Source organism: Lampetra planeri, chromosome 18, assembly GCF_965212315.1.
Source record: "Lampetra planeri chromosome 18, kcLamPlan1.2.h2, whole genome shotgun sequence".
Lineage (NCBI taxonomy): Eukaryota > Metazoa > Chordata > Hyperoartia > Petromyzontiformes > Petromyzontidae > Lampetra > Lampetra planeri.
Genome location: NC_136124.1, coordinates 10923701 through 10995588, shown reverse-complemented (window position 1 = coordinate 10995588; position 71888 = coordinate 10923701). Strand labels below are relative to the sequence as shown.

At 45.1% G+C, this 71888-nt stretch overlaps 3 protein-coding genes across 9 annotated transcripts in view; all 3 read left to right on the top strand.

Annotated features, from left to right (window-relative positions):
* Positions 1-7598, top strand: part of LOC144723644 (protein lin-52 homolog) — a 13710-nt gene extending 6112 nt beyond the window's left edge. For both annotated transcript variants that reach the window (XM_078602531.1, XM_078602532.1), the window contains exons 5-6: positions 760-843; positions 4633-7598. In XM_078602531.1, coding sequence (XP_078458657.1) covers positions 760-843; positions 4633-4688 — 140 coding nt within the window. In that variant the 3' untranslated portion in view covers positions 4689-7598. The remainder of the gene's footprint in view (positions 1-759; positions 844-4632) is intronic.
* A 7137-nt stretch (positions 7599-14735) lies between these two features.
* BICRA (BRD4 interacting chromatin remodeling complex associated protein) lies at positions 14736-57808 on the top strand. 6 transcript variants are annotated; one of them, XM_078602525.1, is made up of 16 exons: positions 14736-14904; positions 25303-25348; positions 28377-28422; positions 30386-30442; positions 31450-31668; positions 34315-34591; positions 35724-35896; positions 37125-38561; positions 41005-41709; positions 43523-43796; positions 44235-44362; positions 45821-45879; positions 46879-47027; positions 47821-47915; positions 48960-49062; positions 49437-57808. In XM_078602525.1, the coding sequence occupies exons 1-16, from the start codon at positions 14742-14744 to the stop codon at positions 50897-50899; spliced, it is 5394 nt and encodes a 1797-aa protein (XP_078458651.1). In that variant the 5' UTR covers positions 14736-14741; the 3' UTR covers positions 50900-57808. The 6 variants fall into 6 exon arrangements, with proteins under 6 accessions (XP_078458651.1, XP_078458652.1, XP_078458654.1 ...); XM_078602528.1 differs by lacking the exon at positions 14736-14904 and adding an exon at positions 14940-15239; XM_078602527.1 differs by lacking the exon at positions 14736-14904 and adding an exon at positions 17411-17505.
* Positions 57809-66557: 8749 nt separating this feature from the next.
* The window catches only part of LOC144723746 (kinesin-like protein KIF16B), a 90416-nt gene continuing 85085 nt past the window's right edge, over positions 66558-71888 (top strand). The window contains exons 1-2 of the mRNA XM_078602678.1: positions 66558-66734; positions 71877-71888. The exon at positions 71877-71888 is cut by the window's right edge and continues 58 nt beyond it. Of these exons, the coding sequence (XP_078458804.1) occupies positions 66688-66734; positions 71877-71888 (59 nt within the window). The 5' untranslated portion in view covers positions 66558-66687. The remainder of the gene's footprint in view (positions 66735-71876) is intronic.

Genomic DNA, 71888 nt, shown 5'->3' with positions numbered 1-71888 from the left:
GCCAGCCCCCACCCGTCCCTGCACGATACAAACCCTCTCCCCCGTGAACTCCTGCAGCCACGACTCGACAAAACTCCCCCCCCTTCCCCCCCTCCTGTGCCTATATAAAGCCACAACAGCAGATAATTTTCTCACCTGAAGGCGAACGCTTGTGTTGTGTTGCGACCGAAACGTCGTGTTTTCTTTTGTTTTTTTCTACCTACGTGACTTTACCAATTCCTCTGAATCATAACCACGTAAAATCTATTTTAGTAACTGGCTAAATTATTTCAAACGCCTCGACCACCATCACCTGTACTCTAACACTATAGCTTAGCCTTGGTGGAGCAGCTGAATGCCCGCATCTCAAGGAAGGAACAAGCGGAAGGATTTTAGACGGTTGCTTTGCGCTGTCTCACGTACGCTCCCACGAGTCAACGTTCTCTGCGCACTTCTTTGTTGTAATTACTTTTTTAGTTGTAATTACTTTATTAGTTGTTTGTGCTTTTTTGTTTTTGCGCCATTTCTTAATTTGTTTATTCATTTTTTATTTTGTTTGCTAGTAGGGTTTTTAATTTCCTTGGTAGTGGCTGCAAATGCGATTGTGGTCCTTGCATATAATTAACGTACGGCGTTATGAGACGCTATTCGCATGAATGACGCTATATAAACCAAAAGTATTTTTATAATTACCTCTTCGGCAACCTGTCGCCTTGAGCCCCGTGCTACCGGGCAGCTGCTGGCAGCTGCTCACCTGTGTGGCCCTGTTTATGTCTGCAGAGTTTGGGAGTCTCACCATGGCCAACCTCATGGAGAAGGTGCGAGGTCTGCAGAACCTGGCCTACCAGCTGGGCCTCGACGAGTGTAAGCGCTGCATTTAACCTCTCGGAGCCAAACAGAAGGACACCGACTCTGTGCCGAGGCCTTAAATAGAGAGAGGGGGGGAGGGGCCGGGGCAGAGAGAGGACTGCGGAGGATAAATGAGTGGAGCAGGGTGGAATTCCGGACCACAGTGGCTGGAGGAGAGAATGGTTTAGAGCAGGGGTCGGGAACCTTTTTGACTGGGAGAGCCATAAAAGCCAAATATTTCTAAATATATTGCATTGAGAGCCATATAGTATTTTTAACGTATAATAAATTAAATATGTCTTACTTTTAATGCGACTTTTGGTGTTGCATGGTTTTGCTGATGGCCTTGTAGTCTGGTTCATACGTGATGAGGTTGAGCTTCATGCAGGCGTTGAGGCCCCGTGACCCGTGAAATTTATCTTCAAAACTAACTTCTGTTTACTTTAAAATGACACAGTATTATTAAGCAATATCACAAGTATTTAAAAATCAGTTCCAAACTGATTTTTTTATTTTTTTTTCAACTCAAAATTGTCTGGGAGCCATATGCCGTCACCAGAAGAGCCATATATGGCTCGCGAGCCATAGGTTCCCGACCGCTGGTTTAGAGCAAGAAAATCGAAAGTTTGAGAAAGCAAATTTAGTCAAATTAAGAAGTGTTTGTCTTGGTGTGTTGTCTTTGTGTGTGTCTATCTCTGCATGTGTGTCTGCCTGTGTTGTTTCCGTGTCTGTGTTTTATCATTCATTCTTACCTGATGATGGTTGCTTGTGTTGCAACCGATACGTCTTATTCTGTTATTATTTGATTTAATTTTCTACTTGACTTTACCCAAAGAACCACAGAGGCTCTCGGAGCCAACGTCGGCGATGTATATCTGAACCATTCCTGAGCCTCTTCTAGATCAGCTGAGCCTTCAATTAGTTACTTGGTGCTGTGTGTAAACATCATGACTGGTGAAACAGGCAGTGTGGTGCTGGGCACGCTACCTTGGGCGCCATGCCAGCCTGAACAGATGCTCACTAACAGCCTTTTACCCAACCAATCCATGAGGCACGTAAGGGGCTTAACAATTTACTCCTTCCACGATTAAAACCTTGCTGTTTGAGGTCACGATTTCATTTATGAATGCGTTTGGCACAAGTATCATAAACAGGCTGCAAAGTTTTCATGAACTAATTAAAAAAAAAACTATCGTAACAGTTCTTACACTCGTGATTCTACCCATGTCATCATGAGTGTGAATAACGCATTTAATCAAGGCACTCTTACCCCTTGATTGGCAAGCATGTGTTGAGATTGGAATGACAATGTAGAGGAACGTGATACAGTAGCCACTGCATGTCCAGCTACCTTTATCTCTGTTATTTCTCATGTTCTTAACCACACTACTAGAGCCCCAGTTACCTATTTTAGGCCAAGTCAAGCTAGGGGAGGCTCAGGCCTTGTTCATAGAGTGGCACACGCTTGTAATCAAATGCTTTCGAGGCAAAAATCCCAAACTTGCTAGGCTGCAAGGTGGCTTAAAGGCGTGAGTGCACGAAGTAGGGGCACCGTGGTGGCGAGATGTTAACCACCTCACCTGGTATACAGGAGGTCAGGGGTTCGATCCCGACCCTGACGCCTGCTGTATATTTTTGGAGTTTGCATGTTCTCCCCGTGGTCGCGTGGATTTTTCTCCAGGTCCTCCGGTTTTCCCTCCACATTTAGAAACGTGTGTAGAGTATTTGGCTGCAATAAATTTCCACGTGGTAAGCCACTTCCTTTAGCCATCATTTATCGCCAGGTCGCTTCTGAAAAAATAGCTATCTAGCTCAATGGGCCTTACCTGGTAAAATAAAAAATAGGTTATAGTTTAGTTTTAGTGTTGCCTACACAGACCTCTCTTGTGTTAAAACCTTGTGTACTGGGTGGGTTTTCTCTGGGTACTTCACTTTTCTCACACAAGCAGGACATTTGCCAAACATCCTAATGCATGACTCCCTTGAAAAAGCCTTGAAAGACTGTGAGCCTTTCATGGTTAAATGGCATGATAATTACTTGCCGTGTGATGTTGTGCATCATAGCCAGGAGGCGGCAGTGTCGTGGTTAGTGTACGGAACTACTGATACTACTGATACAGTGACCAAGGCCTTCCCAACAACATAAAGGAGTAAACATCCTTTAGTATAGAGATTGAAGGAGGTGGTATGTGCTTAACATTCTCAGCAGGTGTGGTGGTGGTGGTGATGTATTACAGTGTCTCCAGTAGGGGCGGGTTAGAAAGTCACAACAGGTTGGGGTGGTGGATCATTTACAAATGGAACGTCCTCGCGCATGAGACTTGCAGCCTACAAGCCAACAAAAACTAAACACCTTTGTCAGTGTGACTGCCCTAAACATTCTGGGCAATGAATAAGGGTCATTCCCCAAAATGTTACTGATTATGTTTTCCTTTTAGGGCAGGGGTATTGAAGAATGTGTTGAGTTATTGCTATTTGTGCATGTGCACCACTGCCAACGAATAATGTTATATTTTTTTGTAAAAGCCAAAAGGTTGGTGCTTAAATGAGGGAGCACAGCAGGGGCAGCACAGTGCAAAGATCTTACCCACCTCGCCTGGTATACAGGAGGTTGTGAGTAAGGAGGTTGTGGGTTTGATCCCGATGCTGACGCCTGTATATCTGGAGTTCTCCCCGTGGTAGTGTGAATATTTCTCCGGGTCCTCTGGTTTTCCCCTCCACATTTAGAAACATACTTTTAGAGTATTTGGCTGCTATGAATTTCCATACAATAAGCCACTTCATTGGGCTATCATTTGTGGCCAGATTGCTTCTGAAAAAGAACGATTTAGCTCAGTGGGCATTACCTGGTAAAATAAAAATAGTAGTTTTAGTTTTTTAGGTAGATGTCTGGTCTGGATGTGGAGTGTTAGTGTTCTTCCATTGTAACTGTGGCTTTTCTCCAGGCATTCCAATATCTTCTCAAGCAAAAAATGCAAACAGGAAAATGATTACATTATCCCAAGCAGGGATGGCTCCTCAAAATGAGTCCTGTAACTCAAAGAGATTTGCTGATATATGTATGGCATAGTTATACAATGTCCAGCGCCAGCTTGCTGACTGTTGGAAGAAACAAATACATAAAGATAATGACATATCAACATTTTACGGTGTTATATTTTATTGCTGCTTATTATTGCCAAAACTCGCCAAAGTTATCATCAATACAGGATAACAGGATTCGTTTCAGTAGCTTGATCTCACACATGGATAAAAAAAATACAGAAAATATCTCACCTCTGTATATCTCTTAAATGTAGAGGGGGGAAAAAGTAGTTCTTACACAAACCTACTTTGGGGGCCACAGTTGGTTGTTTATGTCACGGGGCCAATGGAAATATTGTGATTTTCCTGTGTTCAGATAAGTGAGCACAACTCTTTCGTCTCCTTTTTGGTCAGTGGGGTTAACTGTCGAGGTTGAATGGGGCTGATAGATGCAGGTAAGGAGTTGAGGGAGCTGTGGATGGAGACCAACTGAGCCCTGATGAACAAAGCAAAGCAATCACTAATGTCCATTGACCCTACGTGGCACTGCGTTGGGAGATTACTGAGATCGATCTGTTGTTGTTAAAGCCCATCTCAAAGCGCAGCAAAAAAAAAACCGCTGAGCCGGCTGTGTGTCTGACAATTGACAGATCTGGTGAGCTTGTGCCTGCAATAATGCTTAAGTGTCTGTGATGATCATTAACAGCACCCGCTCCAGCAGCCTGCGAAGGCTAAACGTGGGTATTTCTTTTGTGTCTTTTTGTGTGTTTGTGCGAGCAGCGCGAGAGATGACACGGGGGAAGTTTCTCAATATCCTGGAACGGCCCAAGAAGTGACTTAATCATTCTGTCAACAGGTGGCAATGAAGGCCATTAGAAATCCACGCGACTCTTTTTTTAATACAATATACCATCACGATAACAAAAGCATGCTTGGAAAGTTAGGAAAAGCTATGGCGTGCCTGGCTACTCAGTGCCACGTCTGTGCTCCACAATAAAAGTAGATTTTGTTTTAAAAACGTAGCCACCTCCGAGGATGTCTAATGATCCTGGAAACTCATCAAAACAATCCATGCAAGCCGATTGGTCTATAGAGCCTTTAACACCTGCATTTACCATAGTCCCAGATTCAACACAGCAAGCTGGCCAAGCCATTACATTCAATGAGTTTCAGTCATCATGCATGCTACACGTTCACCTATTCCACGGGCATTAACAAGCTGGGGGAAAAAAACCCTTATCGAGCCTCGTATGCGTAATGCTTATATCAATCTATCGGCATTTCCAAGCTGGGAGTGCTGGTCGCATTGTGAGTGTCATACACTTGTGATTACACCACCCGACACTGACGTTACAAGTTGGGAAAGCCGGTCTGCTTATTGAGTGTCATACACTCGCATGAAAACAGATTATGTAAAAACAGTCTTTATGAAAATGACTGGTGCCACACGTCAATTTCATTTCCGGCTCGTTGCCCTTGGGTGAACACGCGTTACACCGTCGTCATTAAAGTAGCAAGTGCCCTCCATTTGTTGACCACGCGAATGGTTCAACCCAAACATCTTTCTGTGGAGGTTGCGATTAAGTTGCAGTTTTCAGGTAAAGATATTGTTGGCTTCATTTGCTGTAGCCGTGTTAAACCTAACGATCATTGTGCTGGCCACTGAGCTAGTTGGCACAGAACTTATTATGAAATTGAGGTTTAAGTTTCGGTCAAGTGTGTGATGGCCCAACTCTGGGACTGGCTTATTGGGAAATGCCCGGTTGGCCAGGTACCGTCGTCTGAACCTGGGCCTGAATGTGTGTTTGTCAGTTGATAAGAAGGATTATCATTGGCAGGAGAAGACATTGGGTTCATTATACAAGCATTCAGGCTGTGCTCATTCCTCTTGACTGCTCTCCAACTAAGATTGAAAGAGTTTATGCATTATCTGTCCACTGTCCAGCCATCCATAACAGAGGGTCACTATGACTCTAGTAAAGATCCAATTTGAACACGTACATTTTAAACGTGTGTTGTTCTTAGAGACTTATTAAAGACTGGACTTACCGTATTGGTCAAAATTTGTTGCTTAAAACTTGGAGACACAAACTTATTCAGATGCAAATGTATTTTAATCTGACTTGTTGGAACTATGTCAACATATTTTACCCTGACAGCTAACCATTGGCTTTCGTACTGTTAATTAAATATTTCTGAGATGAAACGCATGTTAGAAAGTGTAGTACATAATCCATGCGTATGCATGATTTTTTTCCTAACTTGTTATACGATGGGCTCTAGTTTGTGAGGAGTGTTGTTCCCAATGCAGCAGACCAAGCACAATTTGTGCGGGCAGTAATATATTACGGTTGAACTGTCCCGATTGCCCCTAATGATGGAAATTCATTAGATCTCATAGTAATCTACACCCACACCACCTGCCGTGCGTGGCATTCTACAGTGTGGAACGTTTGTTACGAAATATTTTTTCTTAGAAACGATGAGGTGGTCAGATAGTTCAGTGGGCTAATGCGATTTTGAGAACACTTAACCAGTACTGCCTCGATCGTTGATTCAAATCCAGGCAGTCACTTGTGTGATGATAACCGTGTTCTCAAGTGTATCGAGTGTATGGGCATGGTGCTAGTCGCCATTGAATGCACAAAATAACCTAATGATTAGTTTTTTTCTTCGGATTACAGCAGCTTCGAGAGTTAAATAACATCAAATGCCATTGCCTTGATACGAGCACTCTTTTTAGGGACGTATAGCGTGTGCATAGAAGTCGACCGAAGGGTTTTCAGAAGTAGTTCAGCGACACACAAGGCGTTCTCCGACGTGACTCGCCGTAAGAGTTCCAAGTGGACAGCTCTCGGCGTGCAGCACAATTGAAATGCAATTGGGGAAGGAGGCGCGGTGGAGAAGCACAGTGTCGGAATAATGAAGTTGTATAAATGGGTATGCCAACAGCTCAACGGCAGTCAACAACCTGCCGACCCTTCAGAAACAAAAGTCCGGCTTCTCGTGTGGCAATCGTCCGTTGCTGCACGGCTCCACTGCCTCTGAGCCTCAGCAACACAATATCGATGAGGCGTGAGTGGCACTCGCTCGAGTGTGACCGAGTGCCCGCTTTCTTGGGCCCAGAAGCTGTTCTTTAGAATCCAGGTTGCGTGTTCATACACCCAGCAATGCGCAGTCAGGCAAACAGCATGGTCATTGTGAGTGTGCCTTCAGAAGCTGACAGGTCAACAAGCCTCACCTCTAGGGTATATGTACGCTTTCTACTGTACAATGAGAGAAGCAGGTTATTGTGAAATTGCTGATGGGGCATTGAAAACCTTGGCCCTGTAGGCTTGAACATTCATGTTTTCCAGGAGCAACTTTATCAACAAAGCTACCCGGGATTGGTTTTGACTTCAGTTAGTCTTATCGGCCACACACGGCTTCATCGACCAATGCTCCCCGCGTTCCCGTGTTACAAAGCAACAAGGTGTTTTATAGGTTAGATGGCAATCCAACCGATAAACAAGCCAGTGTAAGAATAATTGCAGCTGGTCAGGAGCAGCGTGTCCTTGGCAAATAAAGAGAAAAACCTGATTGGGATTCGGTATGGTTAAGAGGTGACACCGCTGTGCTCGCGTGAATGAACGATTCGAGGATGTGGTCAAGCAGTTTGTCCGTGAGAGCCGTTTTATCAATTGAAGCTGTAAATATTCATACCCGTCTGCTTGTTTGAAAATGAAATAAAAATGCATTTGAACCAACATTACAGGTCTTGTTTGAAATAGTGTCAGAGTATAGATGCAACGTTGCCGTGCAGTGTGGTCTAATAACCCCAACGACCCACACGGTGTGGGGAGGCCCTCAGTCAGTAGTGGCTTGACAAAGGCTTGGACATGTGCATTACATATTAGTATTGTATCATCGTGGAAAAAAAGTACAGGAAAATCGTAGATCCTGCATCGGATACATACAATTGTATTTTACTGCGTTAAATTATGCATTTAAGTATCGCATTCCCTTAAGGTGCATCATACAGCGAAGCACAATTGAGACGGTATAGCGGATATTATATTGAGGTTTTTTTTTGCGTTTTAGCTTTTTTTCTGCATGCACACTGCAAAAAAAAAATTCTTGAAAGTAAAATTGGCTTTAAAACCAATTCCTGACTGCCATAATGAATAAGTTATGAGACGTGATTGCATTAAGATGTGTGCCATCATGTCAGTCATGTCTTATAACTATTCATGGGGTGGCTATGCACATGGCCTGTACATTGAGCACTGCGGAGGCGAATTGGTCGATCACACACGTGTTGTGAAGCTCCCATCTCGTGGGCGTCAAGGTCCCTTTACCCTGGCTTGCCAGGATAATGCGGTACAGTAAAATGTGGACCCCACCTGTTCCATCTGTAAGAGATAGTGTTACAACTTCACACCGTTTGGGTTTTCTCTAGATTTCCTCCCACATTGGTGTATATCAGTGGCGGCTCCTGCAAAATCTCTTAGGGGGGGCAAATGTCTGGATGATTGATAAGGATAAGGTCCACCCATGCAATGGATAAATTAACAGCTTAAGCATGTAAAGGCAACTTCACTTCTTAATATTAATGAAAAATAAAGTGACTCTTACAATACATCTTGTTTGTTTCTATACTCACTATTAATATACAATCCACTCAAGTTTCTTTTATTAAAGATTCCACTAGGTGGCGACAAATTATATTGTTGGATGAAACGTGCTTACGTATGATGACGTAAGCACGTTAGGGCGAGCCCTCCCGGAAGCCATAGAGAATGCATTGCAGCGCCCCCGTTCGAAAAAAAACATCTTTGAATGTAAGTCTATGGGGCCACTCGGGGCGATTCTCAGCCGGAGTGAAATCGCCCAAAAAGAGGCGGTACTCCACAGAACGTGACATGACGCTGATTGGACTATATCCAGAGGCACAGTGACGGCTAGCGTGACTCTGTGGTTGAATGACATTGGTGGTGCGTCGCCCAATCGCCCTAATGAAAAAACCGCCCCTGGTGTATATGTTGAACTTATTTAGCACTGCACGAAGCCAACCGCGTTAAACGGAGGTGCACATTTATTCGCTGATAGCAATTAATGTGAGGACCGTAGAGTTTATGGGGTTGATTTAGAACTGGCTCACCGCGTTTCTGCTTTTCCATACGATTTTTTGGCGCCTGTTACCATCAGCTATGATTTATCCACTATTGTATGAGGCCTCCCCATGCAAAAATCCATCTGGCTCCTGTACTCAAGCTGATTTAATCGCTCGATATCTGGTGGATGCCCTTGGGCGTGTTCCCTTCTCCCACTCTCTCGTGTCTCGCAACCACTGGCCAAAATCTCATCTCGTGAAGCGTCCTGCCCAAATAACTTTGCCTTTCTTAGCAGTCAATGCGTCTAAATTGCACATGTTCTCTCATCACGTGTTCCTCTTCCTCTCTCAGTGTAGTCCCAAGAATGCATCTCTCCATGCTTCTTTGTGCATTTAACTTTTTTATTGCATTTTTTTATATCCACGTTTATTTATGACATCAACTGGACACTTTTTTAGGCGATGTTTGCATTTAATTATGAAGATTAGATTTCCTAAAGCGACGTCCTCTCATCTGCTTCTTTCATTTTTCCCCAAGTAAGGCCCACTTAACTATGCTCTTTTCCAGAAGCGACTTGACCACAAATAATTTCTCCACGAAGTGGCTTCTCACGTGGGAATTAATAGCAACCAAACACTGTAAACGCATGTTTTTAAAAGTGGAGGGTAAAAACTAGAAGACCTGGAGAGATCATGCGAACTCCAAATATACAGGCCCTTAGGGTCGGAATCGAACCCATGCCCTCTTATATACCAGGCTCGGTAGTTAACATGTTGCCACAGCAGCACCCTGATCCCGATACGCCTTCGATTACTGCACTAGATATACACTGATGGGTTATGAAGAAAGGTGTCTTCAAATCATAATCAACATTTGTATTTACGCTGGAGGAATCTGATGAGCTATGAAGCTCTTTTTCACAGATGTCCAATAGGGCTGGGTCAAATCCACGTGACACTTGTACTCATTTATCTTGAGCTTCACTTGACAATGTTTTTTAATTAAAAATTTCAAACATTTCCTGCATAAGGGCATCGATGCTCTTGCAAGGAGGAGTGTCTGTTTTCACAGTGGGAGCGGCCACACAGAAGTCACGTGACTGATGGGAGGTTTGAGCTCATTTTGATATCAGAATCTTGAGACTGGAGGAATCCGTTGAGCTATGAAACTTTCTTTCACAAATGTACCTGTTGCACCGCGCCCGTGCACCGGACCCCCTTTCCATTGCCCCCCCCACCCCTTATGATGTCTTAACGTGAAGAGGTGGGGGGGGGGCAACGAGTGTAACCTCCAGCCAATCACAATGCTAGGAAAAAATGCCGGCACACCACAGAACATAATAATGATATAATGAGCAGCGTTCTTCACTAATTTTCAGAGGGGGGGCACTTTCGCCAGTAAGACATGAGTGTGTGAGGGCCGCCACACATTTTAAACCATTGTTGGGTTTGACAGCGCGATGATGGGGGGGTGTTTTCACATGTTGTGTATTGTCAGGGGGCCGCACGTCAGGGGCCGCACTAAAGACCACCAGGGGCCCCACTAAAGATCACGAGGGGCCGGCAGTGACCCGCGGGCCTTGCAATGAAGAACACTGGGATAGATAGAAGATAAATGTGTAATGGGTTCAACCGAGTCGCAGACATAGACTTTGGAGGCAACACATTTATTCAGTTCCAACACACGGGGTAACTTCCCCTTAACAGAATAACAACCTAAGGTGGTGACCACCCGGCTAACTACACTAGTCACAACGTAACTTACTACGGACCGGGGCCAACGACTTCGGCCCGGGTCCACGTGTTGGAGACTCGTTGAACGGAGAACGTAGACGAAGGGTTTCTTCCAGGATGAACAACAACCCTGGTCCCTCTCGGGAACCGGCTTATATTCTCTGTGGGCGTGGCCGGCTCCGCCCTTGGCCACGCCCACCTTCCAGAATCCTCGGGAAGGATCTGGGTCCCAATCACGTGACCCCCCCCTAGCCCCCTCTTGGGGCCCCTGTCAACTTAATCAGTCACGTGTCCTCCCGGGTCAACCAGAGTGCCATGGCCTCACACAACCCTATCCTTCGGTCGGCACCCACACACTCTGTCCTGTAGGGTCGTTACTGCACTTCAATCGTGGTGCCATCCAGCGCTATTATTTAGCACACACCGTGCCCCTCTAGGGCCGGTACTACACCCACAACATTGTGGTATCCAGCGATGTCACTCCATATGCATATGATCCATGGTACAGAAACATTTCGTAAAACCGAGCTTGCTCATGTGATTCGCTGGCATTTAGACATTCGGCTATAATCTCAAGGACAATTTATAAAGTACTCTGCAGGAAATGCGATAAAAAGGGGAATAGGTCTGCAATTGTTTAAGTCGGTTGTATTACTCGTTTTTGAATGAAAGAATAATTGAGGCATAATTTCACGATCGAGCTATTTAATCTCAACGTTCACATTTCACAACCGGTTCCTATTGTTTGTTATGATGTACAGATTTGTACCATCTGGTCAATGGCAGTGCTGGCTGCAAGTGACAGCAGGAACTTCATCTGAGAAACGGTTCGATTCTTAGAATATATAAAAAAAATTGTGAGATATGCATAAAATTCCACAACTGATTTGACCGTTCTATCTCAATCGCGTGATAATTGGCCATAAACCTGCGTATTATACGTTCCATGTTAAACGTTATTCGGTGATGCTGCAGTTGCGTTGGCAGTGGCGCACAAGCACAATTTACCAACTCTACAACATCCTTCAATAACACTGCGGCCTTAAAATAAACAAATATACGTGCGACGTTTGGGCCAGTGGCCCTTCATAGCACAAGGGACATTGCCTGAAACGTCGCCTATTGTTGGTTATTTTTAAAGCCACAGTGTCATGGACGAATGTCGAAAAGAATGTCGAAGAGTTATTTTAATATTCCCATTTCTTATGGCGTCTTCGGTGGTTATTGCGATTTCTCATTTTCCTCCGAATATTTTCAGAGTTCTGTGTATCCTGTGTGTTGGTTCGCTTCTTTTCACGCAATTTTTTTCCCTCAGAATTTCAGGTAATTTGTTCGAATCTCGTCAACTACCCCCCACCCCAGCTGTTAATGCGCTATACATTATCATGTTCGTTATATAATTCGATGTCCATAATAAAGGGGTTTGTTTTTGGTGAGGTCACGTAAATATAAAAAGGCGTCACGTAAACAGAACGTTCAAATGTATTACTTCAGCACACCGGTGTGTTGGAGAGTAAACCCACAACATTTACACTTTGAGTACAAATTTATAAAGCCAGGGGCAGTGCTGGCAGTAAAATCGTGTGGGTCTACTCTCCAACACGCAGATGTGCTGAAGTAGTAACTAATTGGCACGCTTTATTTACGTGAACAAACCTTACTAATTGGCTGTGTCGGGTGGTAGCGGGTTTAACGACATTTAGAGTTAATGCGATCGAACCTAAACAACTTTATGATAACACTGGTCAACACACTTTTTCTGGCATAAGGTATTCCAACGGTTTTAAGGTAATTATGGGGTGCCGATTCCATCAGTTTTTGTCTATCGCATCAGGTTTTTGAGATATCAAATATTGCATTTTCAATAAAAACTGCAGAAGAAAAAGATTAAATAAATGTGGATATCTACATAAAATTATATTATAAACACACTATCCTAAAAATACAGCACCATATTTTAACACTGAAGCAGTCACTGACTCGCAACAACTTGCAATCATAAGTGACAGTTAATTTTGGGTAAAATCAATGAAAATGGGGTATGCCGATAGCATAAAAATGAGATGTGATAAAGCAAATCTGAGATCAGATTTGGAATCCGCACCCTGAAATTAGTCTAAAACAGCTGCAAAAGTCCAGGCCAGAAAAGCATTTTTTTTGTTTGTTGACCAGTGTTATTGGTCGCGAAAGCCTACGTGTTAAACGCATTAAGAGTGATTATCGTATTTAATTAACAAACGTGTTCTCCTGGGTACTGTCTAAATTTAGTTACTTGACCTAGATTGTTTTTAAAGTGAACATCTTATTTTTACCTGTTAAACAAACCTCGTTTTGTGACGCTACATTAGCAGTGGTGCAGAAGCACAATGAGAAAACAAAGTTATCATTCGTCAATACTTATTCCGTGTTGGGCAATGTCCCTTTCTGCTCTGGAAGAAGGGCCATTGCCCGGAACGTCGCCTATGTAAAACGTGTTTACTTTGAGGGACGTCTTATAGGACAAATCCTTTGAGGTTTGTCGATCCATCGGTAAGTAAATTAGCTTCGCCCTGCCTGGCTGCGTTGGACGTGTCTGAGTAACCGGGCGTTAAAATTCAACTTCCTATGCTCAAACACAAACTGGGCATCGTCACCCGCCACTGTTAACGCCTTTGGCTGCCTGCACAGGACGGGTGCGGCTCTGAATAGCGACCGCAGGGGGATGACGGTCGTGGAAGATGATTGACTTAACAGAATGTTAAATTTAAACCTTTAAACCCGTGTGCGCGCACACACACACCCCCTAACAATCCTCAGGCAGCAGGGCCATCGAAGCGGCACATCACAGCAAGCAAGGCGAACGCTTTTATTCGTGACCACCACGAGTAAACACTGTCGCACCGGACACTAAAAACAAGACTCTCATCACAAAACAAGTTCAGCCTTTCAAAGCCTTACGAGTCCTCGTCGCGGTCCAGTTGGTTTCGCCAGTAAATCCCTGTCGCAATTTCAAGTTCACATCCACATTGCCTTTCTCTCCACGCCTGGGTCAGTTCGCCGACGGGGGTAGGAGACGCAGTCTTGAACAGCACTAACAACTCTGTTCTTTGTAGTAGGCGACTGCTTCAATCAGTACTTTGTGCCACTAAGGCAACAGCAGTGGTAACATCCTTTGGCTCCATGGGCTCAGCAGCAGCAGCCAGCCCAACGCGCGCCTCCCGAGGACACCAAGGTGGTGGAGCCTTTAAATCCATGACCGACGCCACCACCACTGAAGCCACGATTCAACCTCGAACCCGACAAAGCAGGATCGTCCAGCGTGTACCAGCGCAGTAGCCTCTCTGTAGAAGATACAACCTGAGCCGTCCTTGGCGAGGGAAATAACGACGAGTAGAAGAATGCATGCAGCGGGGAGGAACACGCCTATAAACGCGACTTACAGCAGCGGCAACATCACAAGGAGCATCTCACGGCCACCAAACAACTCCGCTAATGAAGAGGATGACAGTGCCCACGCCTTGTGCACAAAACACCACGTGCTGGGCAACCCCCCGCCGTGTAGCCACGCCCAGTAGCCCCGCCCCCCCAACGTAGCCCCGCCCACATGACGTCACGCCGGCGAGGTACTCAATCGCCCCCCCACCTCGCGGTGCCGCCGCCGGGCATGACGTCACCCTTCCAACACCACCCATCAGGCTGGAGAGTCGTTAGGGTGACGTCACCGACACACGTCATAGCGGGCGACGCCCAATTAGCACGAGCCGTGAGGTTGTACGGTGACGTCACCCGTAGCAACGCCCCGGTTTGCACGGCAGTGGCGTGGAGGGGGGGAAAAACGAGGGGGGGCGTGGACTAGACGAGGTGGCGAGGGGTTGGTAGGCGGGGCTTGATAAGAGGGGGCGGGGCTTAAATCAGCCAATAGCGTGCGGTGACGTGGGGGGCTTTAACGGGGTGGGGGGGGGTTAATCTTGAAGGACCCCACTAGCCTGGCGGGGTGCCCGTCGCGCCCGCCTGCGTGAACGATTATTATTTTATTTATTATTAAAGTGCGTGGGAGACGGTGGTGGAGGGGGGGGGAAGCCGGATGGGTGTCGCGTCCCCTCTCGCTGACCCCTCTCCTAATAGAGCTCAGGCGCACGTGTTGTGTCCCCCCCTCCCCGTGTGTTGCGCAGTGTGCGATCGAGACGGACGGAGGGGGGGAAAGTGGCGGGAAAGATGCCCACGAACACGAGGAAGCGTTCCCGGAAGTGCGTTCCACGGTTGTCACGTGTATCAATAATAACAAAGTCATCGATTTAAAGAGCGCCGAAATTTTCGTTAATGTCGCAGTGAAATATAACTGGAACACGCGTGTGTGTATGTGTGTGTGTTTAAAAAAAAATATATATATACTGTGGCACAGTATTAACGTAACGAGCTTTCAGGCCGTGGCTAAGAATGGCGAATGCGGTATGGAAGAGGGCTTCGTTCAAAACATTCCGTGTAAACCAAGATGGTGCTAAATGTGTCACGCAGTGCAAATGGTAAAGTAAAGAGTTGGAGACGGCGGCGCACGTGTAGGAGGAAGGAGGTGGCACGCAAGGTATCGTGTGGATTGTATTGACGGCATGCCGATGGCGCAGTGGATGTTTCGTATTCGCTTGGGCTTCTTAGACATGTGGCTTTTCATGATGATGAATAATGTATTTGTGTTTTAAAACTGGGGGTTCTCTACATACGGGGGTGAGGGCGGGGGTAATTCCAGGATACTGTATTAACATTTGCTGATCCATACTAAAATATCATCAACAGCTTCTTTACGAATGATATAGTGACAACCCTACCTGGGACCTTAAATGTCTACACTGTATATCATGTATGCTTTATGTAATGTGCTGTGTGTTTACTGTGGTTCATAATGTTACGCGATCATTGAACAATGGCTGTTAAATCGCTATTTTTAATGTACTGTTATGTATTGTAAGTACTGTATACATGACAATTGTCAACATGTATGCCATTTACAATGTATATAGCTGTGTAATAGTTATAACTAATGCGTAAACAACGTGCAATAGAGCCGCATTAATTTAGCATTCAATATATATTACTGCCGTGTGCTTTGTGCAATGAAGCAGTTTGTGGGTGGTGAGGTACAGTACATAACATTATATTTTTTTAGATCTGCAAACCCATCAAAGTATAATATCTATATTCTTGGTTATATAATATATATTTATATTATTTTATTATTTCCCTTCTACGTGACTTTACCGAAAGAACCAAGAATATAAATCCCTGCAGTCACGAAAGCTTTAAATCAAAAAGTATGTCTAATTTATTATGGACAGTATTTACTTAACTATCAACTAGTGATATGAATTTCTTCTGCACCGTACGTAGCCGACTGTGCTAATCGGAGGTATTGGATGGATGAATGGGAATCTGAATGATTATGCAAGTTTGAGTTTGGAGAGGAAGGGCTCTGATTAGTTTTGTATCTATTATTCCATGGCCAATGTCAGTGTGTATTGAGAGTCCTGAAGCAATGGTGCACATCAAACGAGGTATTTGACTATCGTAAACTAAACACGAAAATATATTTTTAATACAGCAGAGCAAGATGGGCCAGAAAGAGTTGGGTACATGCGCGAGTTAGTTCTGTATTTTAGATGATTTTATCCTTGATTATGACTGTCTCATTTCCATAGTTTCTTGTTTTCCTTCGTGGTTGTGCTTTGGATCGACTCGCTCCCGACGGGAACGTGGAATTCCCACCATTGTCTCAGGGCTATGTTTGAGCGATTGAGCAGCACCTCGACTTGTTTCACACGTGGTCTATAATTAATGTAAAATAATCGATTACCAATACTCACGGGTCCGTGCATACCGCTCGCTTAATAATCAATGTAATCGATTGATCGGTGTTTATCGAGTGGTTGACTGTTGTACCGGCAGTCCCCGTCGACCGCGTTGCTTTCCAGGGTTTTGGGTTCAATTAATGGGGTCGGGGGGGGGGTCAAGAGGGGCGGGGCTGTAGCAGAGGGGCGGGGCGTGTGGGGTTAGTGGGCGGGGCGTGGGGTTAGTGGGCGGGGCTGTGGTAGATGTCGACGATTCGAGGGGTGGGGGCGGGGTGTGTACAAGGGGGCACCGGGGTGAGTGGAGGGGTGTTGGAGGGGGGGGTGGCGGTTTATTTTTGGCGGGATTTTGTTGCGCACGAGACCCGACGGGTTGTTGCACCGCAACGTCGCTGAGCGAGCGACGCGCGTGACGTGACGCGGCTCACCAGAAGAAGCCCCTCCCCCATCACCCCCTCCCCCATCACCCCCTCCCCTCGCACCACCCCCTCCCCCATACGACAGTAAGCGGGCGGACCGCTACGGCGCGCAAGGGGGAGGGTGGTTGGTGAGAAGGGGGGAGGGTGAGGGGGGAGGGGTGGTTGGTGAGAAGGGGGAGGGTGGTTGGTGAGGAGGGGGAAGAGGGTGGTTGCTGAGGAGGGGGAAGAGGGTGGTTGCTGAGGAGGGGGAAGAGGGTGGTTGCTGAAGGGGGAGGGGTGGAAGAGGGGAGGGGTAGAGGAGGGTGGTTGCTGAGGGGGGAGGGGTGGAGGAGGGGGTAGGGGTGGAGGTGGGAGCACAGCGGGGGGGGGGCGAAAAATCTGAGAGCGGCGACGACGACGGTTGCGGCGGCGCGCGCGTGGCCAAAGCGAGCGAGAGAGGAGGAGGAGGAGGACGAGGGGAGGGGGGGAGGGAGAAGGGTGGGTGCGAGGGCGGTGTGGGGGGGGTGAGAAAGACGAGGAGGCCCCGCCCCTCGGCCCCTGCCGCGATGGCGAGGAAACCCCTTGGACGAGGCACGCGAACTACATGACGACGGTGAGTCCCTCACAGCGGCCCGATTATAATTTTGTGATAAAATTTTCAAGGAGGAGGAGGAGGAAAAAAAGGGCTGGGTTCTCTCTCTCTCTTATGTGTTGCACACGTACGAGGGAGAAGCGGCGGGAGGAGGAGGAGAGGAACGATGAGGACTGACGAAGAGAAGCGGCGTTTTAACAACAACAAAAAATAATATAATTATATAAACGATGGGGGAGGCTGCTGGCCGTGGTGTGGTTGGTGTGGGGGGAGGAGGCGGTGGTGGTGGTCGTGAAGAGAGCCCCATAGACGGCTTCTGTTTAAAATAATTATAATAGCGGTGTGGTGTAGACGAGGTAGCGAGAGGGGCGGGCAGATGACGGCAAATAAAAATAAACTTAAAGGGAAGGCTTCCCACGCAGAACACACTTTAAACGACCCCCCCCTCTCACCGTATATACACGTTAAGAATTATCGTGGAGTTAATTAAATAAAGCGTCGCCTACGAGGCGAATTGTAACGTGAATTTTTCTTCAACGCTGTTTAAATGTTTTTACATGACGTGTGTGTGTTAGTGTGTGATGTTGAGCAAAAGTGTACGTTTTGTGTAATTTTCACGGTGTTTAAAAAAAATCGTTTTAAAAACGCAACGAGGGCCTCGTTGTCTTATGGAGTCTCGCCGACTGCTCGGGTTCGTTTCCTTGTTTGTTTAAATCGACAAAAGGCTTTTGATGCACGTCATTAGCCGTGACAAACGTACGAGAATGTAGTTTTATAAATCGTTTCGTGTTTAGCAGAACCAACAAAGGTCGTGTCCACAACGCGTCGTGATCGTCGTGGTCGTGATCGCCTCCATTAAATGTCGGCTGCGAACGACGAGGCAGGCGACAAACGCACAAGACGTGAAACACGACACGTAAACATTCACCTTTTAACAATTCGTTACCACGATGACACGAGCCGTAACGTCTCGTGAGCTGTAATCGCATTTAAGGCGCGTTATGTAACCGAGCTGCCGCAAGCTCTCAAGTCCAACGTTATTGAGCTAAAAACGCGTTTTTTTGGTGCGTGCTTGTGAAGAAATACCTAAACAGTCGGGTCCGTCCCATGGTTTTAAATAAAGATAAGAGAGGAAGAGTTGACTTGTTTAATGTTTTGAAACGATAAAGTTGCGCTTGTAAATGCGTCTAAGTTTTTGGTTGTTAAGCAGCGAATGCGGTTGTGGGTGGAGGCCATCTTTGGCTGCTGTGGCAGTGAATATCGAGAGGGCCTTTGTCTGCGTTCCTCTTAACTTATTAAAGCCTTGTGTTGTTCTGTTTGACTTTGCGTGTGATTAAAGCCATTCAACAGCGAGGGGATCTTTCCTTTTAGGGAGATAGCGCTGTCCATTTCATGCAGGATGTTTCTTTGGTGCTGTGAGCTCATGGCCAAACAATATTTTGCAAATGTGTTAAGGGGAAATCCCATTTATTTTGTGTGTGGTGCATGAATTTATGTGAAACGCATCAATGTTTAAAAAAATGTAGGTGACTTTCAAGTTGTTAGGAATGGAACGTTGAACATAAAATGCAGCGACTGTACTGAGGGTCCAGACCTGCATTAAAGCACCCTAACATTTGCTGAAGAAATCCTGTTCAGTGTTAGTTATTTTGGTCATATCCAATATAGTCAAAATGTTTTGGTGCAACAGAGTGAATTTTGTGATTGTGGTTATTGGCTCTTCAATGTGCCAAAATGGATAGGCCTGATTTTTACATTTATGCATGATATGAGGATACGTGAAATTGTAGCCGGTTTTAACAGTATGGTTCTCGGGATGGGAATGTTTGGAGTTTGGTTGCAATTTCACCTGTTAGTAGATGCTCTGATAGGAGAGGACCTATGGATTCCTCAGACTTCCACATAAGCATATATTGCATAGTGGAAAAATCATCCGGCAGTTTTCTTTAATTTTAAGGTCATGTCCAACTTTTTGTAAAGTATGACTCCTTTGGAAAGAGTGTGCTGCTAGGTGCATGTACAGTATTCACATTACTGTATGTGGTATGAGCCCATTTTAGATGTAGAATGGCCCACGGCTTCCTGCTGCCACTTGCGACATACCACGATGCACGATGGAATACCCTACGTATCTGGCACTGCAAGCATTTTAGCAGCACATTTCAGGTACTGGACTCGTGGATATTTTCAGCCTGCTAATGTGCTTCTAATTTTAGCACACTCACTAATGGCGACTGTTGTTTTTGGATATCAAGGTGTGTAATTGTGTTACCTGCCATATTTGCCCCTCAGCAATGGGTTTCCCAACCCTGATGTAGAAAAATGTATCTAATTTTTGTTTTATTTAACCACCAATAAAACATTTTAAGTCCACAAAGCTCCCATTGTCATTGAGAAGTGACCATACAAAACCTAATAAAGTATTTGTGTTAGGCCCTCAACAACCACAAGATAGCAAATGCGTATTAGCAAATCTCATTCTATCGTGTATACAGTATTTAGTATTGTATTTATCTTAATTTAAGTAAAAATTGGTTAGGCCAGTTATAGGTGAGCTGATTAAAACTACACAACATACGTGGTAACATGGATTCATAAAATTTGGATGCCTTGGTTTCAAACCCATGATCTCAAGGGAGCTTGCTCAACACTCATAATGAGGTCATTATCCCGCTGTGTGAGCTATCCACCTTGATGGGCGCACAAAGTTGCATTTTTAAAACATTGTGTGAATGTGGTCCGGGTTACAAACTGAAATTTATAGCACTGGCTTCCCAAGTGTGACCTGTGTTTCACTAACGAAAAAGTTGTCGGTGAATGTTCTTTAAAAATGGTAATTTGGTGGCTGAATGGCACACTGCAGTGCACTTGCTGCAGAGATAGTTTTCATTGGGTCATTTTCAGTGCTGAGCTTATGCTACTAGAATTTTTTTGACAAGGCCATACAGTTCTTATCATGTTCATTTTAGAAAGCTCACTTATGAAGCACTTTCTCTTAAATGTGTATGAATACGACTTTGTTCTTTAGCTTTCTAACTCATGAATAGACTTGATTTTAATAGCAAAATAACTTCATCTTTTTTATTTTAAAGCTGAGATTACAGTCCGCATAAATTTGTGGCAAGAAAAGAATTATTGCGTAATATTTTACATAATCCTAACCTCTAAACCTTTGCCTCTAATCCTAAACCTCAAACCATAACCTTAAACACCCTTACCCAGTGGTTGTCAAACTTTTCGGTATGGCAACAACCTTGCCACCTGACCTCCAAGCCGCTTTATGACTTGCATATGTTTCACGAGCATATTGATCAAACTACAGTGGACATTATTTGAGTTTTTCTTCCTCTGGCTACAACTCTAAAATTTGTCTCGATTGCTGGCAATGTGACCTACTCAACCCCACTTTTTTTATTATTATCGTTCAATATTAACATCCCTTTATGGCCACTATACTAGCTTAAGATACAAAACAATTTTTTTAAAGAAGTTAACTTTTGGAAGGAGGCACCTCTGCCATTTATTGCTTTGAGGCAGTATTTACCAAGAGCCAACTATCATATATGAAAACTTATACTGTAGGTATTATTCTTAAAGTCCATACATTATATTACAATAGTGACGCAGGCTGTATACAGAACTACAAGTGTTGAGATGTCCCTCTGATAAACTCCACATGCTGCTCACTTTTGATCTAGTGTAGCTGTAATCTCGTGACACACCATTAACCTAAAGAAGGCTACGCCGTGCCCTTGATTATTATATTCTCTCGCACGGCATCCACTCTGCAGTATGCTCACCCCTTTCCTGAGAGACGTTTGTGTCCTGGGTGGGCATGATGCGTGGGTTGAGAACTGCTGTCCTAACCATTTTCCCGAACCTCTTAACCCCAAAGCAATAACCTTTTTTTTATCAACCCTAACCCCGTAAACCGAACGATGACTGCTAACTCTAAATCCTAACCATAACCTATAAGCTAATGCCCTGAATCCTACACAAAAATCAAAGAAGTGTCTAAATATTTTATAAACTGAAATCTCAGGAAGATGAGATTTTAACGAAAACCACTTGATCTATGATGGGATACGAATAAGCAGAAACAGTAGTTCCAGAGACTTCTTTTTTTTCTCCCCCATCTGCAGGGTCAGGTAGTCAGTTCCCTATTTAATACCTGTGATGTCTTGAGCACCACGAGTGTGGTTTTCAAAATTTAAACCCTGGAAGCTCTTTTTTTGAAAACATGAACTCCTCTTATCAAGCTTGAAACATTTATTTTGCTACACATTAAATTTAAAGTATACTCAACGATGCAAATTGGCTCTTAAAAGTACATTGTAAAGTTGTCACCATTTGGCATATTAATTAAGAAGGTGGGTCAGGTGACACGATTATTCTGACTGGATTTTATGCTGTCCTTGATGGATTTTTCCAAATGCTTGGCATAGTTTCAAGCTCAAGGTCATATCTAATTTATAAACCGGTGAACCGAAACAATAATAATTGGCACTTTAATTGCTTATACATCTGCCAAATTAATGTTTTTCGCTATGTCGGGTGGTGAAGGGTCTTTTGGCACAAATCTGGCCACATCAGCTTGTGGCCTAACGCAGTAATTATGAATCAATAGGGATGTTCTTGGCTGTTTGGCATTTAGGGCCTTTGGGTCTTTTGCTCAATAACCGTGATATGAATACTCTTGACAAATAACACAATGAAAACTATTGCTGTTTATTATTAAATATCCTCTGTTTAAATGTATGGTTATAAATAAAGGCTAGGTGATGGTGACTATATTTTAAATGTACATTGCGGTACTGGAGAGTTGAGAGGTGTTTTGAAAGACAGCACGTTCTTTAGATGTCTAATTATTATTGAAGTCATCTATTAATTTGGCAACTAGCAGCGGTTCCTTTTGGTGCCATTGTGAGGGCTAAGATTGCCACTTTTAGTATATCAAGCAATTTGCCTAATATTGGCCCAGTTAATATTTTTCCTTGTAATAGAGGCCTCTCAAGCATAATGCACTTTTCAACAGAAGTCTACTTCTAAATGCATATGACTGAATGACATGAAAAACTGTTATAGATAGAGGGAAAACAACCAACCTCGGAACAGGATAGACTTGTTTACATCTTGTGTATTTTCCGAAGAACATTTTGACCAACTTATTTCCCATTATTTTCATGAGCAACTTAATGTGTTTTGAGAGAAACTTTCAATTTGGATCTACAGATGGATTTAAAAATATAACATTGTCAGGATTAAATTGTGTTTATTCAGCAAGCATGATAAAATTATGCATAAAGACCAATACCTCATCAAATCCATAAAAGTACTCCACATCTAATTACGTCTCATGTTGGAATAGCAACAGTAATTAAGCCTTGTAAGTGAAAAGCTTGCTGAATTCAAATCAACCTTTATCTTTGTTAAAAGTTGTTTTTAATTGATGGATTCCCATGGGCAGGATTTTTTTTATGGAGGTACTGAATGCTGCTGCCCCTCAGCCTATATTAAAAAAAAGTTGGCATCCCTGTGGGTATGATATCTTAAATGGTGTGCATTTTCGAAATTGGGTTTTAAAACATCACACCCGCAACATGTTAACGTGTAATGCATTCCATATGGCTTATGGTAGACATTGATGGATTTTTGGGAAACTCGACGAGACATAATTTGCGTACACTGCACATTTTGAAAAGAAACAATTTTCTAGTTGTTTGAAATTGCAAGCCATACATGGATGCTAAAGCCCCAATAGTAAATAGAATTTCACAATATTAACGTTTGTGTTTAATATAATTTGCAGATATTTAGAGGTTTGGTAGTCTATTGAGGGCATGGCAAGAAATGTAATCTGTGGACATATCTCTAGAACCAGTAATTTTACAAAACTGCTCAAGTTTGAGCAATTTTCGATTTTCTGTGCAGTAGTGTTTGAAAGTAAGATATTATGACTAACACTTTCGTGAGATGTGACAGTCCTAGATTGAGAGAGTAGTGTCTCAGGCAAAATGAGTAATAGGTTAATTAAGACAGAGTGGCAACGTGAAGACTGAAACCTCTCTCATCTGCTTGACATTTTTCAATACGCCTTTTCGCTGGCCTTGGCAATATGGGTAGCTTAACGAGCATGGACAATTCTTAAAATGTGTTGGGCAATATTTTTTGGATATGCATGCCGTCTCATGTTCCGCTATAGAGTTTTCATTGGCCCTTTGATGCACTTCATGAAAATTGTTTGTCGAAACCATTATGCAATCAGCTTTTTTGTCTAAAGCTAGACAAGCTGTTTGTCTCTCCCATTAGGACAGTTTATTGTTGTGCGCATGATAATGTACCTCATCACCTATTTCTCTGGTAGCATCCTTTAAATATTGCACGATCTGTTGACTTACTTTCAACATGCACTTGCTAAATATACGTGGTGTGTGTGATCCTTTTTTTTTACTCAACTTTGAGGCCCTTGACAGTTTTGTGTTGTTTCTTCATGCTTTATAAGCACCAAGCACAATTAAATTGTAATGGTTACAAAGTCACAATGTAAGCGTTGGCAGGTAGTGAATGAGCCACAGAATTCACAAGTGTATTTGGAGTGTTACATTCTCTCTCTTGGTGCATCTATACGCCAAGTGAGCTTCACCAAACTGGAACTTGTATCCTGGCTGTAGCACCAATGTAATGGATGAGGCCCCTAACATGATGTTGGCTTGGGATATGGTAACTGTAAAACATTGTTGGGCATGCTAAACATGCAAAAGCCACATTGTTGATCCTGTCATATATCCTGATTTTGAGCCTTAAATTTTCATGAATGAGCAAGGTCTAAGACTTAACAAAACTAGGAATGCAGTCTATTAACTGGATAAACTGCATTTTTGTAAAGTCTGGCTATTCTGCTCATACGTCACGGAAAGTTAGCTTTGTTATCGGTTGATTTTAGAAAGACAATTTAAAAAAATCCCTTGTCTGTTCATGAACACGTCTTTTAAAATTAAAAGATGGTAGTCAAACAAGTCATAATTTTGTCATGAAAGTGATATTTTGTATTAATGCCTGAGTGTATAAATAATACAGTAATGTAAATGTACATTGCCAAGTGAGTTTTCAGCTGTGTGGAAAAATATTGACATTTTTGGACTGACAATGGCATTTCATTAGATTTTTTATTTGAGTAATCATGAACATGAGTTGTTAATGAAACAGCGAGGTCTTGTTTTGCAGGGTAAGAGCTTGATGATTTTAAAATCAGAGATTTTTTTCCCGACTGGACTTTAGAAGTTTTGCCATTTTTCTATTGGGCCATATCGCTTTTTTTTACTCTAACCCATGCCAATGCATTTAACAACAGTACAGTAAGCTCATTCACTCCAGCGGACCTTTAAGCCGTCGCTAAAAGTGAACGGAAAAATTGTGAGCGTTCGTAGCAATCTTCATCTTTGCACGCAAAACGAGTCAAAAAAAATTCCCACGACCGACTTTGTCAAAGAGAGAGGACCCCCCTTGCAAGCAAACGGGTTAATGGCCGCCGCAGGATTTTTATTCGGCGCAAGCTTCGGGGCTTGCTCGCTGTGTCGTCCCACGCCGTGCTGTGGCTCAGGCCAAGTCACGATCACGCAGCGACCGCCCTCCACCCCTCCCCCTCCTCGTTCCCCCTCCCTCCCCTCTAAGCCCATCCCCCACGACCCCCCCCCACTCCACCATCACCACCATACCGAACCAGTCACCCACCCCACCTCCTTTACCCTCTCCCCATCCCCCTCCCACCCGCACGGATTGTGACGTCTCCACCTGACCCCTCCCTCTTCCCTTTCGCAGTTGTCATGGATGATGACGATGGGCGGTGTCTGCTCGACGTGATCGGGTAAGTAACCAGAAATAAAACGACTCTGCGACTGTGCCTATGTTTAGTGTTACGGGGTTGCGCACTTTGCGTGATGTATTGCGACATGCAGCGTGCGAGGCAGCTGCATCGGCCGTCTTTTCGGGTTTTTTTTAAGTACTGTACCGTAACTTGAGCTTGCCTTGACCCTCTTGTTTGGCCATTTGTAAGCTCTTGTTTTTTTTATTGCTGCTCACGCGCAAACATCCGTATACATTGTTGTCTACTCGGCACAGCACATGGGGGGGGGGGGGGGGGATTTATTTATGAACTTTAACCGCTTGAGGTTTAACGTGGGGGGTGGGGGGGAGGTGTTGAGCGAGTGGTTACGGGGAAAAGAAACGCATTTTGCCTCTTCCAGTGCGGAGTGAGAAAATGTCAGTCGGCAACGTCCAGACCCCGTGCCTCTTATTCCCACCGCGGTTGGACCCTCTCGAACCTCGCACAATGATGACCCCCAGCGTCACGACGCGGGCTTGGCGTAGGCGCGGGGGGTGGTGTGTGCCGAGGTGGCGGCGACGTCGCGGGGGGGGAGGGGATGGAAGAGTTGTGGGCTCGGTGAGCATTAATTCGCTTGACCCGAATGAGGCAAAGTGCGTTTGGCCGAGGATTCTTTTTATTCATGCTGCTGCTGCGAATGGCGGTGCCGTGTGGGGCTGCAGTGTGCGCAGTGACATGAGGTGGTGTGACGTCATCGAGGCGTACAGTCCACGGCGAGGCCTGGAGGCTTGCCAAGCCAGATCCGCACCCAGGCTGCGTTTGCGTTGGCCTCGGCTGATTTTTACCTCTTTTCCGCCGCCCCACACTCCCTCCCACTTCCTGTTTTTTTTATTTCAATTTTTTTTCAAATCTGGATACATTCGGTTCTGTTTGTGGCCCGGTGCCTGGATTTTGGTTACGCGAGGAATGTGTCGTGCAGTGTTTAGAGGGCACAAGAAAGCTCTTGCCTGGCTTAAACGGTCCTCATGGTACATACAGTGCAGTGCTATAATGGCCCTTGTAAGAACCCCCATTACAAGCTACGTATACGGCATTCTAACAAGGCAGAGTGGAACTTTAACATGTGCTTTTTTATCTGGACTTCCCCAGCCTGGATTTACAGCTTTTTATTTAAAATATTTTTTTCCTGATTGACACACAATCAATATTGTTCATCATTTCATAATAATGTCTGCATTTAGGGTCTCTTGTGTTGGGGTAAATGCTGTTAGTGATTACCTATTAAGACTGGCATAGGGTATAGAGGGGGTGGTGTGGCCAATAACAAAAGTACCCCCTTTGTCTCCCCAGTACTAATGTTTATACACCGCACCAGCTAATCATTTGAGGCCGAGTCAACCTAGGGAAGGCCCAGGACTGGTTCTGATGTCACTTCGTCACTGATTATTTGGCACAGCCAGAAGTTCTAACATTGGACATTGTGTTTAGAGTGGAGTCTGCTCACTACTGTGCCTATTGCTTCCGGGTCACATACAGTACACGATACAAGTCTGCCCGTATTTTATAAATTAACCATACAGCTTGAAACTAGACGGCTCGTGAAAATGTTATAATAGCATTTCGTCATATAACAACACAAAACACCTTATTAATGTGCACAATGATTTACCGTCAAAGTTATGCTTGGTAGATTATTACTGTAATGTATTGTTTCAGTCTGGAAGCCTTGTATTTTCATGTACTGTATGAAATAAAATATCTGAATGGAACATTGCATTCATGTATGCATATAACATATATAACATATTGGGTCTGTTTTTCAACTCGTATTTGATAGTGTTTGGTCTAAAACTGCACATTGGCATATTTTTTTCTTTACAGTATCCCATATGTATAATTATATTAACACAAAGGAATATTTTTTTTCATTGGCCGGTGACAACAGCTGTTGTGTGTGATAAAATAATTAAACACGACCTGCTAATTGAAATAAAAATAGTTTTCAAGTATAAATCGTAGTCCAGGCCTGAAGTCGAGTTACAAATTTAAATCTCGTTTTGCCTGGATAGATCAAAGAGACGTAACCTAATGATCAGGCTCAAACGTTCCTGGTGGCTAGGAGATCGCCCCAGATTTTGAACATTGCATAACCTAAGTAAGAGTATTGTTTCCACCATCTTGTTGGCCATTTCTACCATTTTATTCGCCATCATTTAGAGAAAAAAATCCTCTTTCTGTTCAAACTTTTTTTAGTGTAATACATCACTGCAATCGACACTGAGTGCTAATTGTATCGTTACTAATCCGAAGTCATGACTTGTTAAAGTTGATTGCTAATATAGTGCATGTGGTGATATCTCTTTGGAAATGTGTTTTGATACAACAGCATGCAGTTTTCCCAGTGTGTCACTTTCTCCATTACAAATGTTCTAAAGCCTTTACGTGGTACCCATCTCTGCATGTAACTAGTGTGACAACATCCAACAATGTCAAAGTGCAGTTTAGATTGCACTGTGTTCCTATGGTTATAGATTTGTAAACAAGGCAGGTTTCACATTGCAGTTTTTTTGTAGTTTGACAGAAGTAATACATTGCTAGGCTTTATCTGCTACTTCTACCATATACGCAACCACCTACAAAATTGTGCATATAAAAATGCTATGTTGTTTTACATGTCACTCATATGGATATATGTTGAACTTGTTTGCACCGTACGTAGTCAACTGTGCTAATTGAAGGTGCGGGGGAAGGACAACAAACTAAACATAAAAATCAGTTCTAAAGAAATTAGTTTTCAAACAGGATGGTTTAAAAGTGCATATCTCCAGTGGCTTTCTAATATCAGAAGGAAGTGCGTTCCAGATGGCCGCAGAAACGCATCTGAAAGCATGCGATGCAGTGACTGTCTTTGTTCGATGGTTAGCCAAAAGCCACTGAGGATGTTCAGTGACAACACATAACTGAGGCCTATGGACATTACTTACACTTTACTTTTTTTTCCACTTAAACTTTGGTACCAGCACATTTCACCTTACCTGATTAATTTTTGTTCCTTTGATTTCTCTTGCAGGGATCCACAGGCCCTGAATGACTTTTTGCACGGCTCTGAACACCCGGTGAGTTTCAGTACTTTGCTCAGCAGGAGCGTCTTTAACTCGCATTGCCCTGTTAAAGGATCGCCAACTCTGCACTTCTTACACCTTAAACAGGAGTGTAGTGCGCTTGGCAGTGTAGTGAATCATGGAATCTGGGGAAATGGCAAACACAGTCAAGTTGATACTGTAAAGCCTAGTTTCTGTAGTCGTCAGCTTGATAACCACATTTCCAAACAATTTTCTACATTTGTCACGTTCATTGCAATTTGCATTCGCCTGTGCACTGGCGTTGGTGTGACATTTGCATGAACTTAGCAGAATTGACTTTGATTTTTTAATTTGAAGCTAGCTGTCTGGTGAGAATATGGAGAACTACCCACCACCCATGAGTGGGGGATCCAACTGGAAGCAGTTTAAGTCATAGCGAAGCAGTTTACAATGGAAATCGCAATCCCATGATCTCGCACGTGTATTTCACTTGTTCTTTTGACGTTTGATATATGATTGACTCGGCTATAAATTGCGTCATGCAAATCGCAGATGTGGTTATATTTGGCTAGGACATATGTTCTGTTGACCTCAAATGGGATATTAACTCCGTATATGAAAGTATGAGTGTTAATGTGCATATTATAAACCACACTTTGATTCAAGTGTCAGCAAATACCCATTTGTTAGATTTTTTTAATGTCTCCATTCCAAAAGGTGGGGAAAATACCCAAGTTATGTTTTTTTGAAGATTTCCTTTATTTACATTTACGATGCATGGTACATTCAAGTAATAAACACATTGTCCGGCGTTACAGGTCGTACGCATCCTTATTAACAAAGCCTCATTGTTGGGATTTGACAGGGTTGGCCGTTCTTTTCTCAAAATAAACATGGGTGGGGAAAAAGGGGTGTTGGAGCGGTGTGAGGAGTAGCTAATATGGGAAGGCAAGGAGCTGAGCATGTTGGCTCGGGTGGTGGTTGAGGGGGATCTCACAATTAACAAGGTACCTGTCCTAGTGACCCTGGGCCCGATGGGCTCAGACGTGAGGGGTGCTTAAAATGGTTATTTAAGAATGGGTCCCATGTTCTTTTAAAGTCTGCCTTTTTACCTTTGAGGATGTATGCCACCCAATTTTTGTAAAGGTATGGGATTGTATCTATCTTCCCACGTAGAATAGAAGTTCCCTCTGGAGAATGATGGACAACCTATCAATGAGAATGCATCCTGTGACAGCCACCTATAAGGCCACCTCGTTACATTATTTGTAGAAAGAGTTTCCGCTGGACAGGCTGTACCACGTGTAGTCCCGAAGGTTTCTTTGGGGGGTGGGCGGCAGGACTAGTTCAGATATTATTAGCCAATGATGTTAGCTGTGGCCGAGAATCAAGCTCGGGTCGTTTGTTCATTTGCGTAGGGCGCTAATCATTGCTCCACCCTACATTCATGAGAATTGTCAAGTTGTAGCAGGTAGTGTTGTGTCCCTTTGTGTACTTTTGTGTAACAAGCAATGCCGCAGTTAAATAAATTGACAATTTTTTCCATTTTGGATTTTGCGATTTGTGGACGAGATTCGTTTCTCATAAATAAAATGATTTTAACCCCCTTGTGGATGTCATATATAGAACAGTATGTACCTATAGTGGTATAAATATTATCGACATGATTTGGAAATAACCAATTCTTACATTCGCTTTATAAGTGTGCGTACTGGTAGCCTAGGAATTTATGTAGCATTACAACTCTACAGCAATCTACTGCTGCTCTGCTGCTGCAACAGGTAGTGCTTTGTTTCCGAATACACTTGTCTAAAACGACCTTAATGGGCAATGCCTTTAGTATTGACAGTTCACTCTGCATCCCAGCGTGTGCTCATTTGACAGACAACGCCACAGCACAATGGGTGGCACCGCGCGCCCCGCGACGTTACGCACGTACGGTAGAGCGGAGTAAGCGGCGTGTGTAACGGACAACATTGCTGCTGTGTTTCGGCAGGAGCTGGACCATGATGATCTGCTAGGGGGCGACGGGGCCGGTCTTTTCGCCGAACTCGTGAGTGCGCCCGACCTCGTTTACTCCATTTAGCACATTAGGTGGATTGCCTCGCGCGCGCGCGGAGAGCGCTTTTGTCCCCTGTAACGCCATTAATGATTTTTCCTATTCTGACCTGACGACCGTTTAAATGACACAAACACTTGCGCTTGTGCATTTATACATTTTGCAGGCTGTTAGCATCGCGTTTCACGCAGTCTTGTTCCTCGCCTCACAAAGCTAATGCGGCCCCATCAAGGAGATGCGTTGCTCAGTGTACGCTGTACTATTCAAATAGTTAGTTTTTTGTACCTTTTTCATTTTAGCCGAATGATTCTCTTAGTGCTCATTGAGTTAAAGTCTTGTTGTCGCAATTATGGGACTGAGTGATAGGGGCAGTGTCTGTCTAAACCGTAATTTATAGGTTGAGGTGCTTTATTCTATGGAGGTGTTTGTTGTGCCTTCCTTTACATCGATTCTGGCGGCTTTTCGGATCAACTTGATTTTTTTTTATAGAATCCCACGCTCATTGTCTTGGGTATTTTCAAATTTAGGTATATGCCTTCAATCGAGACAAAAAATGCAAATGTGGTGCTTGTAGTCATTAGCAGTGCTCCAGCAGCAAGGAACATAGAAAACATTCGCAATGGGAAGACGTTTACCACAATGGTAACAATTGAAATATTGTAAAATTCATATACTGTAACTAAAGAAACTGAAAGAACCTCCCTCACATCTTGTTGAAAATATGGGTGTGACTACCAGATGAAATATACGTATGCATGTTGAACTTCTGTCACACCGTACTTACCCAACCGTGCTTATTAGAGGTGCGCTATCACTGCTGTTGTTGTGTAATGTCTAGCAAATGTGGCCACTGTGAGAGAGGTTAAAGTGACTACGTACAAAAAACCATCGCTGACCGTAGATCAAACCAGTATCCTCCACTCACCTCTGCGGCTGCGCACCATATACACAGACTCTACCGTGATGTTTTTTTCTCTCTTTTTCTGTTTCGTCAAACATAGACGTCGGGCTCCCCTGGGAACCACGTGAACAATGGGCTGGGGGAGGCGGCGGGAGGTGGGGGAGAGGACCCCTTCGCCAGCACCCTGCGCTTCCTCGAGGATTCCGACGACGACTTTGACCCCAGCTCCGTGCCGCTGGCGCAGCACACGTCCGGCCAGCCGTGCGACATCCTGCAGCAATCCCTGCAGGAGGCCAACATCACCCAGCAGACGCTGCAGGTGCACACAAGCGTGCCGACTCTTGCACTGTGTGGCTCGCCAGTTTGGTTGTGTTGATGTGAACGGACTTTGTACTTTGGTTGACTGTCCCACTTCACTAAAAATGTAACGATTTGATGAATTCTGATGAAATTTACAAATTAATTAACAAATTTATATTTGTTGTTTGGCCTTGTGATGCATGTCGACTCTTGTAGTATCTGCAAAGGTTTCCATGAAGCAAATCCCGCATGAATTGGAAATAATCCATTCTTCAATATAATTGAATTGGTGCTGAAATGAATAAAAAAACATCTATTGATCGGCACCCATTTTAAACTGGAAGACGCTGGAAATCGTCTCCCCGACGTGGAAATGTCAGCACAGTGCATGGCCAGCGTGACACGATAGTGACAACGGTGGCACTGTCAAGGCTTGCCCACATTGACCTTGGGTCTGGTTCTGTTGTATTGTGCTTCTAATAGCCAATTTACATCAGCCTTAAAGAAATAGTTGTAACCGACCTATCAACTCGAACAAAAGGTAGAAAATTGTTGTTAGTTTCAGAGTGCATTATTTCAACAATCTTTCGGTATTTTACAAGGTCAACAACATTTCGGGTAATGTACTCGTAGTTAATGTGTCAGTTGGTAAAATTACCAGTGGTACAAATTTTCATTAAACTCTATGCTAAAAACCCATTTTGAGCCTTGTGTGTGAAACATGTTTATTATGCAAATGATATCCATCTTGTGCCCGAATGTTTTGAGCTATAATAGAATAATAAATTAGGTAGTCAATAGTTGCAGCTCTTCATTGAAGTCTGTATCCTCCGCATAAGCATTTTCATGAGCGAATCATATCCTTATAGTTCACCTTAAAGTTGGTTCATTCTTGTAGAGAGAAACCTATATTTGCATGCACCTGTCTTGAAATTATTATAAAAATTTACGAGTTACTAATAAAGAATAGTAAAAAAATGAAAGCTTCTTGCTGCTCAGATGAGTAGTGGGGAGTTGTACTCATACCCTTAGGCTGCCTTGAACCAGGTGTAGAAATTGCACATTTTCGTGGCAGGGGCTGGTCTCTTCATGGGACAACTACTTTGGGCTTGCTACAAAGCCACACATATTTACTTGCGCTGATAGTTAACAAATGATAATCTGTAATCAACTCGGGCTGTCTCGCTATTTATGAAGCCCATGCAGTGTTTATTGTCTATATCATGCTGCAGACGCCATTTTCTTTTGACAGCTTGGCTGACAAGACGGTGGTATGATCGCATTTGGACACGATGAACCCACACTGTTTTGAAAATTACATTGTATCTGGCTAAGTTGTGGAATTTCATTGGCCAATATGTGAAAGTCTACTGGTGAATCTTTTGACATAAACAAAATATTTCTTTGGGACATGTTTATTCACAATTATGGCCAGTAAATATCTTTCCTGGTCTTCTGAATGAATCGTTACATGCCTCTAAATATATATAAACATTTTAACACGCATGTAAAGCATTTGTATTACACAGACCTTACTTGGTCGCATGCTTTTATCACATCTGGGATTCTGCCGTGTTGAAATTTATTTGTGCCTTTATTGCATGTGCAGTATTTTTTGCTATTTCTGTTTCAGCAACATATACCCAAAGGGGCATATATTTAATAAACAGGCTTGGATGGCTTCCTTTTTTAATAATTCATAGTGTGGCCATACAGATATCCATTACCACTTACGACAGCTCTTTGTTGGAAAGGGCTCATGGGTCGCTGGTTGGGTCTAAATTGACAACGTTACACATCACTGGCCTTGGTGCAACATAAACATGCACATCGTTAAATATACCACCCTTTGATAACTGAAAAAAATTCTCACAATTATGCTCATTGAATTTTCTGTGACGTATATACACGTCATTTTGAGTAACATTTAAAAGTTAAGTTTTCAGTGGAAACACGAGTTAAGGGAAATGGATTAACTCACACTGCAATTAATGTAATAGGCCTGCTGAGGTGTTACATATCATTCAGCAGCCCATTACGCTACAAATAAATAATCCATCTCCCCTTGCTCACACAAGCAGTGGGTAGTGCTTGCTTCTCTTGGTGTTTCTGAGATGGTGGTGGAGAGTCCATATATGGTAGGGAAGAGCCTTTCCATAGGATAACTACTGGTGACTTTCCCACAAGGTGATACTAATTTTGTAGCCTCCATAAGAACAAACGTCTGAGGAAAATTCTATCTGGGTCTAAACCATCAGCCTTTTAATGTATGTATGTTGAACTTCTTTCGCACCGTACGTCGCCATCCATGCTAATCGGAGGTGCGGGGGGAAGGACAACAAATTAAACACAAAAATCTTGAAAGGATCGTACTAAATGTCCAGAAGATAAAATAAAAAATTAAAAGAGGATACAATGTGTTTCTGAAGTGTCAGTACCAAGGCATTATTTTTTATCAGAAAAATAACCTGCAAATTGCCTAAAATATGACTCACTGTTTCAATACCCTTCACACCCACTCGCCATGCTCTTTGAGTTTGCAGCATTTACACGACTGCAGTTCATTTGCTTGACATGCCTGAAAAAATACGCGCCCTTCAAAGCCAGCCACATTTCCAAGTCGTTGTGCTTTTGAGTTAAAACTTTGCTTTCCTGCCCCGCTCAGGAAGCAACGCTGGCGCCGTCCGCTTCGTTGGAGAGCCAGGGCGATGGGGTTGTGGCCGGCGGCGGGGACCCAGCAGGGATGGCACCACACACGCCCGCAGCCGCTGCCGCCGCTGCTGCCGTGCCACCCGTGCAGCCGTTTGTTGCCACGGCGCACCCTCCTGCTGACGGCGCTCAGATCTTTGCTCCGGGTGCAGCTGTTGACCTGGGCGGGCTCGGACAACAGGCGACCATCAGCCTGGTGCAGCAGCAACAACCCCAGCCCGGCGCGTTCACAGGTGCAACACAATTACCCTACTGAATTCCTCGTATTATTTATACATCTCTCCGGAGAGTAAAACTTGTCCATGGTGTCAATAAAGTTATACAAATCTGGTCACACACTCGCCGAATTTACAAGATGCACCGCCAACTTTTGCTGTAAAATGACACGTGGGGAAATAAATATGTGTTGATAGTTACTTTTAGCTATAAAAGAAGAGCAGTTAGAATTGGTTTACTTCTCCAGTGATAAACTAAGTGTGTCCTCAAAATATCAGGCTAACTCAGCGGTGGTGGGGGGGGCTTCCCAGGTGATCCGTTTTCTATACAAAATCAAACGTTATTTCCATGAGACTCGTTGAAGCTCCATTTGGAGCTTATATTGCGTGTGTTTTTTTTATACAACAGAAATATAAAAAAGGCGATAAAGGTGAAAAACCATCAACTGCTAAAAATCATAATCCAATTCTCGAAGGTGCAATCGATATCTGATCAACAGTAGTTGATATGTAGTACGCTACTAAACTGGGACTGGCTTACAAAGCAACATTGTTGCGCAGCGTGGAGATGCAAATAGCAAGTCAACATTGCTTTCCACTGTTGAGCTTTGCGAGTGCAGTTTTCAAAATGCTTGAATTTTTTCTGACATTTTTAGTTGTCCTAGCCAAAAGCATCACCCCCACCCCATGATATTTGCCCACATTTCAAGGACACAAGATACAGGGTGTCCCAACAGTCAGTGTTCAGGGTTATTTCATTATTTTAACACTGGCATTACACAATTTAATTATTTGTTGTTTAAGTGAATGTTTTATCTATTATTAATATCTATTTTTCTTTGTCCTGTGGGGTTACCTTAAATCTGTTAATTATGAAACTCAAGCAAGAACACTTAATTAATTGAGACAAAATATTATTGATGAATGTTCAAAGAAAACGCTTCTAATATAATTCATCCATACAGTGATCTTCATGGAACATTGACAATGTGATGAATCATGGACAATGTGATGACTCATTTGGAGTCTCCTGTGCATTCATCTATACATCGTCACAGCTTTCACCTGTTCACTTGTTTCTGCGTATTTCTGCTACTTGTCTGCCTGTGCTTCACCTGTACATTGCCTTGTCTGACCCTGCCTTTTCCAGGTGGTGTACCTCAGTTCATCCATCAGCTGGGCATAGGCAATGTGGCCCTGCAGGCTGGTGCCTCGCCCGCTGCGCCCATCCAGGTGCTGGGTCCCTCTGTGGTGGCGCTGGGCCAAGCGGCTGTCCCACCTGTACCGCCACCCTGTGCCAGCCCCCAGCAAGCACAGCAACAGGTGGGTCTCCCTGTCAAAGAATTTGGAGGGGGGTGGGTAGGAATTTCCCACTAGAATCTGTTCGTCGTAGCACATGCCTGTATGTATGTATGTTGAACTTCTATCGCACCGTACGTGTTAATCGGATTCGCGATTTGGAGTCACTGGTTCATGAATCGTGTCGATTTGGGAAACTCATGAACTCGTTTGGCTGTGAGCTGGCTGGACGATATCGGTTCATAAAATGAGTTTGCGAACCTGCCCTTCTTGCTGTGTTATTGCATTGACATCGGCTTGTCAGGCGGAGCTTTGCTCTTCAGTCACAGACACAAACTCGCCAGTGCTTAGGGTTTCCACCTGTCCTGGTTTTCACAGGATTTTCATAATTTAGGGGCTTTTGTCTTTGGACATCTTTAAGTCTTCCCTAGACATGAATAGTCCTGGTTTTTGCCAATTATAAAATAATGCCCCACTCAAGACAATGCATTTACATGTAGCTCTCATTCCACTATTATGAGATACTGTACTCTTATGCCCATGATATATCCTGTGTTTTTTACATGGGGGGGGGTTGCTAATGATGTGGACTTGCCTAATGTTAAATTACGTTTCTACTCAATTTTGGCATGAGCATTTCACATTTTTTTGTTTTATTGCTATGTGATTAATGATTAACACCTTTATAACCGGGCATATGAGAGAAATACCCCTTATGCGATGAAGCAAATGAAAATATATAATTTCTGTGTGACCTCATGACTTAGCTTGGGCCTCCCATAGGTGACTCATCTTATAATCCATCTCTGCTTCAGAGGCCGAATAATACTGATTACATATGCAACTATATTTAAATTCAGGAAAGCCTTAATCTCAAGACTAATCTTTCTTTATTTGAATGTTTGGCGAATTCCTGTTAAGCAGAGTTTTGAATGTTGGAGAAAAATAGTGTTCAGCGGAAAAAAACCTAAGTATGGGATAACACTCTAATAGTCCAAACACAGACAGGTTCTTGAACCTGGCTTCTGAATTTCAGTTTGGCTATGTCGCAGGTCATCACGTCTGGGAGTATCACTAAATGTTGAGCCACTGACCCTTGCCTCAAACGTACTGGTTGAAGGCAGCCAAGTGGGGTTCCAGGTTCAACCACCTCATTTACCATGTTGGTTTCAAGAGGTGATTATGCGCTCACCCTTATGGTTTCTCTGCATGCCAAAAGAGGGACCTTTGTCTCCGTGTATCCTGTGTGCAGGGGGGCCTGGTGATTCAGAAGGGCCTGTCGGTGCAGATCCCCACCGTGAATGGCAGCCCAGCGTTGTTTGGAACCAGCCCCGGCCCGGTGGGCGCCCCCGGTGGCCACCAGGCTGCTGCCACGGCGGCCGCTGCGGGGGCTGTGCGCCCAGCATTCGGCGGGCACGTCGCGGTGGTGCCCACTTCTGCGGCACCCCAGGCTGTGGTTTTGCAAAGGCCGCAGACGCCCATCCAGCCCAAGCCGGGCCCCGTCACCATCCAACCAAAGCTGGTGCAGATCAGTCCCAAGAGACCACCGGTGCCAGGCAGCCCTGCGCTACAGATGCCCGGCAAGGGTCAGAAGGATGTGACTGTTCAGCAGCAGCAACAACAGCAGCATCAACATCAACAACAACAGCAGCAGTTCTTGCAAACAAAGGCCGGGCAGAGTACTGTGCTGCAAAATCACCAGAGTACCACTCAACAGCAACAACAGCAGCAGCAACAGCAGCAGCAGCAAGCATCAGCCATCCGTCCCCCCATTAGTCTTCAGATTGTGAACCAGGCAGGCAGTTTTGTCATCCAGCAGCCTGGTGGTACCCAGGGCCAATTCCTCATGCCCGTGTCAGCTGCGGGGCAGACACTTGGTGTTAACGGGCAGCTGTTCAACACGCAAGCCATGAACCAGCTGCTCAGCCAGACCACTGTGAGCCAGTTACTCGGCAACCCCACCGTTTCGCAGTTACTCTCCAACCCAGCAGCGCTGTCGGGGGCACCGATGGCGGCCGGGCAACTCATCTCGGCGCACGGCGGTCTTGGTCAGGTGCTTGGTGGGCACATCTTGACGCAGCAGGGGGCGGCGCAGTTGCTGGCTACCAGCTCGATACAGCTGCAGCATGGCCAGGTGGCCTTCCAGATCCCCGCTCATCAGCCTGGCATGGTGGGTGCTGTGTCCCAGTTCGCCACACTGCCTACGTTTTCAGCGCAGCAAACGGTGGTTTCGGGCATCGGTGGTGGGTGTACGAGCGTGCCTGGGCAGCTGACTTTGCTGGGCGGTGGCAACCTTGCCACTGGAGGCCCCCAAATAACCGTGCCCACTGTAGCGTCGTCACAAACGCAAGCATTGGTTTCGCCACAGCAGCAGCAACTGTCAGTGCCCATAGCTAATCAGGCTCCTGTTTCTATGGCTACAACTGGACCTGTTGGCAGTGACGGGATGTTGGGATCGCCTGCATCGTTATCTCAGCAACAGCATCCAGGACTAACACCGGTGGCATCGGTGGGCTTGAGGCAAGTCTCCATGTCCCCGGTGGGGATGTCCCAGAGCTCGGGCCGGATTACTCCTGTGTCGGATCGAATGACTCCAGCACAGGAGAGGATGACCCCTCAGGGCGGCTCCTTAGCTGGGTCCGTTCCCCCGGCTCCAAGCCCAGACTCTGTCCAGCATCGATACGAACAGGTAAGGGATCATCCTACACGTATGCAGGAAAGCATTCTTGCAAACTCAAATCTTGGTGGGTATTGACATCATGAATTGTTCTGTCTGAAGGTGATACACTTTAGGGTCCCCTTTTTTCAGGGGCTTGTGTGGTTTTAATGTGGTTACCATTTTAATGTGGAAAATGTATGTTGGCTTTAATTAAATGAGTAAGGTGTTGCTAAATACTTGTGGGAATTGTCGTTATGAATGAGTTCTGTGTCGTGTACATGACAGCAGTGGCACCTGAACTCAAAACTGCGCTTATTTTTAGCCCGACCTGTGCATGAATGAGTCTGAATTTGGTATAGTAGCCCCTCTTAGCATTTATACAGGATCTGAAGCCCTTTCATGTTTGTTTCAAAAGAGTACAGCTCATGAGGTTATTCTGTTACGTTTTGAATATTTAATTAAAATATGGAGCCATAGAGACTGTAAAGTATCAGGTGATTACTCCAAAAGAAGCCAAAGATAAGTGTGAACTGGCAGGCACCTCTTGGTAGCCCCATGTTGGCCCTTTAGAGCAGGGATCCCCAACCACCGGGCCGCGGACCGGTACCGGCCTGTTAGGAATCGGGCCGCACAGCAGGAGGTGAGTGGTTAGTCCGCACGTGGCCCGCCCATTATTTTATTTACCACTTCCGTCCACGCCTCTTTCCCGCACTTCCGCACTTGTCACAGTTTTGGTAAGCCCGCAAGCTAACCCCTAGCCAAGATGAGTAAAAACAAACGTTGCTGGAGTTACTTATTTGAAAAGGGGAAAAGACCCAATGATGAACTCCCCGCCCCCCCCCCCCCCGGTCTGTGAAAAAATTGTCTTCCACGAAACCGGTCCCTGGTGCCAAAAAGGTTGGGGACAGCTGCTTTAGAGGGCAAGGATCCACGAGCATCGAACAGCCTTTCTTGAGCAGGCAATGCTGTCGTGAGGAGCAAACCTTTCTGGGACAGACCTGGCGGGTAGGGACAGAATCAAAATATTAATTTAAACTGGAGGAATCCGATGAGCTATAACGCTCTTTTTCACAGATGTCCGGTGGTGGCTGATAAGAATGTTACAACAACACAATACAATAACACGATAGTTGTACAAAGTACAAGTAAGGTAAACAAATCACCCAAAAACATTCACATGAAACTAAACCATCCCCATTCGACCAGGCAAAGCCTGCTGAGGTATTAATTCAGAAGTGACCTGGCCACAAATGATAGCTCAATAAAGTGCCTTGTGGAAATTTATAGAAGCACAATAAAATAAAATAATCTCAATTCATGAGACGAGAGTGTCCTTCCAAGAGTGATTCCCACTTCACAGACTGAATATAGGTGTGACCTGCTCCCTCCACGTCCCTTCCACTGTGCAGGGCTGAAATAAAGGTAGGAGGGGGCGCATAATGTTATTTGAGACTGCCTGAAGGGTGACCAGCATACTCGAGAGAAGCTGGGTTCAGGTCCTCTTGTTTGGGAGGCCCTTGCTGTAGTCTTGGATGAGTTCTGTCTCTTATTCCACATTCACTAATGGAATTGCAAAAGGTTCTATACCTGGAAGTGGGTGCAGGAGGTTTTCGAGACACAGAGAGGTACAGGAGCAACTGGAGGGGGAGGGACAGCATCATGATGTACAGAACATGCAGATGGCTGCCTCAGATTAGAAAAACTATTTTCACTTGCCTGGATTGGTCTAACATTGTTTGCGAAGGGGGATGAGCTGATATATGTGGGCTCACCCTCCCTTCCCTTTCTCCATTTTATCTGCAACTGGATAAAAGCGATCATATAAAAATTGATGCATGTGTGGGTTAACTTACACTATCCCAAACAAAAATCTATTTTATATATTGTTGCCCTTTTTTATTGTGTAAAAATAGCCCTGAAGTCGACCTACACACAATGCAACGATGAATGCAGCATGGATATTTGTTGTTGAACAACCAACCTTAATATCATCATTATGAGTGTCATCGTGGCAGTGCTGATGTCACTAACGTAACTCCCACGCATGTTAATAAAACATAATTCCGGTGATATTACTAGCACCATCCTTGAGCATGTGAGTGTAGTTTTAAAGGATTTTGGTATAAACGAAGCTTAAAACTTGTGAGACAGTGCTGGGAAAACGTCCTATGTACTTATTTCTAAAATATGAGGTTTGTTTTTCGGTATCATTGTCTTTTAAAATTGTGTCATAAGTGGTCACAAAGAGCTTTCTTGTCATATCTGAAATTGGTCAAATCTGTGTTTACTGAGATTTTTGTTCCTCAAAAGTCTCAAGGTCAACCAAACTTGTCAGTTCACTTTGGGATGGTTATTCTGGGTTTTACCAAGACCATGTGTGTCAATACGCTTATATTAGTTAGAACAATTTACTCGCTCGTGCATACATAACGAGGTGGTCACATTGCGTTTTCATTTCGATGCGTTTCCACAGACTGTGACCAGCCAGCAGAAGCCGGTGATTGTGACATCGCAGGGTTCATCTCTACCTCAACAGGGGGGGCAACCTCTGGCACCACCGCAACCGGTCTCCGGCCAGACACTCTGCCAGCCCCAGGCCGTGGTGACGCAGGCCATGATGGGCCCAGCTTCTGCCGCCCCAATGATGGGAGGCCAGCCGCCGTCGCAGGGAGTGTTGTGCCAGCCAGGCCTCCAGTCGGCCACCGAGCAGAGCCTGCACGCTCAAGCTGCCATTGCCCAGCAGCTGCAGTTGCAACAGCAGCAGCAACAGCAGCAGCACATGATGGTACAATCACACACGATGGTGGCACAAGTGGCTGGTGGGCAGCCTCAGTTGATGGTGCAACAACAACAGCAGCAGCAAGTGATGGGACAGCAATCTCAGGTGATGGCCCAACAGCAGCAGGTTCTGAGTCAATCTCAAGTGTTGGGACAGCAACAACAGGTGCAGCAGCAGCAGCAACAAATCTTGGGACAATCGCATGTGATGGGCCAGCAGCACGTAATAGCACAGCAGCAGGTGATAAGTCATCCGCCGCAGGCGCAAGCCACGCTGCAGCTAAGGTTGACGCCAGAGCAGCAGCAGAGACTGCAAAACTTGATACTGCAGCTGAAGAACTTGAGTGGCGTGCCCAACCCGAACCAACAGCAGAAGATGCTCATGCAGCACATTCAGCAGGTCAGTATGTGGCATCACTTGGAGGCACGAGGTCCACATTTAAGTGGCTTGTAGCACGGTTTTTTTCTGGTTATGCACAGTAATGAGACGAGAGCTTGCAGGAAGCTACCCATTGGCTAATAGGAGATAGTCTATATAGTATTGGGCTGATTGGGATTGAGGCTACTTCCTGCCTGCAACTGAAGCATAGATGTTAAACAATACTTGTCTTGGAAAATAATATCATTTCGGGAATATACAAAAATGTGGCTTTAAAGCTGGAAGGTGGCCTTAAAATTACATAAAGCTGCTTCCAGTTGAAAATGTATACTACTTTGTATTCCCGAATGTTGCTCTCTTGATTAGTGTCCATTATGTTATTGTGTGACAAGTGAATGTATCAAGGAATTAAATGTGGAAAAATTATATAAAGCTTGAAAATTTGGGAGTTTTTCCGACTGCATTGATTTGGTCTAGTGTGCCTAACCTTAGTAGGACTGCATTCACACCACTGCCGGAGATAATGGGGGGGGGGGGTGACACGTGCCCCCCCAATGATCATTGGGGTTTATTAGTAATTAATCCGCATTTTGCGACCCCCACTGCCACTGTGTAGCATATTATCATGTGCCAGGGACTCTATGAGATGATAGGACAATAGTCCTGAGTTCATAAATGGCAATAAGTAATGGCAAAGCAGTTTTAAGTGACTCACAGAATTTTGCGCAGTTGCGTATACAGTAAACGACTTCCCTGAAGGTATTCACCTTCAGCGAGCGCGATGCTGATCACACAACGTGGTTCGAATTCGACCCTCGATCGATGGCTGCGCCATCGCAGCACACGCGTCGAATAAAAAGCAAGGGACAAGTCCTTACTAACAACTCCTATCATTTTTCATTGCTGGAGGGGTTACTCCCCCTACCTGAAAATCCTGGCTCTTGCCATTGATTCACACTGTCCACTTATGGGGTCATGCTTTTGTGTTATGTGGCCTTGTGGTTTATATATATTTACGTCGGCATTAAAAGTATTTTTTTTATTTAAGCTATGTAGTTAAAAGTTATTTTTGCAATGCTTTTCACAAGATTGTGGCGCAACCATTGCTTTTCTTACGATGGCTGTCGGCATGTTTCTCACAGTCTTGAATACCATGCCGTAACCAGCACACCATAGAGCATTTGAATTAAAACGAGAGCACCAAGAAATTTACTTCGAGGCCCTTTACTCTACCACACTGGGGCCCTGGCATCATGTCTATGCACGTCACCCGCAGCCCTGAGTTTCTCGGTACTTTATCATACTAGGGCATGGTGGTGGTTTCTTCACGCTGCTTGTGTCCTGGGCCCAAGGAATGTAGTTACTTCAAGGGAGCTGTGGTGGTGCTCTTGGGGGGAACTACCTTTCCCGATGGGGTTATTTTACGTGACAACCTCTGAGGCAGCAATTGTTCTGTCACAAAAAATCTCGAGTACATAAAATACTGAGGTGCTCTTGACTAGTGGGTAACATGAATAGATGTGATGCTGGGGGGACCCCATTATAGTAGAGCACAGGGCCCAGAAAGGGCCATCTTTTGGAACGATGAGAACATTTTGTTTGGTTACTATGGCATGCTTGTTACGGGATGGTGTTCAAGACTTTGAGGAACTGCTATTGGGCACCTACACAAACCAGGTTTAAGAAAAACTAAATTTGTTATTTATGCAGTTTTGCCCAAGTATGTTTGTGAATCCCTTGGAGATTTCACAAATCCACTTTCATGTCACCCCTCCTGTAGCAGCATAATGAGACATCTTTCCACCTAATCTTCCCCTCCCCTCTGATACTCCAGGAACAACAAAAGATAATTCTTCAGGGGCGGCAACAGGCCCTGCTGCAGCCTACGCCGGGGATGATGAACCCAGGCATGGCTGCCCAGACCAACGCACAGCCCCACCAACAGACTATCATCCTCAGCAGCCCAATGGCACATCAGCATCAGCAGGCGCCTACCATCATGTCGGGTGGTCAGATGCAGGCGATCGCACAGGCCCCCACTGCGCCTGGGCTGGCTGTCAGGCCAGAGATGCAGCAGGGAACACAAATCGGCAAAACTGTTATCATGGGTAAGATACTCATGTGGTGGAGGGGGGAAGGAATTATAATTTTTACGTGTTTTTTTTTTTACCTGAAAATGTATTCCATGTGTGTTACTGGTATAATTTAATCCGACAAATACACTTAAATTCACAGCTCATTGAGCAGTGAATCATCCAGTGTGAGAGAATGGAATCGGATAAGAAAAGCAATCTGACCATATTAGACGAAAGAGTGCTCTACTAAGCAAACAAACAATTTGTCTTGCATACTCTGGCACACTGGAAAATACCCTACAGCTTCAGCTGTGTGCCTTCAAACAATACGAATACTTTTTTTCCTAATGTAACCCAAGTGCCGAAAGAACCACTGCTTCAGAATGTGTACTTGCATGTTTTAAACATGATGTTTCAGTCATTGAATGTGATACAGCAGCGTGATGGTGCTGTGCGTTGCCTTGTGTACAGCAACCCAGCCTGGCCAGATGTCCATGGATGGCAAAACGATGCTGCTGGGGACTTTGGGGACGAGCCAGTCGGGAAAGGGCCAGCCCATGCTGCTCAAGCCTCTGGCTCCACAGCAGACATCTCAGGATGTGAGCCATACTTAGCTGCATTCAACTTGTGCTCAGACAAAGCACCTGTGATCAGTACTTAATGGTAAAGTAGCGTATTTGCATAAGGGATTTAACTTTTCTTATTTTTTTTTGCACAATAATTACTCGTTGATGTAATGTCATTCATTCATCTGTCTTTATAGCAATGACTTAGTCCGGAGATTTCTATAAGGATCCTGTAATTTTCTTTCAAAAAGTATTTTGCTTGTGGGAGAGCTTAGGTGGTACCCAGATAAAATCCATGCATATAGAGAGTAACTGACTTTATTGCTATCAGCTGCCCTACTTTTCGGCCTCGTATGTTTGAGAGTTTAAAAAAATGCACGTGTTCTATCCACCCATGATTTTAGATCACTTTATTTTATGTACTGCCATTTTGTTAAAGAGCAGCATAGTTTAGCATTTTGCCATTTGTAGAAACTGTTTTTTGCCGATACAATTAATTAGGACCCTTGTTTTTGACCTAAAAGTGTATTTGTTATATATAAATGTTGTCCTTTCGCACTGTATGTAGCCAAACGTGATAATCGGAGGTGCGGGGGAAGAACGACAAACTAAACACAACAAATAGTTGTAAAGAAATTAGTTTTCAATTTAGATTTAAAAGTGCATCGCTCCAGTGGCTTCCTAACTTGAGTGTATATTTGATTTGCCAGAATGGGCCAACATGGCACCATGCTTTGTGAAATTCAGTATCCAGAATAAAATGTATGTACGTTGTATTTCTTTCGCACCGTAAGTAGCCAACTGTGCTAATCAGCGGTGCGGGTGAAGGACGGCAAACTAAACGCCAAAAGCAAAATGTTATTGTTGCTATCTAATGTGGTGCACTTCACTGTTAGAGTGCATGGTTTAAGTGCTTTGTTGTAATTTATTACAAACTGCATTGCAATACGTATTGCACAAAATCAACACCTGAATTACATTAAACACCTTGAGTTACTGTTTCTTCTCGATTTTACTGCTACACTTATGATTATGCAATATGCTATGTTGCATTATTCTGTTACTCAAGAAGTAGTATCCTTCCAATAAACTACAAATTGCTCACGTTTGTTGGGCATATTCCCAGCTGAGCATTTCAACTTGGGTGTGAGATCTGGCCAGGCCACTTGTGAAAGCTGACTCTGGTGTTGACACGATGGACAGGTGAAATCTGGCACTATTGCCCGGCTGCCCCTAGGGCTGAGGAAGGGACCCATACAGATCCACATGTTGAGCAAGGTGTGGCTCCGTTCAGTGCTTCTGCCACCCTTTGCACAGCTCATGAATCCTGGAACACCTTTAAAGCAGCCGGTGGACTTGCGCATTGTGCTCCATTTCCCTCCACCTTGGAAAGATCTGCTAGTTGTAAATAAGGTCGTTTGTAGCTCGATCGGTTGAGACCCACTTGTTGGTTGTCATCGTCATGTAATGAATCGTGTCTGTCTGCGGCAGGAGGGTCACATGGGAGGAGTGAAGCGGACAGCCCCTGTGCAGCTCACCAAAGAGAGCCTGTACGTATTCACTTTCAGGCTCAATATACGCCATGTCAATATACACGTCTTGCACTTATACGGCAGAATGTTATACATCACAAAGAGAATACAGATGGTTATCTATCGGCTTAACTCATACTAATCCCGTGCACGTCCACACTGCTTTGGTGCTTGCCACAGGCCCCCCTAACACCCTATATAAACACGTTGTCTCGTAATAACTCTCTTCAGACGCCTCAGTCATTTTGCTGGAGCAGTCAACACCTGATGACGGTTGCTTTTTTTGCTTCCGAAACGTCGTGATTTAATTTAATGTATTTACATTTTTTACCTACGTGACTTTACCGAAAAAACCAGAGTATGAATCCTTGCAGTAACGAAAACTTCAAATCTAGAATATTATACAATTTTGCTTGTTGAAGCATCTAAATATTATGGGGTAACAATACTTGGGGGAAAGACTTAATTACGAGGGAGGGAGTGACAAAGAAAGAGGAGTGTTTTTTTTTTTCTTTGATTTTTTTAGAGAACAAAAAAAGTATGAAACTAAATAGCGAAATGTACCACAGAGACACAAAGTCATAATTGTAGACGAAAATAAAGACTACATTTTGGATTTGAACTTAAGGGAGTCGACAGTTCTAACGTTTAACAGTGTATGGATAATTTTATTTGATGTCACAACAGAAATTGATTATTGCTGGACAATGTTTTTGTGATCTATAAATGTGCTTTATATAACCCACTATTTTGAAAAGGTTATCTTCGAACTACTTTTATTGGCCGTATAAAGAGAGTTTAGTGCCGAATAAAATGTTACTACCTCAGGTGGTAACGACAAGTGATATGTCTGGTCTGGCCCCACTATAACAAAAAAATATTGCCGGAGCAGAGGGCACAGGAAGGAGAGTAAATCAAGAAGAGATGGGAAAGCAGGTGGCACAACGTTGTAACGTTTTCCTGGCTCTGTTTCTTCACGGCTCGTTGACTGACATTGCTGGGCACGCTTTCCCACAGCTTCCTGGAGCAGCTGCGTAAAGACCAGGAGGCTGTGCTGCAACCCGAGTACCGGCGGCCATTCGGCTCGTACCACGACGCCGTGCGCCGCCTGCTGCCCTACCACCTGTACCGTGGCACCATGCCCTCCATGCATGAGTTCAGCAAAGGTGAGGCACGAGTTTTGTGTGTGTGTGTGCGCATTGGCACTGGGGAGCGGTAGTGTAGCGGTTAGCGCGCTGCGCTATAAACCTGGCGACCCGAGTTCGATTCCCATTCAAGGCCAACACCAGTGACGATTGTCTGAATCGGTCCTGGGCCTCCCCTAGATCGAATCAGCCTCAAAGGAATACCTTTGAGGCCGTGGTGCTGGCCACCCACCCCTGGTGTACCATGTCGCAAACAGCACTTGCCCTAACTGTCTGATATGCCTGTACGGGAGATATTTGTCTATTGCATTGGCACTGACGAGACAAAGGCGGCTAGATATGGTGCTGGTTACACGATACCCTTGTGTGCTGTCTTCACGAACAGCACCTTCCTAAATAGTCTGTATAGGCTGTACACGGGCGTGGTCTGTGTATTTATGGGTAGGTTATACTAACACACACACAGCTGAAGGGTAGTGGGGACTTGGTCTTGCTGTGGTTCACGCATTGTACTTTGAATCTTAATTCATCTCTCGGTCACAAAATATTGGGTGGTAAGTGGTATCAGAACCTCGTCTGTTCTTGCCTTCGGTTTATTTGGCCTTAAAGGATATGATCAACATAAGTATTGGGGAGACAGATTGCCAAGAATATTTAATATTTGGAATCCCCTCTTGTGCCTTGTTAACCTAAATAATTGCTCACAAAACCGCCTTCAGTAGTCCATCAAGCTGACAACGGGGATATTTGTGTTCATGTTTGTACATTGAATTTTGCTTTGTGTAATTATTGACTGTCAATGTTCGAACCGCAGTGGACGAGGAATTTGAGACGGTCTCCACTGAACTGCTGCATCGTACACAGACCATGCTCAACAAGTACCGGCTGCTGCTGTTCGAGGAAGCACGGGTAAGAAAGCTTCGGGATTAACAAGGACCCAGTGTGTAGCTAGGATCTGTTTCTCAAATGAGGGCTTCTTAATTAGGGGTTTGCAGGCTCTTCGGTGAATGGTTGTGAAATTTACACAGAAGAGTTTCGGTGGAAAAATCCTGCATCTGTGCATGACATATTGGCATGATGGCACCACTCTAGTTGTCCACTAGTCTTGCATTAATGATAATACTGGTAGGAACCTCCTGGTTACACCAACCCACAGGGGATTATTGTGTCCGTCGTGCAGGGAGGGGCTGGGTGGGGAGGGGAGAGTGGGGAGGGGCTGGGTGGGGAGGGGCTGGTCACCCCGTGGTGCCCTTATAAAACTCAACGTTTAACCTACTCACGCCGGCTTGTGCCCGCCCTCACAGTCGGGCATATTTGCGGAATACACCACGCCGCCGATGACCCTGACCATTGACCGAGCAACCCAACATTCCTACCAGCTCCCTCCGCAGGAGGAATGTGTTAGTCATCACATTGCAGTACATCGCTGGAAGTGTCTACACACAAAACCTATATTAAAGCATGCTGCAGATAGCAAAAATATTGAAAATCCTGTCTCGCACAATCGTATTTGGTGTCGGCTAGGTTGGTGGTTGGTTATCATCCTGTTTGTCTTACTTTCCTTTGAGCTTCTGCACTACATCCATGGTTTAGAATGCTTTAATGCTTTGCCAAGATTTTTTTTTACGTCATTTATGAATTAATAATGAATTGCATGCTGGTGCCATGGCCTACATCCCAATTCGGAAAAAAAAGAACTGCAAGCAAATTATTATTTTACAAACTTAATACTCGCTTTGTAATCTTGGCTTGTCGACAGTTGCCAACAATTTCCTTGCAAAAGAATGCGTGCGTGAAAAAAAAATATTTTGAAGTAACTTTGCCTCTCTGTGTTTTCCTCACTAGTAGAGTAGAATACACTGAGGAAGCTGCCCCTCGGTACAACGGTTGTTCAAATTTTAGCATGCTATAGAATGCATCGCGTCTCATCGAGTTCTTGTGTTGCCCTGACAGAGAGAGAGCCCGTCTGCAGAGATGGTCATGATGGACCGAATGTTCATCCAGGAGGAGAAGGCCGAGCTCATGAGCGACAAGCGGCTGGCCCTGGATAACCCTGGTATGTACGGTAGTAGAAGAGAGGAGGGATAGCTTCCCGCACCTCCGATTAGCGTGGTTGTCTATGTACGGTGCGAAAGAAGTTCTACATACGTACGTACATATAGCCCAGATCGTGTTTGCATCATGGTAGCCAAACGGGATTTGGAAAGTTTTGGGTAAGATTTTCATGTTGGGAACAGAGGTTTTTTTAGTCTCTACATGTATTGTAAATTTTGTGTGGTGTGTGTTTAGTATGGTGGTTTGAATGTTATGTATATATTGGTGTGTATATTTTGAATGTTAGTTGTATGTATGCTTGTTCAAATCCTCCATGTAAGTCTGTACAAGACGCCTCGCTGATTATTTGGACACGTCGAACTGTTGTCTCCACAGCTGCATACCTGGCCTCTCTCTCACGCGCGACGAGTTCGACCACGACGACGACGACGATCCCATCAACCCCATCAACCCCGTCGCAAGCCCCGTCGCAGGCCCCGGCGCAGGCCCCGGCGCAGGCCCCCAGCGTGGCCAGCGCCGTCACCTCAGCGAGTGCTGTTACGGAGCGAAGCTCCACTCAAGTGACACCCATTCGCATTGTCATCAAGCAAGAGCGCATGGTGGGCTCGCCTGATCGGGCTGTCGCCGGTGCAGCCGATCGAGCCTCCACATCCGTGCCAGCAGCCAACCGGACGTACGTAGCCAGCAGTAGCGGCGGCCTCAAGCTGAAGATAAAACAAGGCGACGGATATGGGGTGGTGATCAAAAACACCGCAATAAAAACAGAGACAACAGCCACGGTACAACCACCACTGCCTCCGCCGCCGCCACAACAACAGCAGTCGATGGCAGCCCCAGCCCTGCCCTCTCTTCAACCAACACCACCCGCAAAGAGGCCGTCCGAACCGATTCTGCCCATAGCAAGTAGTGGGCAGGTTAACGGCTCGGCAGACCTCTCCCCACTGTTGTTGCCTGAGGTACGGCTAGGGGCGAGGGGCGCAAGCGGGCATAAGCTGGCTCGCCTGTCGTTGCCGTCCGAGGAGGGGCGCGGCCGCCTTGGCCAGACCGACACGCTGCTGAAGGTGGCGAGCGGGCAGAGGGGAGGCGTCATTAACTCAACGTTCACTTCCTCCTCCGAGACGGCCAAGGGTAGCATTGCCAGTCTGCCTGCTGGCGCCTTCAACTCTGCTATGGGCGGCGCCAAGGACGGCCTGGCCATCGTCAAACCCGTCGGAGTGTTTCACGCTTTGCCAGCGACCGTCGACGCCTCCAAACCAACCCTCGGAAGTGGCAGCAGTGCAAGCAGTATGCTGACATTCAAGCCCGGCAATGGCATGAACACTGACCACACGCCGCCCGCGGTGGCCAAACCCAAGCCGGACACGGTACCTGAACGCTCTTTGGAGCGCACAGTGCTGCAGCTCCCATGGGAGTTGCCAGCACGCCTCCGCCTTAAAGTGGCGGACGAGGCCGTGAAGATGGCGGCCGTGGCGGCCGTTGCACCTAGCCTGGGCGACGAGGACGATGGCGACGCCAGCTTTTCGAGCGACAGCTCGCAGGACGATGGACTGACAGAGCACCTGCAGAGTGCAATCAACAGCATCCTCGACCTGCAGAGGCCACAGGACCGAGGCGGAGGTGGGCCCACCGGTGTTGGTGGTGGCGTAAGCGGCGGGGGTGGTGTGCCCAGGCCGCCCCCACACTTACGGCCACTGCCAGCCATCGTGCCCAAACCGCCGCACGGGCTGCCCCACAAACCTTTCCCCGTGGACTTCCCACAATTCTCGCCAGGCCCCGCACCCGGTGGACCCTTGGACTCGGCACTGGAAGAGGCTGTTAACAGCATTCTGGACAGCTGACGAATCCCACCAACCGAGGTTGGTGAGAAATGTTTTGTGCAGCCACCGCCGTCCGCCCGGTGCCGCAGAGCCCGTCGAGAAATAGGGCGGAATGCGCGGCATACAGGCAGTAGGGGGTGGCACACGTGGTCAAATTTCAACACTCGTGTCCGTCGGTCTCGTTCTCTCTTCGCAATCACGTAAAAACCAGCCTGCGAGTTTTTCTTCGGGAGGTGGTGGTGGTGAGGGGCTGGGCCCTTGCAATGGTCAACCGAGAGATGGGAAGGCGGGAGGTGCAGCAGCGTCGCGAGGTCGTTGAGTTACTTGTCGTGGTGCCCAATGATGATTTGTTGTAACGTGTAATGCGGTTGCAAGATAAATAGAGTAGAACTTGAGCAGACGATTTGCCATGAGCCACTTTTACTCTACTTCTTTTGTGTGCGCAATGGTGCGTGAGTGTGCATGAGTGCTCATTTGGATGTTTATAAACTATGGGAGTCTAGGCAATAGGAAAGTGTCTTTTAAAGAAAACAGATCTGACCTTAAGTCAGCTTATCCATACATTTTCTTATGAATGTCAAGTATCATAAAAGCTGTAAGTTTTATTTCTTAATAAAGTTGCATTTATTTTTCAGTTTTATTCACAGCAAATCATGCCAAGGTGGCGGCACGGGTTTGGCACGTAGTACATTTCCATGATGCCAATATAATTAGGAATTGTCTGTTTTTTGCGTGTTTTCAATGTTCTTATTTCTCATTGCACATTCCAAATTCCCATGTTTAAAACATCATGCAAAAATATTTATGTAACAAAAGCAGGTCCGGTTATGAAACAATGTAAACATCCCATTTGATGAGAGATTACGAGAAGGTTGTGAATTAGCCTCTGTGTTGCGATTTTTTTGCCTGCTAGCATTTTTTGCCCATGTAATGCATACAATCTCTAGGCTTCCTGGAACATTACACATCTTGACCACAAAACTAAACGCATTGGCAAGACATTTGGTTTAAGCAAATTAACATTTATTCCTGTGTGTGCACACATTTGTGCCTTACACAGTATTGTGTGCACAAGTTTCCTTTTACAGAAATAGAAATGACATTTAACGTAATCTATAATATGGCTCTTCAGAATGTACTGACTTTTTTCCAACCACATGGTGTTTGTAAAAGTACCATGTGATAAAAACTTTATTTGAAGCTTTTGTGACTGCAGGAATTACTCTTTGGTCCTTTCGGTAAAGTCACGTAGAAGGAAAATAAATTAAATAATATAATATGACGTTTCGATTGCAACACAAGCAGTCGCGTCATCAGGTACAACTAAATTTGAGAGAGAGACAAAACACAGACACGGAGACACACAGACAGTCTATGTTATGTGTCTCTCAGAGTCTCTGTGTTGTCTCTCTTTGCTTGTGTGTCTCCGTGTCTGTGTTTTGTCTCTCTCTCAAATTTAGTTCTACCTGATGATGACTGCTTGTGTTGCAATCGAAACGTCGTATTCTATTTCATTTATTTTCTTTCTACGTGAATTTACCGAAAACCATAGAGTACCATGTGATAACTTACGTAATCTATAATATGGCTCTTCAGAATGTACTGATTTTTTTTTTCCAACCACATGGTGTGTAAAAGTACCATGACATCACAATTTCTAAATTCACTAATACACTCTCCCAGGTTAAAAAGTGTCCCATTTACCACCAACAAACCAAACAAGTTTAAAAACTAAAATGTAGAAACATGCGTATTAATATAGAAAAAGGCAAATTTTAGTAGCTTAAAAGGTAATCGTTTTGCTACAATACCAGTAGGTGAATAATTCTGCAGCTTACTCTCACGTGTGATACACTCTTGCGTGCCTGTGCACTTATCTGAGGAGCATCAAGTAATTCTAACACTAGTATGTGATCTAATTCTAGATTTGAAGCTTTAGTATGTGATCTGTAGTTTCTCAGATGCCTGCAGCATTTTGTTGAGGAGGCCATGGAGTGTGCAGTTGATTCGTATAAACATGTGTCACTGTAAAAATTGAGAGGTTTTAATTTAAGCAGGCATAATTGTTCAAGAGCACCAGATAGCATGTATGGTTTAATTTCCTTTGCTGAAGGGACAGACTGGGCATGTAAGAATTTATGGAAATAGCTTATGTTCACCTTGGTAAGCATGGATTTTTTCGATTCATGAAAAATAAATGCACTTGTTATAAGTGCAATTGTGCAGATAAGATGGAGGTTAATGAGATTGTAAACCAGACGAAACACCTTTTGCAAATTAATGACCTAGTGCAGATATTTTAAGGTGGTAGCTTTGACTCCAACCCCCCAAAAAGCCTTTTATATGGCACCTGTGTGAGATTATTACGACCACAAGCAACTAGGTGATGCTCTATTTTGGTTAATTGTACGTATCATTTAGCAATGACACGTACAAATAAAATTGTTTCTTTCGAATTAACTTATAGTATCTTACAATTTAAGTGTTGTTGAGGCGATACCAGAGTATACATATGGCTAAAATGGTTATGAATAAGATTAATGTATAAATACAGTGTAATCTTACATTGTTACTTACAATGTAATGCAGTAATCAGGTATAATACCAAAAGCTAGACATTCGTTTTAAAATTACATTTCTGTTTGCTGACCGCGTGGTGGAGCCGAACACTTTCCTCATGGACGTCCACGTAGGGTTGGGTTTTTTGTTCATCACTCGCCAGTGGGGGGGGTTCCAGTACCGCCTGCATCTTGTTTTATTTGCAATGTGCTCCAACCGTTGCTGAACGCGCTGGACGATCTTGGGTGGTAGCCCTCGCATGCTTGTGGACAATAAAGCACGGGGCAGAAAATACCGTCTTCCCAGACGAGAACTGGCTTTGAACGGAAAATTTGCCAGTGCATTGACCATAATATCTCGTATACAACATCTGCTCGTGCTTTTGAAGCAGATCTGAAGCAATGTGTATTGGCCAAAATTTACGAGAAAATGTTTGTATTTTGTTATGCGCCTGCCCCACTGGGTATCTCTTCACTGTGCTCTTGAGTGTATGTGTATCTGTTTCTGGTGGTTGTTTTTGCACGGCTCCACATGGGTACTTCACTTTCTTGGACTGTCGGGGATTCCACATCATCAGAGAAATATATTGGTGAAATGGTTTCAAATGATCAGCTCCCTCAAATGTGCTTCTTTAAAGCAACTTAGAAATGTAGGAGCTATGAAGTATTGCCAAGAGCATTGATTGTGAATGAGCGTGGAGTGTAACGAAAGTGTCGCTGTTAGCGTAACTTATGGACAGTATCGGATCGGTGTATGCTTTGGTGTAGGTTGTCGAGTGAGTGACTCGAAGATGACCGATGTAAGTCCCTACCCCTATCAATCGTCATCCTCAAAAAGTTTGGGCGCCTCTTGTCTCCGTCATTTACAATTTGGGCTCGAAAGCCTACGTTAGTGGCTGTTGAAGAATAACTTGAAGGTTTTCCTGAAGTGAAATGTCTGCAGCTGAAAATATATTTACCTGGTAGTGTCTTGTGTTGGTGGAAAAGTTTACATAAACACTTTTTTAGAAGCTGCATAAAACAAGCAACAATTAAATATACTATATTGTATGACAGATTAATAATATTTGCCAATTAACTGTGTCTTGCTTTAAAAAAATGCATAAGTTAAAATATTTGTTGACACTTGCAAGGATTTTGGCAGATTTTGGCAAACCTCGGCGGTGATGCCACAGAAAAAGTTAATTGACGATTACAGTTCAAATTTATATATCAATTTCATGCTAAATAATCTCAATATTTACAGAAGCTATTAAGAGACGTTGAATAAGCAAAAGTGTAATGTGAAAAAGACGACAAAGGACAACTCACCAATGGTCTGTTTAACCACATTTGTTACAGCGTGGCGTCCTCCAGTGCCGAGATGTTCTGTAAATGGGAAATTGATGGTCATGAAGTCGTCTTCATAAACTTGGCTTGCAAACTGAGGCCAGCATTTGTTTAATCCTGTGCTGCATGCCCATCACAGCCTTGCTTACCCCCCTCTCCCCCGTAGCAAATTCATACATTTGGGCCTTTGTTATTGTGACATCCTGAATTGTCCTGTTTAGTTATATCAGCTGTATATGCAGAATATATAGGAAATCTATGTCTTGCTGCCACAATGGGAGGTTGGATAATTGGAAGCTATGTTAAGTAATATTATTTCAAGAAATTCCTCACTGAATTTTAAGTTAGTCCCCCCCCCCCCCACAATAGGTTTCTACATTGGGCTATTTGGCCAGTTCAATTTTTTTGAGTATTTTGAATGTGTAAGGAAACTGGAGTTCCCAGAGAAATTAATCAAATACGAGGAGAAAGCAAAGTATCTTACAGATGGTTAACAAAATCTAGTTTAACTGCCATCTTATGGCCTTTTAGCACAGCAGGATTAAGAATCTTACAATTCTATGTGATCCACCAATCCTCAACTCCAAATTGCAGAAATATAGGCATGCATTGTAATAATTTTGGTCCCTTTAGAAGAAGCCTGCATCTGATGTAATCTAAACCACAAATTCCAAGTCCTAATCTCAAATATATATGTAACTCTTCAATCTCTAATCCCTACCCTTCGGAGCAAAGAACAGAAATGTATTCTTTAATGGATGAATGTAAAAAATTGGACTTTACCTATCAAAATTGTTGGATTGAATTGTGACCAAAATTATCCTACTTCATGCCTCAGAACAGGAAACGCTATGACTGTGGCTGTGGCAAGGTGTGACTAAGGTAAACAGTCCTAGCCCCCGATGTCTCATCGTTTGATTTTTCACCTAGACTCCATTATCTCTTGTGCACGTTAACAGTTAATTCAATCAAGAAGCCACCACTGTAACCCTGAAATATTGGGGTTGCACATCACTGTTGAATTGTGCTCATTACACCTGTAAAAATTAATAGGATTAGCTTCTCACTACAGCTGACGTAACATTAAATAATCCACTTTTAGTCTGTGTAGCTGCTGTTTCCACGAGAGTTAAAGCTTATATTGTCAAGTGGCTTCATTGAACTTGTACAATGAATAACGGGTTAGTTAAAATAATAAAACATTTGCAACTGGGAGGAAAAACACATCAATGTTTTGGCTGCCTGGCCTTCAGACAATGATATTGAAAGCTCAGTTATGTATAACCTTTATCCGAGAGTTAAGACTGCCTACGCCACCAATCGGTGTTTTGACCAGTTCCTTTTTCGAGACAACCTCAGTGCAGAAGCACAAGTGATGGTGGGAGACTCATTCTCACGTAAATTTGGTCGATATACAATTAACGTGAAAAGCCATTTTTGTTGGTCATAGAATTATGAAAACTGGATGTTCAAGGGAACGGAAGGGGCTGTTGGGACATAGTCCTCATTTAGTTATTTTTAGCCCCCCAAAAAAGATGTATATGGTAATATATTTGCGTGACCACTTTTGCTCTTGTTTAAAATAACTTAGGTTCGCAAAAAAAATTCAGTCACTAACCGTTATTCCGCCATAGTGAATGCCAAATCGGATTATAACATTTAACGTCCTGATGTGTATATATATTTTTAAAGAAATAAGATTCAAATACGTTTAAGGATTCAAGTTGTGGTCAACTATCATTAGCATTGATCGATTGCAAACATTGTAATTGTTTTACGTAAAATTGCTTAATTGGATTGTCTTGAGAAGCCGTGCATTTGGTTGTAGTTTCCAGAATGTGCTGCATTCTGTGGAATCTACATAGAGCCGACTTTATGGGGCTATGGTTGTGCCCCTCACTCCAGTCTCTTGGGCATCTTCACTATTGTCTCGGGAGCATCTCACCGAATGGCTTCATTTATGAATCTGGTTTAACTGGCCCCCAATGCACATTGTGAGCATTCACTTTTATTTTGGCTGAATTGTGCCATATTTGTATCTTTTTGTCTTTGAATGTTTTTGTTTCGTTTTACCCGATGTTTTTTTAGCAATGCTTTTTTTGTTACCTTAATTTAATTTGCCAGAGTTTGATACTAATGTGCAGTAATATCAGCTGTTCTCATCATTACACCTGCTTCAATTCACAGATCATTCATAAATATAGTCGTTCTCACAGGAGCCTAGTGCTTATCCCACCACCCAACCACAGTCCTCATCGATAAATTAACATAAAAGTAAGCTGAAACATTGCTGAAAACACAAATGAACAAACAAGCAATGGGGTGGGCTTAAAGAGTGACATTAACTGTACTTGTGTTCTAAATCTTGCACCCATGATGATGGTGATGGTTAGCGACGACAGCGGATGACCTCGTGGAAGTGACGCGACTTGAGGCGTTGAGGTGTAGGTTCATTGAGACGGTACGGTTTTTCTGGCCTACTTGACGAGCGTGTACAGGCAAGCGCTGTGTAAACTCTTTATTTTCTCCGGTTAGATTGTACTTGATTGTCGTAGCTACGAAACACTAAAAAAAATGTTTGTTTCACCGTTCTCTTAAAATGCTGGCTACTGAGCCCATTTTCCGTTGAACGTCCGAGGGGCGGCAGGAAAATAGAAAAATAGAAAAGAAAAATAAAAAAGCGCGCTTTTCGTGCGTGTTTTAAGCCATCAGCTAAAAGTGTGTGTCGTTGCGTCTGAACTGTCAAGCCTGTGGCAATGCTGTACATAACTAGGTTGACTTAGAGCCTGCTTGTACATAGCAGGTCTGCCTGGTGATAGCTTTCATTTTTGAGGCCTTTTGTTGTGTCTGTGTTTTAAATTGTTCATATGCGAAGCGTCTCATTATAGTTCTACAGAGGGTTAATCTATATGTTTGTAACATTACTTGTGACCGTTCACTTCTCTGGGCAGATCAAACATGTTTTGTACACATTTTTACTGAGACCAGTATTTATGAGAAGACATGTTTTTGTAATAAAAATGACTTTTTTATTTATGCTGTACTATGAAATAAGATTTAATTCTTGATGGATGCGATTGCTCGTTGTGCCTTTTTTTGGTTTGTGGGATGCACCAACTAACCAACCAAACACATGACATCATTGGAAAGACGAACACAAATTTTGGGAGTTAACCAATTTGTTCACTTTAATTGAACTCTCGCGGCAATTACCATTCACTATCATTGAGTACTTTGTAAGTTACATGTCTCCCAAAGAAGTGGTACAATTCAATAGAGTTGGAATTATATAGCGTGTCAACGCGACCAAATATCAAAACGCTGTATCGAATATGGGCGTGTTTCTATACAGCACGTTTGTTTTATACCGGCAGAGAGGAAAATGAAGATATGGAGCCTTGAACAGTTACGGAGAGAGAGTCAAGAGCACGGGTGCCTCGGAGAAAGGGACCTTTCAGACCATGGGGGCAGCAGAGGAGAATGAGCGAAGCCATTTACAACCGTAGTTAATTGAGACGAGTGTGTGGAGGGGAGTAGAGTGAGATGAGCAGGGTGTGAATCTATCGATTATCTTAAATATGGTACGTAATTGGATCGGGAGCCAAGAGAGGGTTCAGAGTATTGTATTCGGGTGATGTATAATGCACAGGCATGGACTAGAAGTTGCATTTTGGATCGTGCTGTAGAGGAGAGCTTTTGCAGTTTGTTGAATAGTGATGCAATTAAGACATTGATGAACGTCCGGGCCACTGGGTTTGGGAGATGTTGTGTAGAAGGAGGCATGAGCACCTGTTGAATTGAGAAATGTGAAGAGAGGAGCAATAACACTTCAAGCTTTCACAGGGTGCACGGAGTTTGCCGAGAATGGACTTGCCAATGAGGAGTACGGGTACTTCTGTTTTGGTAACAGGACGCTCGCCTGTTATCCAGCACTATGGAGGCGAGGGTTGGCGGATCGCACGGATGTTGTGAAACCCCCCGAGGTGTCGAGGTGCCATACCCTCGCTTGCCAGGAGAAGGCTCTACAATACAGCAAAAATACTGCTCACACCTGGGGTCGGCAACCAAAATAACGAGCCATTTTTTTCAAATTTGGTTTGAAAAAAACTTTCAAGAGCCGCAATGTGAATACGAGCCGACGTGGTTATTATTTTTTCAAGAATAAGCCTGCATGATAGACTGCCAGTACGCTCACTCAGGTTAATAACCACACTACAGTCTACATTATAGACTGCCAGTACGCTCACTCAGTTTAATAACCATTGCTACAGTCTACATCATAGACTGCAAATACGCACACCAGCTTAAAAACCAGGCTGCATTCTACATTATAGACTGGCAGTACACTCCGATTAAGAACCAGGCTACAGTGTACAATAGTTTTTTAGTTTTTTCATTAAAACTTTTTTATTCACTTTCATTTTTACTATTTTTCTATCTACGTGACTTTACAGAAAGAACCAAAGAATATGGACCCCTGGACTGTTGTGGAATTACTCTCCAACACACCGGTGGGCTGAAGTAACTAATTGGTGCGTTGTTTACATGACAACCCTTACTTGCTGTGTCGGGTGGTGGAGGGTTACGACACAATCGCGATTAACCCAAAAACCTTCATTATGAAGACTTAACTATCTGCTATCCAATACCTTCTGTATTGGATAGCTTTGCTCGTGTGCGTGGATTTTCTCTGGGTGCTCTGGCTTCCACTTAAGCAATAATTTGCAGAAAACATCCTAATATATAGAGGAGTGCAGAGCTTAGACAATTGTTGGCGCTGCCTCACTGCTCGGCTGTCTTCCAGCTTGTGAATTATCAGCAATTGTGAGATGCGATTTGCATTAATGACGATGTATAAAAACTAAAACTACGTATATTATTTATATTCTTTGGGTCTTTTGGTAAAGTCACGTAGATAGAACAATAAAATAAAAATAATAAAGTGATCGAAACGTCGTGATATTTTCTTATTATTTTTTATTCACTTTATTTTCATTGTATTATTTTATTGTTCTTACCTACGTGACTTTACAGAAAGACCCAAAGAATATTATAAGACCCAGTTTAACACGTCGTAGGCTTTCGCGACCAATATCCATAATAGAGGGTTTTTTGGTTAAATGTGGCGGGTTTAACGACATATTTACGCGATCTAATCCAAAAAAAACCTCACGAATATAACATCCAATCCAAGATGATACCACATCAGGGCAGAAAGAAAGTGGACAGCGAGGAGGTTGGGTTATTGTGTGTCGATGGTGATGTCGATCTCGGAGTCGTGAACATTATTATCATTTGATGGTCGACATCAAAAGCGGAGGTGATTTTGCCAAGTGGGAGGATCTTGTGGGATTGCCCCCGGAGCACAAGTTTCTTATTTCATTCCAAATTGCAATATAACCTCCCAAGTTGGATTGTAAGAACAAAAAAATGTTCAAAATCGTTTGCAGATTGTTCTAGAGGTCCGTAAAAGTGAAAGTCCGTGAATGAGCACGTGGTTCGAGACCCTGACTTTGACGTGATTCCTCGAAGACGACTCGAACGATTGTCAGCCCCCACGAATGTGATGTTCAAGGCGCAAGCCGCAGTGCAGTTGTGGCCATGTCCACTCTGGACCATGCAGTTGTCATGGGTTCTAGAGACACTTGTAGAGGGTACGTCTTTATATCCACACACCACGTGCTTCCTGACACTTCTTATACAGTTACCCTAGCCTACTCCCCGAGGTCTTTGTGCTTTGCCTATCTACGTAGCGTGCCTAGCCTCGTCTCCGTTCCCAGGTCCTCCGGCTATGGTTACCCTAGGGGAGGCTATCTGACCCGACCCAGCCAAGGTGCGGGTCTAGACCACTGGCTTCCTCGGACCTCGCCCTTACAAGGGCGTAGAGCCGGGAGTCCCAGAGTCCCACCACTGGCCCGCACAGCGACCCGGCCCTTGCAAGGACAAGCGGGGCGAGGGGGTCCAGGGTCCGAAACTGGCTGGGCTTCTGGCTTCTGTTTGCGACTTGCCCAGATCGGCTGGGGAGAGGGTGCCCTTTTATGCCCCATGCCCATGTTGGGAGGAGGGCTTAGCTGTGTGGGATCCTGAGCCCCCAGCAGCCCCTCACCTCTTGGGCTGGCACTGCAGCCCCTCCCCTCGCCCTTGATGGGCCCCGTCCACCATTGCAGGTAAGTGCGGCCCCATCTACGGCGCTACACAGTAAACACATTCCTCCTGCGGAGGGAGCTGGTAGGAACGTTGGGGGGTTGCTCGGTCAATGGCCTGCAGGGTCAACGGCGGCGTGGTGTATTCCGCAAATATGCCCGACTGTGAGGGCGGGCACAAGCCGGCGTGAGTCGGTTAAACGTTGAGTTTTATAAGGGCACCACGGGGTGACTTAGCCCCTCCCCACCCAGCCCCTCCCCACCCTCTCCACCCAGCCCCACCCCTCCCATTTTTGGATGCACGACGGACGGACGGACACAATAATCCCCTGTGGGCTGGTGGAACCAGGAGGCTCCTACCAGTACTAAGCAATTGTAGTATGCGCCCCTTTCGACGGAGGAGCATTCGCAAACAATAAACACGCTTCCCGGAGCCCTCTTCGTGGCGAGCAGAGCTCGACGTCGGCATAGAGATCCCACGGCGGCAGCGCCATACGTCAGAGTAGAATTGCTAAATTAATTAGGGGCGTCCATAAATGACGTCACGAGATTTTGGACGATTTTTTACCCCCCCCCCCCCCCCTTTGTCACACGGCGTCACAAAAAGTCAGACCCCCCCTCAAATATGACGTCACAAAGCTCTGCCCTCCCCCCCAAAATAAAACATGCTTCAAATCGCTTTAAACTATTGTCATTGTAGTGCGTATTTAATGTGACGCTGCACTCTGAAGTTGTAGAAGAAAACAATTATTATAAAGTCTATTTAATGAAGTAGAACGTGTTGTCTATTTTATTTAAAGTTGCGCATTTTTATGTGACGTCACATTTTTCAAACCCCCCCCCCCCCCCATCGTCACATCGTCACAAATGTCTGACCCCCCCCCCTACTAGGTGCGTGACGTCATTTATGGACGGCCCCTTATTCTGCTCTTTCTCTGCTACCTACTACCCGCCTTTCACCAGCCCGCTCTGACCAGCCTGGTGCAGTATGATGGTTCAACAGCTCCTCGTGGTCTCGCACAGAGGGTCTTCATCCAGTGGCCCTGCCAAGGCAACCGCAGGCGGGACTCGAAATTCAATAAATCTTTAGGAGCAAACCTGGGCAAGCAGTTGCGAGTAGCAGCAACATCATCAATACCGGCTAACATCACACGCCTCGCCAAAAGAGAAGCAGTTCCAGCCATCGCATTAGGGGCAAGTTAATTAAATATTTGACCAAATTTCACGGGCTAAGTTTTAAGTTGATCATTTTGTATGGCCCGCGAATAATGTTTTAAATTTCCAAATGGCCCTGGGCAGACCAAAGCTTCCCCGCCCCTGCACTGAGCAGTGGATTGCCGCAAGGAGTTTTTGCAAACGGAATTTTCGCGTGCCAGAGACATCCGCTGCATGTCACGCTGTCGCACGGCAGGTGGCGCTGTTGGCCAACACAATCCCAACACAGACGCCACTCGGAGTTGGCCTACTCTTCCACGAGGACTGTACGGCTCGGAAGAGGCGGGAGGTCCCCACACTTTGCCTCACCACGCGTGGCTTGCCGATCTTCGGCCTCGTGCCAAGTTGCATTATTTGGTGACGCTGCTTGCTGCGTTATCGGTGGTGCACATTTTGTAACACACTCGTCAATAGCAGGAGGCTTCATCTTAAAAGCGAAAATAAACAACTGGCGACGTTTCGGACAATGGCCCTTAATGTATTTGCTATGAAGAAGGGCCATCGCCCGAACCGTCACCTATTAACATAGTAGAGTATCAAGTTGAACGCGTGCTCGGCTTGCCTAATTAACAAACATGAGCCGGCGTCGAACGGTCGGTTCCGATTGGCCGATTTCACACGACCTACTTAATAAACATGAGGCTCTCACTTGGAGCTGTCATCCCATTGGCGTACAACGCGTCGCGGGCGCCCCCATGTCAATATGTTAATAGCTATCTGAAAACCAGCGCTCCTATTGGCTGGCGGTCTCCTCGTAGGCGGGGCTACAGCCTTGGTGGGCGGTGACGATTTTGTTGCGCAATATTGTCGATTTCTCGTGAGACGTATTTATTCCTGCACAGGGAAATTCAGTTTTCAGGTCCATACGGCGTACAGCCGTTTCAATACGGGCAAACAATTATCTATTTGTTTGTGTTTCTGCCTTGCGATGAGATGTTGCAGGATGAACGTTGAGATTTATAAAGGGCACGGGGTGACCAATAAGGTCTGAATTGGTCTGTAATAAAGTGTGGCACTGATAAGGGGTTGACAGGCACGCGCTATCTCGTGTGCTATGGTCTCATTTCTTTTCGCTTCCTTGCTGTTTGGGCCCTGACACCGGAACGACCACCGCCATCGATTTGCGCGGCGGTTTGAACTTACGACGGCTCGAGGTTCCGACAAGGCAACTCGAGATACAGACAGGTTTGTACTGGTAGGAACCACCTGGTTCCACCAGCCCACAGGGGATTATTGTGTCCGTCCGTCCGTCGTGTATCCAAAAATGGGAGGGGTGGGGCTGGGTGGAGAGGGGAGGGTGGGGAGGGTGGGAAGGGGCTGGGTGGAGGGTGGGAGTGGGAGGGGTGGGGCTGGGTGGGGAGGGTGGGGCTGGGTGGGGAGGGAGGGGCTGGGTGGGGAGGGTGGGGCTGGGTGGGGAGGGGTGGGGCTGGGTGGGGAGGGGCTGGTCATCCCGTGGTGCCCTTATAAAACTCAACGTTTAACCTACTCACGCCGGCTTGTGCCCACCCTCATAGTCGGGCATATTTGCGGAATACACCACGCCGCCGTTGACCCTGGCCATTGACCGAGCAACCCAACGTTCCTACCAGCTCCCTCCGCAGGAATGTGTTTCCAGGAAAGGGGGCGGTAAGAAAGCGAAACCGCACGAGGAGACAGCTGCCTGCCGAAAAACGCACTCGGCACACACGCGGTACACACACAAGCGGTACACACGTGGCAGTTCGTAAGTCGAGGAGTCTCTGTATTTGTGCTTTTGCGGTTTCGGTGGCCCGGGTGACTCTCGATTCGGATTGTAACATAGCAGCAGTCTTTGCTCCCTGGCAGAAAAATGCCCCCCCCCCCTCCAGGTGACTCTTGCAAACGAGACCTGGTCTCTTGAGTTTTCTCACCTGGTGAACACAATCAGACTTGGGGCTATTGTCATCGACGGGACCACACGTGTGACGAGATGTTAACTCCCTCGCCTGGTATGCAGGAGGTCCTGCGAGTTGTTTGCGTAGTCTCCCCGTGTTCCCCCCGTGGTCGCGTGGATTTTTCTTCGCGTCCTCCGGTTTTTCCCCCTCCACATTTAGAATCAACATCACGCGTCCAGTTGATTTGGCTGCTGTAAATTTCGACGTGGTGATAAGCCGCCACATCGTTGAGCAATCAAATTGTGGCCGGGTCGCTTCTGAAAAAAGAGGTAGATAGCTCCAGCGGACCTTACCTGGTAAAATAAAAAAACATGTTTATAGTTTTTCTTTGGGTCTTTCGGCGAAGTCACGTAGATAGGTTCAAAGAAAATAACAAAAAATTACTAAAAACGACGACGTTTCGGTGGCAACACAAGCGGTCGTCATCAGGACGTCATGCGACCAAAACGTCGTCGTTTTTTTGTTATTTTCTTTGAACCTATCTACGTGACTTTACCGAAAGACCCACAGAATATTAATTCCTGCAATCACGAAAGCTTCAAGTCAATATTTAATTGTTCATAGCTTGAGTAAATGCAGACAGGATCGCAAGGTGGCGCAGTGGTGACACGTGTGCCTCATAGCAAGTCAACCAATGTTCCACACCCCACTCGGCCTTAAATAAAAAAAATTAAATAATAGGTGACGTTCAGAGCAAATGGCCCTTTTGCACAACACATCAATGTTACCGTGGGTATGTTGAACTTCTTTCGCACCGTACGTAGCACAACCGTGCTGATCGGAGGTGCGGGGGAAGGACAACAAACTAAACACAACAACAAGCAGTTCTAAAGACATGAGTTTGCCAATCTAGACGATGATGATTTAAAAGTGAATAGCTCCAGTGGCTTTCTAATATTGGATGGAAGAGCGTTCCAGACGGCCGCAGAAGCGTATCTGAAAGCGCCACGCGACGCGGTGAGACCGTCTTGGTTCGATGGCCAGCCAGAATCCGCTGCTGCGAGGATGACCGCAGTTCGCGTGACGATGGTTTCTTCTTGATTTGAAGCTTTCGTGACTGCAGGATTCTATACTCTTTGGTTCTTTCGGTAAAGCCACGTGGGTAATAAATAAATCAATAAAAATCACGACGTTTCGGGCGCAACACAAGCGTCCGTCATCAGGTGGGACAGCATGGTCTGCTGATTTATTTTGATGATTTGTTTTATTTTATACCTACGTGACTTTAACGATGGTTTATGCTCCTTGACGAGATCAGCAGCGATGTATTGTGGCACATTTGTGGCGAACACTTTGTGTGTCACGAGTGCGACCTCGTTATAATGTATTGGGTTCGACAGCCGCAAGGCAACACAGCACGGCAATGTACTCAACATTTCACAACAATCCCAAGGCGAAGCAAACCTACCTGAAAATCACTCAAATGGCATTATACACAGCAGAAGCAGCGACATCATCCGCCACTGGAAAACAACAACAACAGCAATTAGGATCCGATTGAAATACTAAAATTATAGTGTTGTGACTCGCATACCTATCAACCCCGTATCACAGACCAACTCAGACCTTGTTGCTCACCCCGTGCCCCTTATAAAAATATCAACGCTCATCACACGAAGCCCCATCGCGAGGGGGAAACACAAATCGACAAAAAAAACACATTTGCCCGTATTGAAAAGTGCGTATGGACCTAAAAAAACTCAATTTCCCTGCACAACAATAGGGGTGATCAAACCGCATGGGTTGACACGTTATCACGGACCCGTTAAGGCGTTTCCCGGACAGAGAATCGAATTGGTAGCCACGATTTAAAGCTAAAAAAATTTTCTTTAAATGATAGTAATAGGTTTTTACCCTTTCAATTGGTACCAAAACTGACACCTTTATACAAGGCATCATGTTTGCAATAACCACAACACAAGCAGTCAAAATGCAAACAAAAAGAAACAACTCTGATAATGATTCATTATCAGAGTTGTTTCTTTTGTTTGCTAAATCTGAGTCTGTCTGTGTGAGTCTGTATAAAGGTGTCAGTTTTTGTACCAGTTGAAAGGGTAAAAACCCATTACTATATTTTGCCACTGGTAAAGGAGATGTCTCATAGTGTACATCTTTAAATTATCCCTTACACCCCCCCCCCCCCGGAGTGAGGAGGGCGTGGTCACGAGATCGCGGGGGGAGAGGGAGGGAGGAGGAGGGGAGAGGGAGCGAGGGAGGAGGGGAGAGGGAGGGAGGAGGAGGGGAGAGTGGAGGGAGGAGGAGGGGAGAGGGAGGGAGGAGGAGGGGAGAGGGAGGGAGGGAGGAGGGGAGAGGGAGGGAGGGAGGAGGGGAGAGGGAGGGAGGAGGGGAGAGGGAGGGAGGAGGGGAGAGGGAGGGAGGAGGGGAGAGGGAGGGAGGAGGAGGGGAGGGAGGAGGAGGGGAGGGAGGAGGAGGGGAGGGAGGAGGAGGGGAGGGAGGAGGAGGGGAGGGAGGAGGAGGGGAGGGAGGAGGAGGGGAGAGGGGAGGGAGGAGGGGAGAGGCAGCGGAGACTCCCGGAGCAGGCGAGCCCGGAGGAGCGACCGGGTCCCGCGACCCCGGGCGCTGTCCCCGTCTTCGTTGTGGGGGGACACGAGCGGGGACATGAACCAGGTTGAGTGCAGCCCGGCACGGCCATGACGAGCGTCAGGGTGGTCGTCAGGGTGAGGCCTCGCAGCAAGAAGTGAGTTGTGGAGGAACACGTGCGTGTGTGTGCGTGTGTGTGTCTGTGTGAGTCTGAGTCTGTGTGAGTGCGTGTGTGTCTCGTGTGTGTGAGTGTCTGTGTGTGTCTCGTGTCTGTGTGAGTCTGAGTCTGTGGGAGTGCGTGTGTGTCTCGTGTGTGTGTGTAAGTGTCTGTGAGTCTGTGCGTGTGTGTCTTGTGTCTGTGTGTGAGTGTGTGTCTGTGAGTGTGAGTGTCTGTGTGTATCTCGTGTCTGTGTGAGTCTGAGTCTGTGTGGGTCTGTGTGAGTCTGTGCGTGTGTGTTTGTGTGAGTCTGTGGCTGTGAGTCTGTGTGAGTGTATCTGTGTGAGTCTGTTGCTGTCTGTGTGAGTCTGTGTCTGTGTGAGTCTGTGTCTGTGTGAGTCTGTGTGAGTCTGTGTCTGTGTGAGTCTGTGTCTGTGTGAGTCTGTGTGGTTCTGTGTCTGTGTGAGTGAGTCTGTGTGAGTCTGTGTCTGTGTGAGTGTGTGTCTGTATGGGTCTGTGTCTGTGTGAGTCTGTGTCTGTGTGAGTCTGTGTCTGTGTGAGTCTGTGTCTGCGTGGGTCTGTGTAAGTGTCTGTGTGAGTCTGTGTCTGTGTGAGTCTGTGTGTGAGTCTGTGTCTGTGTGGGTCTGTGTCTGTGTGAGTCTGTGTGGGTCTGTGTCTGTGTGGGTCTGTGTCTGTGTGAGTCTGTGTCTGTGTGAGTCTGTGTCTGTGTGAGTCTGTGTCTGTGTGAGTCTGTGTCTGTGTGAGCGAGTCTGAGTCTGTGTGAGTGAGTCTGTGTGAGTCTGTGTCTGTGTGATTCTGTGTGAGTCTGAGTCTGCGTGAGTCTGTCTGTGTGAGTCTGTGTCTGTGTGTGAGTCTGTGTCTGTATGTGAGTCTGTGAGTCTGTGTCAGTCTGTGTGTGTGAGAGTCTGTGTCTGTGTGAGTCTGTGTGTGTGTGAGTCTGTGTCTGTGTGAGTCTGTGTGTGTGTGAGTCTGTGTCTGTGTGAGTCTGTGTGTGTGTGAGTCTGTGTGTGTGTGAGTCTGTGTCTGTGTGAGTCTCTGTCTGTGTGAGTGTGTCTATGATTCTGTGGCTGTGTGGGTCTGTGTCTGTGTGAGTCTGTGTCTGTGTGAGTCTGTCTGTGTGAGTCTGTGTCTGTGTGAGTCTGTGTGTGTGAGTCTGTGTGTGTGAGTTTGTGTGTGAGTCTGTGTGAATCTGTGTGTGTGTGAGTCTGTGTGTGTGAGTCTGTGTGTGTGTGTGAGTCTGTGTGTGTGAGTCTGTGTGTGTGAGTCTGTGTCTGTGTGAGTCTGTGTGTGTGAGTCTGTGTGTGTGTGAGTTTGTGTGTGAGTCTGTGTGAATCTGTGTGTGTGTGTGAGTCTGTGTGTGTGTGAGTCTGTGTCTGTGTGAGTCTTTGTGGGTCTGTGTCTTTGTGGGTCTGTGTCTGTGTGAGTCTGTGTCTGTGTGAGTCTGTGTGTGTGTGTGAGTCTGTGTCTGTGTGAGTCTGTGTGTGTGAGTCTGTCTGTGTGAGTCTGTGTCTGTGTGAGTCTGTGTGTGTGAGTCTGTGTGTGTGAGTCTGTGTGTGTGAGTTTGTGTGTGAGTCTGTGTGAATCTGTGTGTGTGTGTGAGTCTGTGTATGTGTGAGTCTGTGTGTGTGAGTCTGTGTGTGTGAGTCTGTGTGTGTGTGTGAGTCTGTGTCTGTGTGAGTGTGAGTCTGTGTCTGTGTGAGTCTGTGTGTGTGAGTCTGTGTGTGTGTGAGTTTGTGTGTGAGTCTGTGTGAATCTGTGTGTGTGTGTGAGTCTGTGTGTGTGTGAGTTTGTGTCTGTGTGAGTTTGATGCGCGGGGAGCGGCGGTCGCAGCGGTTAGCAGCGCTGCGACCAGGCCCCCCGAGTTCGATTCCCACTCACGGCCAACACCGGTGACGATTATATCTGAGCCTGCCCCTGCTAGGTCGTACCTGGTGTAGCGGTGTGTACAGACATCGCCACCGGGGAGACAAAGGCGGCCGGGCGTGCTGCTGGCCACCCACCCTCTTCGTGTGCCTTGCCGGCCTTCATAGATACTCGCTAAAGAGCACCTGCCCCTGCAGTCTGTTAAGGCTATACGAGGATCTTTATCTTCTTTAGTTTTTTCGTGAAAGTCACGTCGATCGGTTCAAATCTTCGTCTTTTGTGTGAGTTCGTGATTGTTGGAGTGACTTTAAATTTCGATTTAAAGCTTTCGTGACTGCAGGGATTCATCTTCTTGGTTCTTTCGGTAAAATCACGTAGAAGGGAAGTAATAAAATAATAAAAACAAAAATAATAAAATAATTATTTTATTATGTTTTGTTTTTATAATAAAATAATGATTTTATTATGTTTTGTTTTTATTATTTTATTACTTTCCTTCTACGTGACTTTAACGAAAGAACCAAGATGTTGGAGTGACGTCACAGTTGGATCTGAGTTGATCGATCGCTTTTCACTCATTGCAGCGATCGATCGTCGTCAGCGGCGCACTTGAAGCCGCGTGGTGAGAGAAATCGTGGTTCCGAAACTCATCATCGTCATAAAGCGCCATCGAATGCTCGAGCAGCAACAATTTGAGTTGAATTGATTGTTCGAAACTTCACGCTCGTCACCGTCACCCGTTTAGCCATCACCATCTTCTGTCGGTTGTTGTAACCAACACAGTTGAGCTGAAATAATGATGATGCTCATCATCATCCCATGTTCCAGACCGCACCATTCATCAGCCGGAGTCGACTGATGATGGTCGGTTGCTCCAGCAGCACATTCTGAGCCTCAATTGACTGTGTTTCAAACTTTATAAGTCACCGTTGTCATCATCATCATCCTGAAAATGCTAATTGCTTAATTATGAACAATTTTGCTGGATTGATGAGAATGTTTCAAACTTCCAGACATCACCAGGCAGGCTTGGTGCGTCGTGAAAGGTGTCTGTTTGGTGTTTGAACATCTTTCACGACTGTGTTTCTTTGCGGGAGGGGAAGAAAAAGCAGATTCCATTTCATCTTCTTGGTTCTTTCGGTAAAGTCACGTAGAAGGGAAGTAATAAAATAATAAAAATAAAACATAATAAAATAATTCTCACGACGTTTCGGCCACAACGCAAGCAGCCGTCCTCAGGTGAAGAAACAGACCTGTTCTCAGGTGCGTTGTGGCCGATACGTCGTGAGAATTATTTTATTATGTTTTATTTTAATTATTTTATTACTTCCCTTCTACGTGACTTTACCGAAAGAACCAAGAAGATGAATCCCTGCAGTCACGAAAGCTTTAAATCGAAAGATTCAATTTAATCACACTCATCGGTTTGCTCAAGCGGCGCAGATGAGCTGAGACGATCAGGTTCCAAACTTCGTAATCAGCATCAGCATCATCCAGTTTCCATCATCATTTGTCGAACCAACAGAGTTGAGCTCAATTCATAACTATCATTATGATCTAATCATCAGTTGTTTCAGCAGCACGGATGAGTTGAATCATCATCATCATCATCGTAGTCGTGGCCATCTGCACGGTTAGTGGTTTGTGTGGTTCGCACGGTTGGTTACGTACGGTGCGAAAGAAGTTCATCATACATACGCGTGTGCGTATCGTGAGAAGCTTTGCAAGTTAACATTGCAGCGATTTCAAACTGTCGGGCGTTGACTCAGCCCATCATCGTCATTCCTCCAGGGCTGATAAAATACTGCCATAAGCATCACTTAGTGATGGGGGGAGTGGTTGTGTTGTTCTGTGGATAGCCTGGCACCCGCCACGGGAACGTGGAATTTCCAGTGATGATGAGCGCCTCCCCAATACTCGCTTGGGCATTTATAATCTGGTATTTGTCCTGCGTTATGGTGCCGCGTCCTATGTATGCCCCCCGCCTTCATCAACGCGCGCTGTGACACACCAGCGTGGTGAAGTATGGTCGGATAACCCCCACGAGTCGTCGGGCGCGGGGAGGCCCTCATCCAGCAGTGGATTGACAAAGGTGCCTGGCATGTTTGCGGAGTGTGCACGATTCCTGTAATATGACATTGGGTCAACATCAAGATCAGGCGAGTTAACCATCGTCGTGTCGATGTTTAGATGTTATTGCTTTGCTCGGCGCCGTGCGCAGTTCCGACGCCGGTTCTGTGGTAGTTGTGGAAATTCCACGTTGCTATGACGGGGGAGTAGGCATGCCACAGAACCACTTTTGACTGAATTCTCACAAGGGGATGCTCTCGGTATTTTATGCGCCCTGAAGAGATGATGAGATGAGTCGACCGCTGATGCTGATTTGAACTTAACAAATACAAAGATACCCCCTGTAGACGTTGTCACACTTGGGGCAAGTGCCTGTTGTACCGTGTGTACGTTAAACTTCTTTCGCACCGTACGTAGCCAACCGTGTGGGGGAGGGACAACAAACTGAACACAACAAGCAGTTCTAAACAAATTCCTTTTTAATCTAGAATGAGTCTTCAATCTAATTGGTTGTTCCATACATGTAAGCATGTCATACAGTGGCGAGCTGTTGACTGCCTTTCCTGGTATGCAGGAGGTCGTGGGGTTTGATCCCGGCCCTGACGGCTGTATATTTGGAGTTTGCATGTTCTCCCCGTGGTCGCGTGGATATTTCTCTGGGTCCTCCGGTTTTTGCCTCCACATGTAGAATCTACATGAGTTTCGAGTATTTGGCTGTTGTAAATGTACACGCGATAAGCCACTCTATTGGGCTATCATTTGTGATAGCCAGGTCGCTTCTGAAAGAGAGCTATATAGCTCAGTGGGCCTTACCTGGTCGAATAAAAAATTGCTTACTTTTTAGTTTAGTATAAATGTGGGGTTTTTACAAAAAAAAAATGTTTAGTTTAAATGTGTTTTCTACTTTTTAGTTTGGTTGATATGTGTGTTTTTAACTTTTTAGTTTAGTTTAAATGTGTTTTGTTTACTTTTTAGTTTAGTTTAAATGTGTTTTTTATTTACTTTTTAGTTTAATTTAAATGTATTTTTTTACTTTTTAGTTGAGTTTAGATTTTTGTTTGCTTTTTTTACTTTTTAGTTTAGTTTAAATCTGTTTTTTGTACTTTTTTGCTTAGTTTAAACTAGTTTTTTTGTACTTATCCCTGAGAGATGCTGCTGTTGTCCCTTCCCTGTTGTTCCTGTTGACAGGGAGGTGCAGTG

Excerpts from the sequence above, each read along its gene's own strand:
- BICRA (XM_078602525.1), top strand. The coding sequence starts at position 14,742 with ATGGGTGTCGCGTCCCCTCTCGCTGACCCCTCTCCTAATAGAGCTCAG. Across the intron at positions 41,710-43,522 it reads TCATGCAGCACATTCAGCAG|GAACAACAAAAGATAATTCT; the intron begins GTCAGTATGTGG and ends CTGATACTCCAG. Across the intron at positions 45,880-46,878 it reads CAGCTCACCAAAGAGAGCCT|CTTCCTGGAGCAGCTGCGTA; the intron begins GTACGTATTCAC and ends GCTTTCCCACAG.